The 72,089-nt window shown below is 34.3% G+C and overlaps 3 protein-coding genes across 4 annotated transcripts in view; 1 reads left to right on the forward strand and 2 right to left on the reverse strand.

Moving 5' to 3' along the window:
- The first annotated feature begins 3,100 nt into the window (after positions 1 to 3,100).
- LOC136038717 (glycoprotein 3-alpha-L-fucosyltransferase A-like) lies at positions 3,101 to 12,176 on the forward strand. Of its 2 annotated transcripts, none has more exons than XM_065722043.1 (4): positions 3,101 to 3,472; positions 6,168 to 6,368; positions 9,942 to 10,186; positions 11,727 to 12,176. In XM_065722043.1, the coding sequence occupies exons 1-4, from the start codon at positions 3,203 to 3,205 to the stop codon at positions 12,103 to 12,105; spliced, it is 1,095 nt and encodes a 364-aa protein (XP_065578115.1). In that variant the 5' UTR covers positions 3,101 to 3,202; the 3' UTR covers positions 12,106 to 12,176. The 2 variants fall into 2 exon arrangements, with proteins under 2 accessions (XP_065578115.1, XP_065578116.1); XM_065722044.1 differs by having other exon boundaries at positions 3,105 to 3,472; positions 6,168 to 6,356.
- Positions 12,177 to 15,518: 3,342 nt separating this feature from the next.
- Positions 15,519 to 41,566, reverse strand: LOC136038724 (guanine nucleotide-binding protein subunit beta-2-like). Its single transcript, XM_065722062.1, has 8 exons — positions 41,442 to 41,566; positions 38,692 to 38,761; positions 30,487 to 30,632; positions 29,356 to 29,489; positions 26,992 to 27,157; positions 26,106 to 26,310; positions 20,818 to 21,034; positions 15,519 to 15,731 (listed from the first exon to the last, which is right to left on the reverse strand). The coding sequence occupies exons 2-8, from the start codon at positions 38,758 to 38,760 to the stop codon at positions 15,625 to 15,627; spliced, it is 1,044 nt and encodes a 347-aa protein (XP_065578134.1). The 5' UTR covers position 38,761; positions 41,442 to 41,566; the 3' UTR covers positions 15,519 to 15,624.
- A 5,321-nt stretch (positions 41,567 to 46,887) lies between these two features.
- Positions 46,888 to 72,089, reverse strand: part of LOC136038718 (mitogen-activated protein kinase kinase kinase 12-like) — a 68,765-nt gene continuing 43,563 nt past the window's right edge. Inside the window, exons 6-12 of the mRNA XM_065722046.1 lie at positions 69,229 to 69,387; positions 66,011 to 66,278; positions 61,381 to 61,607; positions 59,670 to 59,856; positions 54,926 to 55,478; positions 51,166 to 51,286; positions 46,888 to 49,186 (exon numbers count right to left, since the gene is read on the reverse strand). Of these exons, the coding sequence (XP_065578118.1) occupies positions 49,045 to 49,186; positions 51,166 to 51,286; positions 54,926 to 55,478; positions 59,670 to 59,856; positions 61,381 to 61,607; positions 66,011 to 66,278; positions 69,229 to 69,387 (1,657 nt within the window). The 3' untranslated portion in view covers positions 46,888 to 49,044. The remainder of the gene's footprint in view (positions 49,187 to 51,165; positions 51,287 to 54,925; positions 55,479 to 59,669; positions 59,857 to 61,380; positions 61,608 to 66,010; positions 66,279 to 69,228; positions 69,388 to 72,089) is intronic.

Raw genomic sequence — 72,089 nt, forward strand, 5'->3', positions numbered from 1 at the left:
TTTAAGGTCTCTTTTTATACATTAGGCCTGGATAACAACGAAAAAAAGGGCACAAGCTCAGCGTTTTAGCGACAGAAAATTTTTTATATTCTTAATCACATATTCCAACTCGACAAAATTTGACATTGCATAAAAATTTTTCCAAAAAAAGAGAAGGAAAGACGGGTATGGGGAATCTCGAATTTATATTTTCAAAAGATTTTCTGGATTCAAAAGTCAGTTCCTATTAGTCTGAGTCCGAGCACGCCATAATTAACATAAGAATTGGAAAATTTGGTCCCTTAGTACCCCATTTCCACCCCAAGCGGAGTAAGATGGTGGAGTAATGTTGTAAAAAAATCAAATCCTAATTCGTATGGTTTTGGATAAATTAAAAGGTCCTTCCCTATTATTTCAAGTCTGGGGAGACTGAAAGTGACGTCAGAATCGTAAAATAATACCATGTAGTACCTTTTTTTCCACCCTATGTGAGGTTGGATGGAGATGAAAAATTGGAATCTTAATTTCGGCAATATTCGCACACAGATGAACGCTTAAATATTCAGAGAGATTTGCTAAATACTATAAACTGAATCTCTCAAAATCTGGGGCTGAAAACTAGTTTCTTTGAAAGTCTTAATACTGGGGCAGGAATCTTTCATCAAACGGTTATATACCCAAAATGACCGCTTCACTACCTGTTCCAAAAAGCCTACTTAGACTGATTCACAGTAGCTTTAAAGGTGACTGTTATAGCATTCGATGCACTTCCAAGAAGACTTACCTTTTCTTTACTATTGTTTTTAGCCAGGGCCATGGAGCAAATTACCTCGACGTTTCTTTGGACCATTATGATCCTAATAACCAATATGGTTAAGCCAAGTTTTTTTCAATAAATTTGTAAGCAAAGCTGAGATTTTTTCAGAGGCATGCTAATCGAGAATAAAATTGTAATTGAATTTTTTTGTGATTGAAGTGCTTTTTTTACAATAACAACCAAATTTTTGAAATCCCAAAGCGAAGTTAAATATAGATATTTTCTGATAATTCTTATCGCAGAGACTCTTAGTGCTAAAGAGTCAGGATGAGGGGTTAAAAAAAGAGCGAGAAAGTCAAGACAGACTTTAGGGAGAACTTGAAGCAAATCTTCCGTTTAGATTTGACCTCTTTAGTCCTGAAACAAAATAGAAACATCCAGCAAAAATTATTGACATAAGTAAGGTTACCTCTTTGTCCCAGGCCCCAGAAATTAAAACTAATAGAGAAGCCTCGTATTACTTCGGATTTGAATTCATGGGCACGAAATTGTAGTAGAGCACCGTTAAAGCCAAAAGTAAGCCAATAGTAAACAAAGGTGCTTTCAACCTATATGACCTGGTTAAGGGTTCAAACTGGTTTACTAAATGATGTATTTTTCACTTCTAATGTCACTTTAAGTCTCAACTAACTTGATTAATAGGAAACCACCCTTCAATTACATATTTATTTCAATTATGTATTAATCTAGAGAGATAGCAATTTGCTATCTCTCTTTAGATAGCAAATTGCTTAGTAATATGATACATCTTAGACTGAGAGATGCTGCAGACAAAGTTTCAGGAGAAAAACAGAACGATTTTAGAAAAGGTAGAAGATTTGTCGACCAAATTTTCACTCATAGGTCGATAATTGAAAAGGGCCAAGCAGCTTGGGTCCTCAGTTTTATAGATTATGAGCAAGCGTTCGACTCCTTTGCTAGAAAAGCTTTAGCAAAGGTTTTATCCTTATATGGTATAACAAACAAATACATTTAAGTGACTGGAGCAATATACGAGAATAACACTGCTGCGGTTGAGGTAGGAAATGAGGTTAGAAGCTGGTTTTGTATTAGATCAGGACTAAGCAGGGTTGTTTTCTATCCCCTTTTACATGGATGATTTTGATGGACTTTCTATTAAGGGACACAGGAAAGGTAATGAGAGACCGTGGAATCACATGGGGAGGAAAAACTCTCCTGGACTTAGATCATGCTGATAGATTAGGCATCCTAGTTGAAATTTTGAGCAAAATGAATGAACTCTTGGAGATTTTGGAAGTTCAGGGTACTAGAATAGGTTTGAAAATTATTGTTAAAAAGACTAAGTCACTACGGCTAGGAATAAGTGAAGATGAAAAGGTGACGTTTGGTGACGAAAAGATTGATCAGGTGGGCCGGCTCACTTATTTATAAGGACGGTAGGAGCAGTAAAGATGTTAAAAGTAGAATAGCCAAGGCTCGGGGTGTTTTTTCACAGTTAACGATTTTTGGAAAAATAGAAAAGACAATTCTACAAACCAAGATTAGAATATTGTAAAGTACAGTGATGACAATGGTCAAATATGGCTCTGAAGCATGGGCACTCCGAAAAGCGGATGAAGATTTACTGGATGTTTTCCAGAGAAATTACCTACGGATTGTTCTGGGTACCCGACTGATTGGCCATATTTCCAACTGTAGGCTGTACAAAAATGTGGTTAAATTTCGCTTTCTGGGGCTATGATGAAAGAAAGGTTTAGATGGCTAGTGCAGTTTCTGCGGATGAAGGATGACAGATTAACAAATATTGTCCTTTTCGACCAACTGTCAAGGGCTAAACAGAAAGCAGGTCGTCCTCGTTTGGGGTGACAGGATGTCATAAAGAAAGATTTAAAGTAAATGGGTACTTCCTTGGAGGGTGTAAAGAGGGAGGTTTTGAATAGATTGGGATGACGGAGCAGTGTGCGTATCTGTGTTGGCCTCAGGCGGCTTGGTGCTGTCGTGAGTTATTAGTAGTAGTAGTAGTTAGCTTTCTAATGTCGACAAGAAAGAATAATATAGTAAGTTTTCTCCTTGCTAAAGAAGTAGATATCCATTGTACGTGATCTCTTCAGAATGTGAATGTAGGTATCTGATTACCCCATATAGCTAGCTTACTGGCATACCTTCTTAATTTCTCTTTAAGTTTCCTGATGTACACCAGAGATGTTTTTTTTTTACTTTTGTGTTTGTTAAATACAGGACTAGTGCCGCCACCATGTTGCATCGATTCAATCGCAAAACAGGCCTAAAGCATTTATTTAAATACCCGTCGGAACCGTAATTTTTTAGCGGCAGGTTAAGCGTTGTGTTCAATGACAACTTTCACTCTCTGATCAGTACAAAGAGTATGGGTAACTGATATCTGTTACCTAAGCTCTATGGATCAGTATATAAATCCAAGACATTATGTTGAAACTCATTATCATTGTTAGTGCTTTATTTTTTGCTGTAGTTTCCTTTATTAGTGTTAAATATACAAGAAATAGTAAATCCAATTTTTACATTTTAATTTATTCACGAAAATACGATAATTTAAAATTTGAAAATGAGAAAAACGAAGATCTACAGATGGGAGATTGTCATTTTACTGAAGGAGGAGCTGAGAAAGTACGCTATGCAGATGTAGTTGTTATTGAAGATCTATTTTACATTCCAAAAAGACATTCGCTTGATCAGGTAAGATTTTTCGTATTGATAGGAGGGGGATAGTCGAATTCAGAGAAGGTAGTTCTTAGACATAACCTTTCACTATTAGGTAGACTTTTAAAACGGATATTAGAAGGGGGAGGTAGTTCCCCTGAAACTCTGTTTGCAGGTAAGCTTGCTTTTTATGTGCTGTTAGTTTTTCCGACAAGCAGCATTGATGATCATCACCCTGTGTCACCGTGCAATGTTCTCCTTAGAAAACCTTCAAATTATGCAGAAAATGTTATAACAACTGTGGTATCTTTATATATTTAACTGTGGCACATATATTTCTAGCTATTAGTATGCGTGTACTTTAATCTAAGAAGGTATACTCAAAAAATGAACCGACAATAAATGCTAAAAACAATGATTTGAGAACACTTCTTCAGTAAAATTTTATGAATCCACGCTTAATATCCCAAGATTTTATAATGTGTTTGTATGTCCATGGGTCGTTCTTTTGGTTGATTAAATTTTAAAAAAAGTCTTTTTTAAACTGTTAGTAAGGAGCAGCATGAAAATTAAAATGAACAAAAATTATTCCTCATTTGAGGGGGTACATTCAGTCTTCAACCCTCGCTCTTTACGCTAAAGTCATACAGTTCTTTAAAATGCTTATCATTCAAATTCATCGGCCCTTTTTTGAGCAGTCTTTCTTAAAGAAATGTGACGGAAAGTCAACTCTAGCGTAAAGAGTGAGGGTTGGGGAAGGGATAGCACTGCGCATATACAGAATGATTACTGTTTGTTTTAAGTTATAATATGGCCTCTTACCTTAGGAAAAAACTTTTTTGTATAATTTCTGACCGTTTTTAAAATCATGCCAGGGTATCCCCTCCCCCTCTCCCGTTTAAGATTTATCCTGGAAAATATCCACCGTATACTTTTCTTCCCACTGAAAATTTTACCTTTGGAAAATTTCCCCTCACCCCTCCCCCCCGCCCCCAAAAAAATCGTACATTTTCTAATAACAATTGCGCAGCTTACGGTTATTTCTCCGGGTGCTATGTGGGGTCTTGTCATCCTCAAAAGCATAGCTATTGGAACTATCAACTATATTGAATTAAATGGCTGTCTCACAGTTTATACTGGATATCTTTGGGGAAGAAATGAACATGAGAGGCGGCTAGTGACCCTCTGATTTTTTTTTTCACTTCAAATGGGCATTATAACTTTTTATTTTCGTCCGGATGAGCCCTATCCTGACCTTATGGAACCATTGGCTCGAAGATAATTTCTTAAACTACATTGGCCTACCATAACATAAAGAAAGAAAACGATTTTCGTTTGGCCTTTAAAACCCCCATTTTCGATCGTTTTCTTTCTTTATGCTACCATTGGTTCGATATGATTAACCCTGGGGAAAAAATCGGACAAATAAACACACATCCCTGATCTTTCTTCGGATAAAAAAAAAATACAAAATTCCAAATTTTCGTGGTTACAGTCGTAGCTACAGCCTAGTAAAGAGCGAACAAAAGAATTCAAAAGAACAAAATAGTTTCATCCCGATCCCTCCACTCTAAGTGTTTTCCAAGATTTTAGGTTTTCCCCCCTCCAACTCCCCCCAATGTCATCAGCTGCGATCGGGATTTAAAATAAGAGCTCTGAGACACAATATCATTCCAAACATCAAATTTCATTAAGATCCAGTCACCCGCTCATAAGTTAAAAATACTTCATTTTTTTCTAATTTTTCCGAATTAACCGGCCCCCCACTCTCCCCCCCAGATGGTCAAGTCGGGAAAACGACTATTTCTAATTTAATTTGGTCCGGTCCCTGATACGCTTGCCAAATTTCATCGTCCTAGCTTACCTGGAAGTGCCTAAAGTAGCAAAATCGGGACTTTAGGTTTCCCCCCTCCAACTCCCCCCAGTGTCATCAGATCCGGTCGGGATTTAAATTAAGAGCTCTGAGACACAATATCATTCCAGACATCAAATTTCATTAAGATCCAATCACCCGCTCATAAGTTAAAAATACTTCATTTTTTCTATATTTGCGAATTAACCGGCCCCCCACTCCCCCTCCCCAGATGGTCAAATCGGGAAAACGACTATTTTTAATTTAATCTGGTCCGGTCCCTGATACGCTTGCCAAATTTCATCGTCCTAGCTTACCTGGAAGTGCCTAAAGTAGCAAAACCAGGACCGACAGACAAACCGACAGACAGATAGACCGACAGAATTGGCGATTGCTATATGTCACTTGGTTAATACCAAGTGCCATAAAAACGGAAAAATTTCTAGGCATCCATGCAAGTGTCCTAACTCAGCTTTGTCATTATAAGGGCTACTGCGCTTTAATAAAGAAAACGAAAAGCAATGAATTGTGAGAATTCAAATAATGGATGCTTTTAAGACACCTCATGAAGAGTAAAAAATATGATGGATCTCTTCCAAATTTCTCTTCAACTTATTGTATTGAAATCAAATTGAAATATGGTAACGTAACATTTGCTTAAGACAGTGAAAATTCAAAAAGATGTATATACAATAAAGTCTTTTATTGTGGACTTTTATTAGTGTATATGTACTTCTCTTCAATATTCATTGAAAGATTAAAAGATTTATTTTCACCTCATTTCAATTATAAATGGAAAGGTGTCGTGGTCTAGGAAATTATTTATTGTTTCCCTGTCGTTTTGGTTTGTCATATTTCGAAACATTAATTTTCGAACAGATCTTCGTTTTCAGATCTCTTGAGTCTCCATTACATACCAACTTCGCTAGATTATCCAACAAGGAGGCAATCAACTGGACATCTACATATCGCCTGGATAGTGATATACCTACCCCTTATGGATTTTTCGACTCATCGCGGTTAGAACCTTCTACTTCATTGCCCGATATCAAAGGGAAGGAATTCAAGGTAGGCGTAGTAGTAAGTGTTTGTCTTTTTTTTATCTTTTTTTTTGTTGATTAAGGATGGCTATTCGCGTTTGTGATCTTTATGTGTCTCAACATTCTTGCTCAGTAACTCTTGAATTGAAACTTGATCCTCTTCCTTTTAAGCCAATGGTCAGTATTGTTGCATCAAATAAGTTTTTAGTTTAGCTCATGCTGCAGGGCTTGCACAAAATGTAAAAAAGTACAGTCTGTTTTTTTTTAGTTTTTATCATGTTACCATAGTTAAACATCAATAATTCAATTAACTAGAAAATATCAGAACCATAGTATCCGAAATTTCAAAAACGGATTTAAATGAAACTGCTAGATGACAAGCATTCTTCCAGTGACGCTTATTTGTAAATAAGAATTTTTATTCAGGATTAGCGATTTTTAGTTATGAGATATTACTTTTGATAATTTTGACATTTGAGAAGGGTGCTGGAAATCCCTCCAAAATAACATAAAATCCAACTGAAAAGTATGTCATTGAAATTCTTATTGCTGAAAACCCTTAACTAGAAGTTTACACCTCCTCCAGCTTGAAAAATAAGAAGAATCACATTTGTTTAAGGGCACCACTAATATGCCTTCTGTTTCTTCTTCTCCTTTTTCTTCTTTATCTTGGTGTTTTTGCCAGTCCTAGCAGGCTGCTATAATAATATAGAGTAATGGTTAAAAGCTCGTTTGAAAGGTAATGCTTACATCTGCACACTTTTAAGTTCTAAAAGTTGTCTTGATAGCAAGGTGATATCCAGAGTAGGAATACTAGGTTTGAACCCCCCCCCCCCCCAAATCTCTGCCTCACCTTTAAAAAATTAACGAAATGCATATAGACAAATGATGACGCGTTTTGTTAAGATATTTGTAACCCCCACCACCCCCCCAACCCAAAAAAAACTAGATACGCCCTTGCTTGATAGCACTTGAGTAAAGTGCCATATGCCACCGAAACTAGCTCTTTTTAATGTCAGAAAAAGTTAGAAAATATGAGTCAGAAAATGTCTTTTTAATGTCAGAAAATATGTCTGGAAAACGATAGTTTAAATGCAGACTTTAACGTACGAGAATCGAAATATTATGGTATGTTTTAAGGTATGCCTATTTTTTTCTTTTTAAAAATTTTCCCATCTGCCTTGTTCTGCAAGGGGGAATGGGAGAGTTTTGTCAAATACTAGGTTCTGTCTGCTTGAATTATCTAGTTCTGCAGCGCGAGGTGACGTAAACATCAATGAAGGAGACATATCATTTCTAAATCTTGTTTTTAATGAAAGGATAACAATGAAAATTTTCAAGCATAACATGTGAATGGGTAGGCCGTATTGAATTGAGGTTACTACTAGTAACCTCACTAGTAGTAGTAGTAGTAGTACTATTGCTACTACTACTACCACTGCTACTACTACTACTACTACTGCTACTACTACCGCTGATACTACTGCTATTACTACTACTACTACTACTACTACTACTACTACTACTACTACTACTACTACTACTACTACTACTACTACTACTACTACTACGTCTACTACTACTACTACTACTAATACTACTACTACTACTACTACTACTGCTACTTCTGCTACTACTACTGCTACTTCTGCTACTACTACTACTACTCCTACTACTACTACTGCTGCTACTACTACTACTACTACTACTACTACTACTACTACTACTACTACTACTACTACTACTACTACTATATTACTACTATTACTACTACTACCACTACTACTACTACTACTACTACTACTACTACTACTACTACTACTACTACTACTACTACTACTACTACTACTGCTACTACTACTACTACTGCTACTACTACTACTACTACTACTACTACTACTACTACTGCTACTACTACTACTACTACTACTACTACTACTACTACTACTACTACTACTACTACTACTACTACTACTGCTACTTCTGCTACTACTACTACTATTACTACTACTATTACTAATACTGCTACTACTACTATTACTACTAGTACTACTACTATTACTACTACTCCTACTACTACTACTACTACTACTACTACTACTACTACTACTACTACTACTACTACTACTACTACTCTACTACCACTACTACAGCTACTACTAATGCAAAAGTGTGGTTTCAAAGAAGCGATCATTCATGTAGTTTCTTTCACCTCGAGTTGCTCTTTTCTTTAAGATGTCAAAGAAAATATGTCTGGAAAGCGATTGTTTGAATGCAGACCTTACACGTACGAGAATTGAAACATTATGGTATGTATTAAGGTATGCCTATTCTTTTTTCCTAAAAATTCTCCCATCTGCCTTGTTCTGCAATGGGGAACGGGAGAGTTTTGTCAAATACTAGGTTATGTTTGCTTGAATTATATACTTCTGCAGCGCGAGGCGACGTAAACATAAATGAGGAGACAGATCATTACTAAATCTTGTTTTTGATGAAAGGATAACAATTATAATTTTCGAGCATAACTTGCGACTAGGTAGGCCTTATTGAACTGAGGTCAGTTGGAAAAGTAGCACCTAACACGTTAACACCGGTTCTAAGTGATGATGGATCCAAAATAAAACGGAAAATCTAAATTTGTATTTCTGGACCCAGAAGTCTACATTTTTTTCAGCAAAGCTTTTCTAATTAGTGACAGTGCCAAATCATCGGGTCTAAAATCATCGCATTCTCATTGTCTTACAGGAGAGTAAAAGTACTTACAGGAGAGTTGTTTTCGCGATACTAGTTTCCTCTTCAATGGTTTCAAAAGGAAAAACAGTGTGTAGTTGGAAATGTGGCTTTAAACTGACACGTAGAGCATAGAAGCAGTTTTCTTAGAGTTTTCTTGTACATGTCTTATTTCGTGAACAATTTCTGCTGATCGATATTTATATTCGAGATTGACTTACATAACCAGATGTGTTTGAAGATATAAGTGTAATGATACATTCTAAGGAGTTATGGTCGAAAAATTCAGAAAAGCGACGAATTCGACTGTCTGCTTTTCAAAGGAAGAGAAACGGGATTTAAAAGTGTGTCTGAGATATGAACTGATTATAAATTAGCCAGAATTTTTTAATAAATAAGGTGGGAACAATATTTAAGGACATTGAATCTGTAAAAGGAAGCATGATATATCACAAAATTACTTTCTAATGAAAATAACCCTTTAGGTCGGTAAGTTATCCTGATACCTTAATATTTTCAAAAGTACATATTCATAAATATTCTGCTATTAACAATTAGTTTAACACTCAGGAACCTGACGACATACCATAAGTCTTGGTGATCGGATAATTAATAGCTGTATTGGGAAAGGGCAGGTGGTAGCCTGTACATCAGATAGAAATTTTCCAGAGTCAAGACTGTTTAAATAAACAAGGGAGTATTAATGAGCATTTATTATAGGTAGTGGCAGCTCCTAATCATTTCGACACCCGTCACGGTCAAGCTCAGGTGACTGATCAGAGGTTGCCAACCCTTGTCTAGTTGACCATGCTCAAACACAGCATCATCTTTATAAATAGTGCCTATTTTTTCTCATTTGTATTCGTTTAATCCATTTTCTCAGGCTGCGTGGTTCGTTTCGAATTGCGATGCAAGCAACCAACGATTGGAATTTGTCCGACAGCTGCAAAACTTCATGGCCGTCGATATACTGGGGAAATGTGGAAATAGCAGCATTTGTCCTAAGAATACCTCTGACAGCAAGGATTGTATCAGAAGACTGAGCCATCCATATAGCTTCTATTTGGCATTCGAAAACTCACATTGTAAAGAATATATAACCGAAAAATTCTTCGATGTCGGACTTGGGTAAGATAATGTTTTGGTGTTGAATTTGTTTCTAATATAGAGTAACATAGAATATAGGATGGAGCTTACCATTTTGATACATGAAAGATCAGGCGTATACCGAAAACAGTAGCTTAGCACCATAGCCTAGTATCTGGAGAGTTAGTTAAGTAGCAAGTTGAAACTTTTAAGTCTTTTCACAGAGAATCACATAAGTATATTTCATATTGAAAAATCAAAGCAAACATTGAATATAAAGAATCTTTTGCCACGTGTTCGTTTTTACTTCCTCTGCCACGATGCCAAAATTTTTATAAGTACCATAAAAAAGCCTTGAATCACAAAAAAGCCTACATCCATCGATTAGACTTTTCCATGGATGTTTCAGTCACTGGACCATAGAAAATAAGCAAAAATTGCGACCCATCTCTTGGAAAATAACTGGAAAAACGAATCAAGAAAATACTAATTAGAAAAAAATAAAAAATCAATGTCAAAAACTGATTTTATCGTTAGGAAGGAGATGTTATCTATCTTGGCAATGTCATTATGTTGAAGGCCTAATATTTCCTTTCATTTTCTTTAACGTAATTTCGCCCGCAGTTGGAGTCTATTAATATACGATCTTTTATATTGCTTTACACTGATAAGTCCACAAGTAGAAAACTGATGAATGCCCCCATATATCGAGTTACATTATGGCATTCCAATTCTAATTCGGACTTAAATTATCTTTAAAATAATCTGTGCGATCACCACAGCTCTGATAGGTAATACGGTTATGAAGACTCGATTTATTTTTGGGACACAGTGCGCGGTAGCGATCCTAGCGGCTGGAGACAGGAAATTGGCAGTCCGAATCTAAAAGTCGGAGCAATTGGACTGACATCGTGAATAGAATCGTAAAGCTGTGATTCATTGTTATGTGAAAATTATGCCGGTTGGAAACAAAACAAAATTGCGTTCCCGCCTATGGCGTTGTAATATGATCTACGCGTCAGTGCGCGGGCTTGGAGGAGGCGCCAAGTTCAGAGCTCTGTACCAAAAGCGTCTCATAGGCAAGATAAGGGTCTTCATAACTGTATCGTATATCTAAGCTGTGGCGATCACTAAAGCCTTTCACCAAAGAATAACGTTTGTGTTGTCGTATATCTGTCGTTCCCAAACAAGTTGTGTATCTGATTGATTTGTGGTCAGTTTGAACGTTCTGAAATCTTGTAATCCGTATTTGCTTTCCTTCAAGAAGTCCAGATATAATACAGGTTTGTAGCTACACTATATCTGTGTTCTGAAATCACTTGCTTATATGATCTGATTTTGTCAAAGAATCATTTGTCTTTTTCTTTTTAAATTCTTTGGCAATTTTAAGCAAATTTTTAAACTAAACTAGATGTGTTTTAATTACACTTGTGAATTCCGCTTTGCACCTTTCGCTAATAAGCACTGCAAAGTTAATAATATATCGCTAGTTTTAGCTTTGTGGATGACGGCCTAACGCTATCTTTATTTGAATTGAACTTATTTTCAGTGTTCTTAGCTTCCACTATATTCTCTTTTCTAGGTTTGATTGGATTCCAGTGGTGTTAGGGCCATCTATAGAAGATTATCAAAGATTATCACCCCCTGAGTCTTTTATATTTGTCAATGCATCAACAAGCCCCAAACGTTTAGCAGAAGATCTTCTCAGTGTTTTTAAAAATAGATCCCGGTTCTTAGAGCATTTTCAGTGGCGAAGACAAGGACGCTTGAAAAAATATTCATTCTTTAACCTTCTGTGTGAGAAACTAATGAATGGTAGTGATGGAAAGAACTATTATAAAAACATTAATGAATGGTGGCATGGAACCACAGAATGTCATGCTAAACCAGGGGGAAATGTATGCAAAGCAACTGGCATTTGTGATGTCAAAGAGGAAAAATATCAGTATGTACCTTCCTAGAAGGTTTATGGTGTTTGTATTTGGACTATTTATCTGTCAAATAATAAGTAGATTTACATTGCTAGGGCAACGCATGATCTGTACTTCTTTTTTACTAGTCACTTTCTATTGTAGGAATGGAATCTAATTGTTCTAAGCGTCAATTATGAATCTGCTACAACAAAAGAGGTTGTCTCACACTTTTATTTGAACTTCTTCTTTTCAGTATTACCGCTGAACCTTCTAAAACTCGAAAGTATTGAATCAGGATCGGATTTAAAGCTCTGACGCTCCCAGGCGCAAGCGTTTTCGCTGCTCCGTTTTTGCGATGTTTTTAGGGAAATACCCCCAAAATTAAGGAATAGTGAAAGCATTGAACACATGGCAACTCATTAGCCAAAAGTAGCGAAAGAGAAAGGTGATACCAAACTCTCAGCTGCCATTCCTGGGAGACATCTGAAAGTTTTTAAGTATATAGGACATTTGATATATGATGTATATATGACAATTTAAATCACTTTTCTATGAATAAGATGCGTGGTGGCGGAGTGAGCCTGGCACTTTGACGATATTAAATAAAAAAAACAAGTTTTTTTTAACTGAAAGTAAGGAGCGACATTAAAACTTAAAACGAACAGAAATTACTTCGTATATGACAGGGGCTGCTTCCTCATCAACGCCCCGCTCTTTACACTAAAGTTTGACTCTTTCTCTCAACTCTTCTTTTTAAAACAGTAAGAAACTTTAGCGTAAAGAGCGGGGCTTTGATGAGGAAGCAGCCCATTTCATATACGAAGTAATTTCTGTTCGTTTTAAGTTTTAATGTCGCTCCTTACTTTCAGTTAAAAAAACTTGTTCTTTTCATTTAATTTCTGAACGTTTTTGAATCAATGCATGTTTTGATTTTTGCTCTCCGCAGAAGAATAATTAAAACGAAATTTGCATATTTTTTTTTTTTTGGCTAAATGGCTTTCTCATAATTTTGATCGAATGATTTTGAGAAAAAAAGAGCAGGGGAGGAAGCCTAGTTGCTCTCCTATTTTCGGTTAATTAAAAAGGCAACTAGAAATTTTAATTTTTACGAATCTTTTTATTAGTAAAAGATATACGTAACTTATAAATTAGCTTACGTAAAGAACTTTTGTATTCTCATGTTTTTATTACATATATAAGGGGGTTCGCCCCTTCGTCAGTACCTCGCTCTTTACACTAAAGCTTAAATTTTGTCCCAATTAATTAAGAATGACCCCTGAATCACAAAAGCCGTAGAATAAATAGTTGAAATTACTAAAAATACTTTAGCGTAAAGAGCGAGGTATTAGAAGGAGGTGATCCCCACATATGGGTAACAATTTCTGTTCGTTTTAAGTTTCAATGCTGCTCCTTACTTCCACAATCTAAAATCTATGCCCCCCTTCTTTGCTCGCCTGCTTGAACATAGTTTTCTATTCGAAAGTAGAAACATGGTTTGAAGAAGCGAAAGCTTGGTAGAACAACTTTGTAGACTCCTCTCTGATACAGGTTATAAGGCTCTACTTCAGCTAGTACTTCGTAGGATATGGCTACAGAACTCTGTAGCGAGTGAAAACTGTTCTTTTTGGCCCAAGGCAGTGATTTTATGAAGCTTTCCAAAATGTAATGTAGCATTCGTTATTTTGTCAAGAAACACACAGATTAGGCAATTATATTACGACTGTCTCGCAACAAAACGAAATTAGCAACATATAAAAGAAAGCAGCAACAAAAATAATGGGTTGATCCACGACACAATAATCAAGGTGGTAAACCAAGCGTAAAAGACACGGAAAGATACATGGCTTGTTTTACTGACATGCCAATCATCAGGTCAAAAGTTCTAATTTTGCTTTTGTTTGCTCATGTGCTTAAGGGCGAAAATTGACTGCTTTTCAGTCAGCGATTGAGTTAGATAAATTTGCACTTAAAAAAGTGTTTGTAAGAGCAATTTTTTTGTCACTCCTTTTTTTTAGTGAATCGCTTTATGTATCTATAAGGTGTCATAAAGGGTATGCTAACTAATTTAGTATATTTATTAAGAAATTAATACAGATAACATCAATTGTCTATTTTTTTAACAAAATCCCTCTAGATTTTACATAAAATGAAATTGATCAGAATAATCCAAATGAAAAGGGGGAAGGACGCAATCTCTGACCTACAGATACTTACTATTTTCATACTGTGTGCTAGTTACTTCGGTATACCTCTTTGGGAATGCAAACTGAAATTCTGAAAATCCATTGTCTATATTTTGTATAAAAATTATTTCGTAATCAATAAAGCTAACCAGTACTGATATGCGAGAATCAAAAATTTGTGTCATCATTCCAGAAATGAATAAAGATTTGTGTACCCAATGATAATAAAGAGGAGAGGTATTGTGAGGCACCAGATTTGTACACAGAGAAACGTGTGGATTCGTCACCAAAGACTACATTACATACGGTTTTCTCAATTTAAAAAATCATGCAACCCGAAGGGAGTCTGCGGCTGCCAAAAAAACACCAAAACCATTGCCTGGATTTTCTCTAAACTCTCGAACAGGGACAGAACTTTTGCATAATATAACTTTTTTTAATAGCTATGGTCGCCGTTCGGAGCGAATGGGTTGGTGTTTATGAGGAGAAAGAAAAGTTATATTTTGTAGTAGTAGAAAAATTTCAGCGTGAACAGTTTCTTCAGGATCCTTAAAATTGAAGTTGTATTTTTTTTTTTTTTTTTTTTTTTTTTTTTTTTTTTTTTTTTTTTTTTTTTTTTTTTTTACAAACTCGATGTATGAACATTTGGATAGCAAATGTTAAAGAAACATTAAGCAATATGGCCAAAAGTGAAATTCTAGTCCTACAGTTTTAATTCGGCTGAAATAGTTTCATCAAGTATTCTAAAATTCTATGCATTCTAAAACGTTCTATGTAATCTAAAAAACGCTATTCACAAAGCTTCTACTTATCTAAAATGATACCTAGGTCAAGTATAAAATACAAGCTCTTACGTATTACTACTGTAATTGATGAAAAAATAAATCAAGGTTTACTGACCTTCGCATAAACAGGAAATGCCGTCAAAGTTACAAAATTGAGACGTTTTTGCATCTTACGTTTCCAAGACAGTTTTATTCTTTGTCCAAAAAAATAATTGTGGTTTAAAAATTTATTTCGACGCTTGAACAAGGTAAAATTCTAAAACGTTCTATGTAATCTAAAAAACGCTATTCACAAAGCTTCTACTTATCTAGAATGATACCTAGGTCAAGTATAAAATACAAGCTCTTACGTATTACTACTGTAATTGATGAAAAAATAAATCAAGGTTTACTGACCTTCGCATAAACAGGAAATACCGTCAAAGTTGCAAAATTGAGACGTTTTTGCATCTTACGTTTCCAAGACAGTTTTATTCTTTGTCCAAAAAAATAATTGTGGTTTAAAAATTTATTTCGACGCTTGAACAAGGTAAAATTCAAATACTTAGTATCTCTCATGGCAAGAAATCTTAACGAATACAAAGTGGGGATAGCTTTAATTAAAGCCAGATTTTTACGTAATTGTCCCAAGATCCTGTTGCAACTGCCATTCCATTTTCTGAGACAGAAAGAGATGTAATTCGGTTTTCGTGTCCTTGCATATTCCCTGAAAACGAAACAAAATAGTTGACACAAGTTTATTGTGACTCTTTAGGCTGCTGAACTTGTTTTATTTTACCTGGTTCTTAAACCATCCTAGGCTAACGTTATCATAAAGGATAATAACATTAGCAGTCTCTTTAGGCAGCGCTCAGGTCCTGGATAAAGTCTCAGACAATTCTTTGAATCTAATTGATGAAAAGTACAAAATGCTGGCCCAGTGTCTGCACTCCACACTTCCTCACTCGATCGTTGTTCCATGAAAATTTGTCATTGAAAAATTGATGTTGATGCATATCTATTAGCCTAGAGTCATTTTTTTTTCTTTTATTTTAGCTTTAGTTGCCTATTTGCACCAAATGCGATTATTTACAATTACAGGGGTTTTGCTATGACTCCTGCAATTGTTGGTGATCATACCTTGCTAATTACAAGGGATCAAACTTGTAAACAATTTTGTTGGTTAATATTAATGAAAGCAAGTTCTTCAGCACCCCAGATTGATGAACAAAATCATCTAGCCACGATTTGTCTATTGGTTATTTTCACAAACAATTGTCTGCATGCTTTAAAAACAAATTATTTGTAAAAAAAAAAAAAAGAATGACCAACATGAACCTAGAAAAGTATATTTAATACCAAAAATCGCAGCCTTCCTTGATAAAAAAAAAATGCTAAAAATAGTCATCTCCACGGGCATAAATGCATCTTGTTTTTGGGACACACCATAGTCCAAGGTTCAAAGTAATTGAATCGATTATTCCAAAGCTCAATTTTACTTACAAAATTCTCCTTGAAATTTTGAACTTTTTTAGGAATTCAGCTTTACCCCTAGTTCTCCTACACCGCGTTTTTCATAAGCCACTGTGGTTTGTGGATTTTGGAAGGATTTTTCCTACATATTTATGGGTAAAAACTGAACTGCATGCGTTGAAACATTCAAATGGAGGAGAATTTATGTCTTTAGACCCCCCCCCCCTGTTTTTTAATTGGTATCTTAATCGACAAATATGTGACACTAAGCATAAAGTGTTTTGGAGACCAACAGAACTAGATTCCTTGGTGCTAGAAGTGACATTATGAAGTGCCGTAATTTTCCACCCATTTGGCTCACTATATCGTATATATTTGCTATATCAATGGAACCAGTTTTCCCTCTTGGAAGATCATATGTATTGTCTCAAATATGCTGACATCATTATTTTTATCAGATGCAATAATTGGAATAAGTTCTATAAGGGTTATAATAATAAGTCTGAAAGTTATTTTGTTGTGTTCAGTGAAAGACAAATAATTTTTCACAAGAGTACCCACAGAGCTCCCCTCCCCTCCTCTCCCCCTGGAAGGTCAAAAGCTAGAAATATGACGATTTTCTGTCATAAACAGCTTTTTTGCCATCAAACATTCTCAAAAGAAATTTCTATCATTCTAACCAAGCACCAATGGGAGGTAATGTTTCAGAGGGAGGGGGTAGAGGAGGGTTAATATAAAAAGTAAAAAAAAGGAATGATGTAAAAACGTGAGAAATTATAGGAACTTGCAAAAACCTCAAGATTTCAGGGGAAGAAGGGATACAGAATGGAAGACTCTTCTTCTTCCTTTGAAGCTGTTTGAAGATAATACAAATATCATTTTGACAAAAGTCGACAATTTTACCAAAAGTAGTAATATTATTTTAATAATGAGAGGCCGTGGTGTTGATTCACTAGCGAACAGACTCGACTTTTACGTCCTATAGTTTTTAGCATTTGGTTGTGGTTCAGCTGAACCACGCCATGAGAAACCCTCCTAAAATTGACTTGGAGTAGTACCCCATCAAGGAATTTATCTTTCTTCCACAGCGCTGTTTTAACTCCAGAATTAGGTCATATTTCTGCTACATGTTCTAGCCAGCAAATTTGCTCTCGATGTAGAGAAGAAAGTCACGGCTCTAGCCCCGATCAGTCCTGTGGAAACCCTATAACATGCACCCTCTGCAAATCAAACGCCAGACTTGACATTCCTTCAAGTGCCCCACAATAACGAAACTTGTCATGAGCTGAAGCGGCCCAATGTCTAATAGCCCAGTTTGTGTCAATATTACGTCATAGATCATGAACGGAGGAATCCCCAACAAACTTACCATAATTCAAAAATACTATGCAGACAGTGATATTATGTTTATACAAAAACACATGCTCTCTCCTCACAATATTTCTCTCCTAAAGTTCTCGCACGAATTTTCTTTTTACTTCGAGCCAGCAAAACTTCGGTCTTTCGGAAGCCCCTCCGTTTGCTTGGCAATTATTTGCCGCCTGTATACTGAAAGTAAGGTGTTATTTACGCATGATCCCTTTTTGGCTATATCTTCCGGTAGTATCGCATTCTTCAACGTATATCTTCCTAAAAACTACCATGAAGACAAATCGGAGCGAAAGCTTATGAACGCAGTTCGTGAACTAACGAAGTGCTGGAAGTCTGTGAACCAGAAAGATTTGCAATGCGTAGTCATGGAGGACTTCAACTGCAACCTGCTTGACAGCACGTGTGCCCATAGTCAGCTTCTAAACAGAGTCTTTGATAAGAAACTTATCATCCTCCAAAAAGACAGTGATTAATTCTTCGTTTACAACTCGGGGTCCGTTTCAAACATTGACCACACGGCCTGCTCTAAGAATATTAACGGAAGTGTAACTGTTCTAAAAGGCCATGTCTTCGCTGATCACTTACCCCTACTAGCATCTCTAAGCATAAAACCAGCTCTGCGTCCACCCAAGAACGACAAGTGGAAAGTAGTAAGTGAATGGGATAAAATTAATACTACTTTGTATCATCAAGTGCTGAACTCACTTCTTGTAAAGAAACGAATTCCCTTCCATTTACTCCAAGTGAATTCGAATTTTTATCCCGCAGATGCGAGAGTACTCATCAATATATTCTGTGCCGAGATTACTCACTCACTCCTCTTAGCTGAAAAAAGGTAGTTCCTGCTAGAAAGGTTAGAATGAAAATAGAAATTCACAAATTCTCGCAAAATCTGGCTCTAGTTAAGTGTTGCAACAATGCTAAGTTTTGGTCTAGAATCTGGCGAGATTGTGATAGGCCCAAATTCGGTCCTGTTAACTCCGTCCACTTATGAATGAAACGAAAATTTGACAAGCAACTGAAAGCTCATCGTACCAAATTAAAAGAAGAGTACTCCTCCAGAATCGTGAGTGACCCAAAACTAATCTGGAAAGGCCGATTGAGTGAACTAGCCGCCGGAAAACTTCATGGTTTGATTAGCAAAAAAGATTGGAAATCGAACTTTTCCAACGAATTCAGTGCCCCTGACCCAAATACGTCTAATCCCTTCCCAAACCGGCTAGAATCGGTATTATTCAACCAGTGTGTTCCTGATTTCGTCGTTACTTACGGAAGCGTTCATGAAGATATCTTAAAGCTGAAGAAGAAACATTCCCGTGGTGTAGACGAACTAAGTGTGCTAAATCTGCTACGGTACAACTATGCTTATTGAATATCTGACACTGCTGTTCCGGATTATTTTCACCACTGGTATAGTACCTGACTCTCTTTGTGTCGGTTTGCTTTCGCCCATCCTTAAAAAAGGGAAACAAACAGATCAATGCTCTTCGCACAGGCCAATCACTGTTGCTCCAGTGCTCTGTAAAGTTCTACAGCTCTTAGTCACAAAAGAAATTCAATATTCGTGCCGAATGCCTGACCACCACCTCGGTTTCTGACCGGGTCTAGGTTGTGTTTATGCTCTCTTCAGTCTTGCCGCTATTCTAGCAGATTCTCACGAATCTGGTGCCCTTATAGTGATCGGTACTTTTAATGTGAGTAGAGCGTTTGATTCGTCAATTCACGCTCAGGCCCTTTTAGTCACTTACCAGAAAGGTGTAAACCTCCGTGTCACTAGCGTACTGTACGATATGTATTGCCGTTTAAAAGCGCGTATAAACATAGGAAACCGCATCACATCAGTGGTTGTTCCAGTAAAGAAGGGTGTCCGCCAGGGTTCATTATTATCCCCAAGTTTATACAATAACAGCGTTTTAAATGCCCAGGCATGTGTCAATGTTTCATGTATCTCCAAGAATATAAATGTGTCACTACTTACATACGCGGACGATCTATTAAATCTAAGTCGGTCTATTAGGGGTCTGCAATCAAATTTCTTGATCCTACGTGATGAATACCGAAAAATCGGCCTCGCTTTCAATGCTTGTAAATCTGCAGTTCTTTTTTTCAGCAATAGTTCTTTTCAGGCTGAACAACTCCTGCTGGGTAGCGAGTCAATTACCGTTTCATCTCAAGTCGCGGATCTGGGTCTACCCATAGGCCGTAACCTTAATGAAACTCGTCTACTGCTCATCAAACACGTCAAGAAAAAACTCCGCACCGCGTATAGGTCTATCGTCGCCAGCAGATTCCTCTTGTGCCAAAAGTATCTCGCGAATAAATATAATGCTGTCGTACTTCCGCATATTCTATATATCGCACCATTTTGGAATTTATTAACTGACACCTAAAAGCGCAAGCTCCGATCCCTTTATTTTAGGCTCGCGAAGTTCCTGCTGCGATGCCCCTTGTGGACAAGGAATACTTATATGATAAACAGACCCTAGTGTCACGGAAAACCGGTTGATTTCTAATTTACAGGCAAAATGGAACCAACCCTGGCTTAGACATTTCTACAGTTCCTGATTGTGTATTTTTCCATGTTATGTTTTAAATTTCTCTCTGTTTTTCTTTTCCTTTTTCTTGTACTCCGTTTTGTTCCATGTTAAAACTACAGGTAATAAATATTTTACTCACTTACTTACTTACTTGAGTGGGATATTATTGCTTATTAATTCTACTACTTTCGGTAGGCTTTATAGAGCCTATTTATTAGTGGCATCGTGGCTTGTAATTTTGCTAACCATTCACCAAAGATCAAAAGTGATGTCATAAAGCCCCAATACCACCACTTTCTTACGTGTCTAAGTTCAGGCATAAATTTGACTGTGATGACGCTCATGACAGCAACATGTTGAAACTAGAAAATGATGGTCAACTAAACATGGATAAGGATAGGAATTTAAGCAGAAAACTATTTTATGACTCACCAACATGCTGAGCCTTTGCAATATCCCAAACATGAACTGTTGAATCGTCAGAACCAGCAAATAAGTATCTGCCAGACCTAGAAAGGCCAGACGAGGTAAATCCAGAATTCGATGTAGGTGGGCGGTACAAACCAATTTGCTGGTCAGCACGAATGTCAAAAAGTCGTGCTGTTTTGTCTTCTGACGCTGAACAGAAGGCAAATCCACTAGGATGCATCTGTAATCAAGAAATGAAATAATGATAACAAAGCTTTATTTTTTTAATTATCAGCTTTCGTATAAATGTCTAAATAGTATACATATTATAAAAATTTATTTTGTTACAAAAGATTTAAGTGAATATGTAAATGTTATTATCTGAATTCAGATCAAAAATATTCAGACTGCATATATTACATAATATATGTTACATATAGTACATTATGTATTACATATATTCACAATTTCAATATTTAAATGTAATAATTCTACTGCTCTTTAAGGGCCTCCCTCAGGCCACTCAGCGTGTCTCCAGGTGGCAATAGAGTAATGCCCTACCAACATGTAGGGTACCTCCATAGGAGAAACGGACCAAGGGAGGACCTTGTCCCTGAGGGGTCCATAATAGAAATTGAAGTCCCCTCGCCCAGTGCCATAGATACAGGCGAAGAGGGAAGAAAATTTCTCAAATATAAACTCAACATGGCACAACACATGTGTCCACACATAAAATGAGCTAAAAATTTTACCACAATAATGAGTTAAATTGCATGGTGACGAAGAATACCATCGTGGGAGAATCCTCTATAGGAGGACAACTGTGGCAGGGCGTAAGATCCAGATCTTTGGACAATGGTCTCAGCAAAAGGCTATCCCAGCCTTTTTGGGGTACCTACAAGACTGAGGATCTTGCGGTCAACTCCATTCCCACTAGAGAAGTGGCATTCCTCTAGGAATTAATAGCCTAGTAAACGACACAGCATTCGCACAGGATTCTAATTAATGGATAATACTTCTGGGCTTGGTCTGTTTTGACGGGTGTTTTCGGGCTGAAAAATCTGTTCCTAGCTAATTTATCTACTATGGGCTGCACCCCCCCCCCGTAGTAGCATAATGCTTGTAGGCATGAAAATATAACAAGTCGGAGGTAATAGGCTTGGGACTCTCTCTGCAGGATTTCGATTCTTATTGATAGAAGAGTATCGCCTAGTGCTGAAAACCCTTTTATGACCAAGATGGGACCAGGATTGCTCAAAGCCTCCATTCATACTGGCGGTCTCAGGAACTTATTACTGTCCGGTTCTAAGTTAGCTTAAGTGCTTCGGTGTAAACTTGAGAAGATATATTTATCCCAGTCCTGCACTGGTATCCGAGATCATTGCTTTTCCTGAGGCAAAAATGATTTCAAGGATTTATAGAATATGACAATTGGAACTTGGAATGTTACGACGTTAAAAATGACTATCGTACCGATATTTTTACTGACGAATTCAGACAATTCGAACTGGACTTATTAGGAGTTTCGAAAACTCATATCTTAGAGTTGGAAGCATGAAATTAGGTGAAATTAAGTACTTAGACAGCAATTAGTGCTCATGATGAATAAGGAAGCTGCTAAGTCTTGTTTAGGCTGAGAAGGTAATAATAATAGAATACTAATTGCTCATTTAAAAGGTTGTTGACTAAAAAATTCAGGGTATCAGTTATAGTAGTATTGCCCCTGTTAAAGCGACTGATAGAGATACTAGTGACTCAGATCAATTTTGCTTACAGTTACAGGAGCAAATAGACAGGGTACTAGCTAGAAATATGGTGATTTTACTACGAGATTTTAACGCCAAGTCGGTAGAAATAGGGATAGATGGTATCCTAGCCTAGGTTAGTTTGTTGTAGGAAAAGAAAACAATAATGGCTACTGACTTTTGCAATTTTGTAGGTATAACAATCTAGTTATAACCAATACGGTATTTGGTCATAAAATGGCTCATAAGTTGACATAGCATTCACGTGATGGCAAGACAGAAAACCTTGTTGACTATTTTATAGTAAACTGAACAGTGGCAGGATCAATACAATATTCTAGGTTATAAAGGAGTGCTGTTATTTATGTTGAAAGTAGAGATCACCATTTAGTACTGTTTAGGGTTAATTTAAAGCTGAAATTTGGGAAGGGTAACGACGTCCCGAAAATATATGATGTTGGTAGACTCCACAATGAGAATTTGAAAGAAACATTCCGGGAACAGTTGAATACTAAACTTGATAGTTTAAAATTTGACAAATGTGGAAAAGGGTTGGAATAATTTTAGAAAAACAATTTGTGAAGTTGCTGATGGTGTCTTGGGAAAGAAAGTTAATACTGTAGCTAGGAACATTAGTAGAAAAAGTTTTATGTTTAATAGAGAGAAGAAACGGTTTGTAAAAGAATTATTTGAATGATAGATCATATGAAACAAGGGGAATGTAAAGAAAGTAGAAAAAGCATTAAAACAGGAACTAAGGAGGTGTGAAGTGACGGACGTGGATAAAAATTGCCGAGGATATGAAAGGTGCAGTGAGACGGCATAATAGTAAAATATTATACTGACATGTTAATAAATTGAGAGAGAGTAGTCAATCCAGACTTGTCTCAATTATAGGTAGGAGCGGGGCCACAAAAGAGGTGAAACATTCTGAGAATGAGCTAAACCGAGGTACAGTTGCAGAAAAAGACATGGAGGAAAATGAAAAAGTTTTACCTTGGATGTGAAGGAAGATTTGCTTTGTGAGGAAGAATTAGCGATAGTATAAAAAAAATGATAAGACTCCATGTGCTCTGAGGTTAGAAATAAGTTACTGAAGAGTATGAATATTATTTTGAAAAAGGGGAATTACCTAACAATTTTAGCAAAGCCTTAATTAAACCACTTTCACAAAAAAAGGTGATAAGAGTGAGTGTCGTATTTATCGAGGCATTAGTCTAATCTCTGTATGTAGCAAACTTCTTATTAATATGATACTTTCTAGACTGAGAGATACTGTAGACAAAGTTTTAAGGGAAGAACAGTGTGGTCTTAGAAAAGGTAAAGGATGTGTCGACTAAATTTTCACTCTTAGGTTAAATATTGAGAACTGCCTTAGCTGTCAAACACCGCTGGTCCTCACTTTTATAGATTATGAGCAAGCGTTTGATTTTGTCGATAGAAGAACTTAAGCAAAGGTCTTATCCTTGGGTAGTATACCAGACAAATACATTAAAGTGATTAGTGCTTTGTACGAGAATAAAACTGGTACAGTTAAGGTAGAAAATGAGGTTAGCAGCTGGTTTTGTATTAATTCAGGTGCTCAGAAAGGTTGTGTTCTATCTCCCTTTATATGGATCATTTTGATTCATAATGTTTCGCTTGAAAATAGCATCATATTGCATTCTTGTGACTTTTTTGGTTTGAAATATTACCATGTAGGGAATAGTCTTGTCTTCAAGTGTTCTGATGATGAGATTTGCCACTGTGAAAGTTAATTCAATATTAAATCCAATCTTTCCAGTCCTCTTTATTTAGTAACAAGAATAATTACTTTTTAACTATTCTACTTTCAAATTTCTAAAACTAATTGTATACTTACTTTTTTCATTTTATGTTGTATTTTTAGGAGTTGCTTTCTGTTCCCCGAAGCAGCTTTCGGCAAATACTTCAGAAACTCTTTGCACGTTTGAATTCTTTCTTCTATAAATAGTTTTATTCATTTTGATCATATCAAACAGTTCGTGGTAACGAACTGTAGTAAGGAGCGACCCGGCTCAATAGTAACAAAAACTCTAAAAAATGGAATTTTGATACCAATAGCTATATCAAAAGAATCGCATTTTAATGCTGGTTTTAAATATATAAGTTTCATCAAGTTTAGTCTTACCCATCAAAAGTTACGAGCCTGAGAAAATTTGCGTTATTTTAGAAAATAGGGGGAAACACCCCCTAAAAGTCATAGAATCTTAACGAAAATCACACCATCAGATTCAGCGTATCAGAGAAATCTATTGTAGAAGTTTCGAGCTCCTATCTACAAAAATGTGGAATTTTGCATTTTTTGCCAGAAGGCAGATCACGGATGCGTGTTTATTTGTTTGTTTGTTTTTTTTTTTTTTTTTTTTTTTTTTTTTTTTTTCCAGGGGTGATCGTATCGACCCAGTTGTCCTAGAATGTTGCAAGAGGGCTCATTCTAACGGAAATGAAAAGTTCTAGTGCCCTTTTTAAGTGACCAAAAAAATTGGAGGGCACCTAGGCCCCCTCCCACGCTAATTATTTTCCCAAAGTCAACGGATCAAAATTCTGAGATAGCCATTTTATTCAGCGTAGTCGAAAAACCTTATAACTATGTCTTTGGGGACGATTAGAAGGTGCAGTGATGACAGTGATCAAGTATGGATCTCAAGCATGTGAGCTCCGAAAAGCGGATGAAGATTTACTAGATGTTCTCCAGAGAAATATTTCTGGAGATGTTCTCCAGAGAATATTTTTACGCAACAGTTGCTATTTAAAGTAATGGTCAAATTATATTAAAAATCTAAGCAAACACGCTTATATAGAGTATTTCTAGTAATAAGTACTTATTCGTTCACTTTGAACAGTAAATTCTATGAGAAAAGGGTATCAGGTCCATATAATCAGCCACGCTTAATACTGAATTTACCCCCCCCCCTCTCCTTGCCTTCCTCGCATTTTTTTTAGTGGTAAGAGCAAATAAAATACAGATAAAAGAAGGATTATTTACTAATAACGCACAATTATATCCTGAGATTAAACACTGTTCAGCTTGACATTGATTAAAGTTTTTTCTAAAAGAAATAAACTAACTGAGGAATATCCAAGCTGGAAAAAGGATGCATAGAAGCCAAGCAAAGAATTCCGCAGAACGTACGTTATTTATAGAAACGAATATTTGTGTTTTGTTAAGAAAAACCAAAGAAAGAAGAAGAATGAATCATGAGTGACCCTCAATGAGGGTCAAAAAGAGTCATAGCCATTAGAGGGAGACTCGTCTAAGACAAGACTCATAACTGAATTATGAAAAATTATCTTCATATATGAGTCAATGCGAAATCAATTTAAGTCGAGAACTTTTCAGACTATGACTTCGTATTTTGTTGTGGATGTCAAACATTTTTTTAGGGGGGTGAGAAGGGATCTGGAATTCACATGGGTGTAATACATGCTGACTTGCCGGTAATATGCCTCGAGTCACATGCTCAAGAAACTTACAATAATGGATAGAATCCTATGTCTTAGGGTTCGGTATTAGTGCGGTACTGTTGTAGAAAAAAAACTACTTACGCAGACGGAGTTAACATCAGACTCGTGACCAAAGAAGGTCTGCTGGCAAGTCATATCTCTCATGTCCCATACTTTCATAGTTCTGTCAACTGATCCTGTTACGAGTGTATTTTGATCTGAAGACATGGACATTGAACAAACATCTCCTGCATGAGCGCAGTTAATCTCTTGCAACTTTTTGCCACTTTCTAAATCCCAAACAGTCCTAAAATTATAGTTGCATTTATTCCCACAAAATATGTCTAAGTGAGAGACTAAAAGCAAGAAAATACATGTATCTGAAATTTGAGGGGTTTTAGCAGTTTTAATTCAGCTTTATTAACCTTAAACATTTAATGCACGTTGATAAAACTCACTTCTTATTTAGGTTTACTTCTCAGATTACTTCTCAAATTTATTTTTCAAAATTTTGATTTCTCATCGAGGTATAAAAATAAGCCAAGGTAAAATGATTAAGAAATTAAATACTAGCATGGACAAAACTCCGTTACATACGATAAGCGCATTAATAAAATAAATTTAATAAAATAAAATAAAAGGGCAACAATAACAATGTGTGTATTAGACAGTGTGGAGTTCTATAAAATAATTGTAAAAAAAAGTACTAAGAAAAAGAATATACTTTTGAACATGTGTGTGATCTCAAGTACAGCAAAATTTAAACTGAATTGATTGAAGTAGCAGCCCTTCTCATGTATAAGATGTACAGGTTTGTTCCTGCTTGTAACAGGAATCCGTTTGCTTTTTAGGTTGCTACATAGATTCACACAAAAATGTTGGTTGAAAGTATTGGACTGCACAAAGGTTTACTATGGAGTATTGAGATTTTCATAGCAAAATTTTCACTAAAAAAAAATGCTGAAATACAGCCAAGGAGTACGCTTACAGTCTGGTGTCTCCTGATCCAGTGATGATTTTCTTATCGTCGAAAAAACGGGAACAAGATAAGAATCCTTCGTAGCCGGCCAGCTCACGAACAATCTTCGCGCTTCCAGAGCTATCTCTGTTATTTAAGTCATAAACCGTACACATATTATCCATTCCACCGCAAGCTAAAACATAAAAAATTTATGATCTATAACTACGAACAGTCATGAAAAAACAGGTTTTAATAATTTCACTGCTCTTGCAGTGAAAATAATGCACCAAAAGAAAACATGATTCACACATTTCTTTACACTTACTTTGCAAAGTTTTTCATACCTCAGTTTCAAGATACCTCATAGCCGGCTATTCAGCCACAATTTTCTTGTGAAAGTTTGTTTAATTCATTTTTACAGATTTATTTTTAAAATTACTGGTGTTTCCAATGTGGAAAAGAAAACTGCAGCTACTGAGCAATAAATTGGATCAAATTGCGTTCTAAAAATGAAGGCCTTTTTAAAGAATGAGACAAATTTTGCACAAAGCCAAACTTCAAACATGAGTTTTTGAAACTCACCAAGAATTTTTTAAAAAGTATATTTAAAGAAATTGAAACATTTCTTTTTGGATGCTATGTACAAAAATGTTTCACAGCACCAACTGAATTGTCTATTTTAGTACTTGCAAGGCACATTAATCGTACTCTTGCACTGCAGATGTGAATGAATATACCTATACTGAACACATTTCGCAGTATATCTGTGCTCGTCCCCAACATGCTATTATGCTTTTAAGCTGGTTTTTGCTTCCGTGTTTCGACATATAGTAGTGTCTGATTCATGGGCATCGATTTGGGAATTGGTGGTGTTTACTCCCTTTACTTTTTGCAAAAAAAACTGCAATTGCTTTATAAAAAATTGCAAAAAGCAAAATCTTCCCCCCCCTCACATTTTTATAAGTCGGTGCTACTGGTCTAGTCTTACCTAGTGGATGGTAAAAATCTTCTGGATGAAGAATGGCTTGAATGCAGGGTTGTCTTCTGAACAGTTTTCCTGTTAAAATAATGTTAGCTAAAGTTTAATTTCAAATATAGTTTAATTTTGCTTATATCTAAATGTTGTTTGAATAAGGATTTACTGAGTATCTTAGATTACTGACGCTAATCATAGGTTCTGAAAAAAAGATTAAATAACAGAAACACATGTCAAGATTTTTTTTTTTTGCCAAGGCGTAGAATCTATACAATTCTAAAAGCACCAATTTTTGACAATTACATGAATGAATGTTGTGAACTTAATTAAGATGACAATGCATAAAAATGGCCAAAGATACTAATAGAAAAACGCTCGAACTAAAATTGGTTCATCACCACCGGGTCAGTACTCTTTGGATCCTAAAATTAAGAAAGTAGCTTGTTGTTTCTTGTACCTAAGAAATTCAAAGAAACGTAAACTCAGGAATAAGAATTTCTACTTCAGGTTCCCTAATAAATTTAACAGATGTTTTAGATGGTAAGATATAAACTTCTCATATATATATATATATATATATATATATATATATATATATATATATATATATATATATATATATATATATATATATATATATATATATATATATATATATATATATATATATATATATATATATATATATATATATATATATATATATATATATAGTTACCAATACTATCATTGCTTTCTAAAACCGATACGCTATAGGCACTGAAGTCACAAGCATAAATGGATGATAACTAGAGACGAATATTCCCAGATATATTACTCAATATTCCTCCCCTCCCCCACAACAACCAGAAATATAAATTGATCATAATCCACCCCCTGTTGTTTTTAGTAGTAAGTATCCCGGATATTCCTGTAATAAGACAAGTAAAAACATAGTTTCTTGGAATGAGTGTGGGGAAATTACGGTCTGGGGAACTTACAATTTACCAAATAATACTTAGATTTCAGAGGCCAGGATAGGCCGGAAAATTCCAGGTCCTGCTGCAAGGTCAAGAAAACAGTTTCTTAGAGAAGCCCTCATTTTCTATCTAGCAGGTTATCATCTAAAGACATGAGTATGCTACCATTTAATCTATTTTACTTCCTTCCTTTTTTCTAGGATAACAGACATGGCTAGCTACATCCTAAATATTCGATGCCTAAAGTATCAAAGTATCAGAACATCTGAATCCCTAATCTTAAATCTCTGATTACATCCCTAAGAGCTCCGGTCCCGTAGCAAACAAAAATTCCAGAGACACCCCACGCGCCAGTCAACCCAATTGCTATGTAAAATAAAACATCGCCTATATTTCAGAGCTTAAAGTCCAAATTGAAATTTGCTAAATGAATAATTTTCAGAAAATGAATCTTACCGACAAAATTTCCACTCTTTGCGAAAACAGAGGACATCACCCATGCTGATCTCAACGGAATTACTTGGACTTTATTACCTGTCCAAGCATCCCATATGATGAGCTTTCCATCAAGTGAGCCACTAACAACATGCCTGAAACAAAAAATAAATAGAACCTGCCTGAGACTCTAGGCAGGCGTGCCTTTCTAAAAGCTAACAAACAAGCATTGGTCCAATAAAAGAGTCATACTTAATCCCGGCGTTTACCCTGGCCTATTAACCAAACACTTGGAGAACTATAGGTTCTCCAGCAGTATGACAGTCATAGGACTATCTTAGTTCTATGACTGTCTACCTTAGTTCTGCCCTAGGAATGACGCATGGGCGGATGATAGATATACTTATCTATTAACAAATGAACTGAAATAATTTTTAAACAATACTAATAAGGGCTTATGCCAGATTTGCCTCTCACTCAATTGACCTATCCGTCTTTACTTTTTCTATATTTAGCCATGGCTTGATGCCCACAACTACTTCATTTTAATCCAAACTCTTGATTATTCAAAGTCTGAGACAAAACTAGTTTTCTTACAGAATTTTCATTAGAAATATTAACCATTTCCCTTAATGAGCTCCATGGCTATCGCTAGGAAAAAAGATAGAAGAACCGAGCGGTTTGAATAATTGCGTAAATGAACGATTTTTTATTTCTTAAGTAAAAATAAAGTCACTATCTGAAATCCTAATAAATCATAAATACTTTTTTTAAAGTATAAATTTTTTTTAAATCAATTTTAAAATGTTAAAAATTGTGTCTGCGTTTTTTTTTTCTGTTTAGCTGCTGCACATTGATTAAAGCAGCGTTGCAAAGCTTTTAAACTACCTGTGCTTAAAGTACTACTAAAGCACAGAATACGAGCACTTAATTATAATAAACTGGTACCTGAGCCTTTCAATGTCAAATAAATTTCCGAGAGGTTCCAAGCATAGTTTTCTATTTTTTGGGCTTTTCATTCTTCAAACAAGAATGTTAACTCAAAAACAAAAGTTTGGAAATCAAAAACAGTGGTGGCAAGATATGGAGTAGCAAATCGTATGAAATTGTAGTTACTCAGTAATTTAAAAGTAGTCATGTGAATTACTTTACCTACTATCACCGGCAAAATCGCAGCAGGTTACTTTATTAATATGACCCTTTAGAACTTTCTTCGTCGTCATGCGTATCTTGGGGACATCGCTCATACTACCACATACAGTTTCCAAGGTTGTATCTGCCGCTGTTTTCTGCGCGTCCTGGAAAAAAGTGAAGCAATAAACTGACAAGATGAGAGGTTGATCACATGCAGTTTCAAAAATCCTTGTTTGTTACTACTTTCTCTTTCAAATTAAAATATAAACATGAAAAAGACGAGAAGGATGAAGTGAAGATAAAAAGTAAAATACATAAAATAGAGATTCAGTCTATTTTACATGTGGTACTCTGGTAGAAAATACAAAAATAATTATTAAAAATATAGTGATAGTACTTTCATTTCAAAGACAATCTTGCCAGAATATGGAGGTGGGGCAGGTTTTCTAGTTGATAAAAATATCCCTGACCGAATTTTCGAATATATGTTTTAAATCGTACGTATTTTCGAAACTACTCTGCTTTTCAATGACGATAAGTAACAGTTCAAACAGTGAAAAAAACAATGAAAAAACACTGGATATTTTGATCATATATACATTCATTGTCATCAGCAGGTATACTAAGATATGTCTGCTAATCTAGATGACTAATTTAAGCATATTAGTATATCTGCTGATGGCAGTCAGTGCACATTTTAGCAAAATATTTAGTATATTTTCTTTGTTTTTTCACTGTCTAATAACTGGAATTGTCCCTATTTGAACTGTTATTTAATGTCTTATATACTGGAAGAATGAAGGGATCAAAATAGATGGCACTGCACTATACACTTAGATATAGGACAGAAGACTAATTTTGCCAAGACGGAGGAGTGGTCTTCCAGGGTTATATTCTTAGAATCGCTAAGAATAGAAACTTAGTAAAGTTATGTTTTCTTACTTTTTTATTTTGTAGAAATTACAAGCTTTTCGATAGGTTTACGCAGGAAAATGTTAATGTTTTTGTTTTTTGTGGAGTATCCTGCTTTCAATTTCATGTTATTTTTCATCTTTGATGCTAATAAATTTAAATGTTTTAGAATTATTTCTAAAAAACATTTAAACGTAGTAAATCAGTATGGTAATCAGCAAATCAGATAATATTTCAGTAAGGAGAAGCTCAGTACCAGGGAGAAAAATAAACTCATTAAAATCAGGGATAGATCACTTGAAACATATTGTAATAACATACGTTATTGTTTCCGTTCCGTAATGAGCTTTATAAATTAGTAAGATTGTTGATTTTTGTAATTGGCATACGTTGAAAATATATTCCTAGGGATTTGAAAATTAAAAGCTGTAGGCTTAGGTTCTTTTTTACCTGTTTATCTTAGAGGTAATATTTATTTATATTGTTCAATGAAAATTTGAAGAAATAAGAATGCTCACTACTACACTAGTTTATTTTTTTTTGTGTAGCGACAGGACATATATTTTAATTGAATCTTTCACTGAAATTTTCATTTGAGGAAAAGATGGCCTAGTCTAAACTAAGCATAATTCTAAGCAGCGCGGAAAAAACCGATACCAACTAGAAGTGCAGGAAAAACCAAAGATATTACTCAGTAGGGTTGAGTAAAAAATTACGACTTCAATTTGCAAAACTAAGGATTGAAACATTTTTTTATTGGATTTTCCTTATAAAAAAAACCCTTGAGTCTGATTTAATTCAAAAATCATCCGTAAAAATTAGCGACGTAATACAACCTTTTTTCGATGTCATGCAGGGGAACCTTTCTCTGCGAACTAATTTCTAAGCTTAAATCTAGTCAGAGTGTTGAAGTTGGTGCATTTCTAGTAAAGCTTTACCAACGTTCCTTAATGAGCCAAGGGCGAAAATTGAAAGCTAAAGGAAGATTCAACCCCATATATTTATTCCCAAATTTAAAACATGCAGCTTTAATCGAAATTACCACAACAATATAATTTGCTCTGTTCCTGCTTTGATTTTCAAAAATATAGTTTACCAAGAATGGTCGTGTTCTTGATCGATTGAATTCTCGAGAAAGGAAATATAGGTGCTTAATTTAGGAGAAACTGGTATTATTCAGGCAAAAATAAGCTTATCTTTCTGAGAATCGAAGATACGGCAACTGTTTATGAGAGTAGAGTTCCATACTGAGTACCAAGTAGAGCAATTAAAATTGTTGCTATTGATTTCACATATCTTCTTTTAATCAGAAACCATTTTGTCATCGCCCTTGCAAAGGACCATGTACCTCCTATGTACAATTTTTTCTATCCCTCGCTTTGTATGGTGGAAATTGTTGTATGAATTTGTGTTGATTTGAAATTTAGTTTTTAATGATCTTTTAAGGGTCAAAAGTAATTGAACAGTAACAACCCATTCTCCTTTAGCCTTTTTTTTTGTTGCCAAGCCATCAGGAGAACTGCGATGTCAGATTAAAATCTTGAAAGGCTATTTCGTTCAGAATAGTCACATTCTTAATAGATTTTGTTCTGTGGATTGTATAACCCCCACAAGCCATTGGAAGAGGAACATAAATTCTAGGAAATGCCAATTGCCTAGAGGGGGCTTTTACAGTGGGAAAAAGGGAGGCATGTTTGATCTTGTATAGAACTTAAGGGATCATTTGTTCTTGACTGGACTCTCTCGAATGCGAGTAGCATACATTCTTTTCGGAAAGGGGGGGGGGGGGTGCAAGGGGCCTGTAAATGGGCCGAAAAGTCTTTCTCCCTTGTTAATTTGGAACTTAGAGCCATTAGTGCTTGGGCGAAAACGACAATAAAAGTGTTTAAAAGATGTCTCAAAAAGGGGTCCCTAGAAAAAGGTGAAGAGCTTCTTATATTCTTAATGGCCAGATACTTAAAACCTTAAGTCCCTGGCCAAATGGACCAAGATGAACAGGAATATTTTAGTTTGGGAGCACAGGCTATCCTCAAACTGTGGTCCAAGAAAGGGGTAATTTTTTATGATTGGCTTGAAATTGTTAAGTATCGTTACCTGGACATAAAGGTAACCACATATTTATTGTTGGAAGGAGGAAGGTGTTGAGGACCCCGAAATGGGCCCAAAAATTAGATTGAAACTTGTCGCTAATTAGATTGAAACTTCCTGCCATTCATTGGTCCGAGAGGATTCTAAGCTAAAAAACAAGTTTGGGGGCCTGATCCCCCACAACTCAGCTCAAAAAAGAACCAACACTTTTTTTGATAAGCTTAGAACTGAAATTTTCGATTCGTTGGACCAGAAGCATCCCCTTCCATAAGCAAATATATAGTAAAATAAGTACTTACTTCCCAAAAAAAAGGGCCAAAAATTTTGTTTACCGATCGGATTGACATTTCTGCCCCTTCCGGGTCACGGAGACTTCAATATACAAAAATTAAATTAGCGATAATTGCCCTATAAAATGATATAAAAATCGCTTTTTATCCACTTGGACCAAGAAGATCACAATTACAATTAAAAAAAAAAAACAACAACATTGGTTTGACTATAAACTGGGCGCTCAAATTATTGAAGAAAATAAGGTTGAATTAATTCGCAAGGTCAGAAAATTGGTAAAATACCTCTCATTGCCTGTTGACTCTCTAACATAGCAAATCGCGTTTATAGTCAAATGCGACTTGTTCTTGAAATATACTTCATATTAGATTTGCGGTAAAAGTAAAAAAATTCTTCATCAAACAAAATTAATATAAGCTTAAACTGCAGTAACTTTAATTTACTGATAATGCAAAACATTTTTTTTTCTTTATCACTAGTCCTAGGTCACAATTAAATAAAATAAAAAAAAGTTTTTTTAACGGAAAGTAAGGAGTGACATTAAAACTTAAAACGAACAGAAATTACTCCGTATATGAAAGGGGCTTTTCCTCCTCAACGCCTCGCTCTTTACGCTAAAGTTTGACCCTTTCTCTTAACTCTTCTTTTTAAAACAGTAAGAAACTTTAGCGTAAAGAGCGGGGCGTTGAGGAGGAAAAGCGCCTTTCATATACGGAGTAATTTCTGTTCATTTTAAGTTTTAATGTCCCTTTTTACTTTCTGTTAAAAAACTTGTTTTTTTTTATTTAATTTCTGGACGTTTTTCAACTAATGCATGTTTTGATCTTGGCTCTCCGCACATAAATAATTAAAACGAAATTTGCATATTAAATAATTGTAATTAATCGGAAGATTTTGAGAAAAAAGAAGTGAGGGAGGAGGCCTAGTTGCCCTCCAAGTTTTTGATTACTTAAAAAAGCAACTAGAACTTTTAATTTCTTACAAAAGTTTTCATTGGTAAAAAATATACGTAACTTACGAATTAACTTACGTAACGAATTTCTACATTCGTATGTTTTTATTGCGTATATGAGGGGGTTCAACCCTCGTCGATACCTTGCTCTTTACACTAAAGCTTAGATTTTGTCCCAATTCCTTAGGAATGACCTCTGAATCACAAAGGCCGTAAAATAAATAGTTGAAATTACTAAAAATACTTTAGCGTAAAGAGTGAGTTATAACGAGGAGGTAACCCCTCATGTGCGTAATAATTTTTGTTTGTTTTAAGTTTTTCATGTCGCTCCTTACTTTCAGTAGAAACATTTTTTCGTATTTATTTTTTCATTGTTTTTTCAAATAAAGCTAGAAAATCCTGCACCCCCTTCATTGAAATTCTCTTCCCCTATGAGAAGTCTCTCCATTGAAATATCCTCCCACGTAACCCCCTCCCCTCAATCCTCCCTCCTAAACCAAAAAAATCCCCCTGAAAACGTCTGAACACTTCCCAGTAACCATTACTATATGTAAACACAGGTCAAAGTTTGTAACTTGCAGCCTCTCCCATGGGGACTGCGGGGGAGTAAGTCGTCCCAAAAGACATAGTTATTAGGATTTTCGACTATGGTGAATAAAATGGCTATCTCAGAATTTTGATCTGGTGACTTTGGGGAAAACATGAGCGTGGGAGGGGGCCTTGGTGCCCTCCAATTTTTTTGTCACTTAAAAAGGACACTAGAACTTTTAATTTCTGTTAGAGTTAGCCCTCTCGCAAGATTCTAGGACCACTCAGCCGATACGATCACCCCTGGGAAAAAAACAAACAAATAAACACGCATCCGTGATCTGTCTTCTGGCAAAAAATGTGAAATTCCACATTTTTGTAGATAGGAGTTTGAAACTTCTGCAACAAGGTTTTCTGATACGCTGAATCTGATGGTGTGATTTTCGTTAATATTGTATGACTTTTAGGGGGTGTTTCCTCCTATTTTCTAAAATGAGGCAAATTTTTGATAGTAACTTTTGATAGGTATAACTGATCTTGATGAAACTTCTATATTTAAAATCAGCATTAAAATGCGATTCTTTTGATGTAACTATTGGTATCAAAATTCCATATTTTAGAGTTTCGGTTACTATTGAGCCGGGTCGCTCCTTACTACAGTTCGTTACCACGAACTGTTTGACTACTGAAAAAAGCGATACAGTAAGTAATGAAGACAGATTTAACTATTTGAAGAAAGTAAACATATTTAATAAAGACAATGATTTTGAACTAATTTTGGCTGAATGAAGTCGTGGCACCAAAACTAAGTGTCAAATTTGTTTTTTTGATATACTTGGAATTTCGGGGTATGTTTACGGGGCTGGATGGACATTAATCAAGAAAAACCCTTTTGATGTTTGGTTGCATCAATTTGTGACGGCTGAATGTGGGCCAACAAATTTGTTTATTTGCGATTAGCTTAAACTTTCAGAGCATGAAACCATGGACAAGAAAAGCTCAAATAGACGCAACTATTTAAAAAAATAAATTGTTGTATGGATCCCTGGGTGCCCAAAATAGGCACGCATTTTTTATCTCCTATTGTCTTACAGGTTACTGGGCACATACACTTAGCAAGACGAGCGTGAAAGGAATAAATATGAAAAAAATAGATTGGGTAGATTTGTGACAACCTAAGAAGGACCAAACTTTATGTTTATGATCACCACGAAACTTTTAGGTCTAAAGAACTTTACTAAAGGACCTTTAATAAAGAAATCAAATTATGGAAGAGAACTCTAGTTGTATCAATTTGTTACCCCTAAAACTCGGTTTTCCCACCCTGATCCACTTAAAATTTCTGGCTACTTGAGCAAGACCAAAAGAAGATCGACCAAAGCTTTTCTTCACAAATATTTTTTAATAAAGAGTGTTTTTGGAATTAATTCTAGAAATTCGATCCCATGTAGGTTATATGATAATACCCAATATGCGTATTCTGAGTATATTGGATTCATTTAGCGTTACCCATCAAAATCTACGAGCCTGGGAATATTTGTCTGATTTTCAAAAAAAGGGATAAGGCAAACCCTTAAAGTCAATAGATCTTAATGAAAATCACATCATCAGTTTCAGCGCATATACCTTATTGTAGAAGTTCCATTCTCCCATCTGCAAAAATGCGGAATTTTATATCTTTGGCCAGAAAAAAGATCGCGAAATGTGTTTATTTGTTGTTATTTTTTTGTTTTCCCCAGAGGTGATTGCATTGAACCAACCTTCCTAGAATATCGAAAAATTCCTCTTTGGAACAAAAATTATAAGTTATTGTGTCCCCTCTAAGTGGTCAAAAAGATTTGAGCGCAACTAGCCCCCTCCCACCCCTTTTTTTCTCAAATTTGTCCGATCAAAATTTGAGATAGACCTTTTTTTCAACATAATTCAGAGGACCAATAGGCCCAATTTGGAGATAATATGACCCCCCAGACTCATGGGGAAAGGTCTTTAAGTTATAAAGTTTGCCCAGTGTTTACGTGCGGTATTTGTTATAGAGAACTATGCATTTTTCTGGTGGAGGAGAGTGAATTTTCTTCTGGAAGGATTTTCCACGTGGAGAATTTTCCATGGAAAGGGAAGTTTCAGGGGAATGAACTTTCCAGGGGAAATTATATAATGTGGGGAAATTTTACCGAATTCCTATTCAAATTTGTTTTATTAGTCTTACTTGCTCTTTGCCGACTCAATTTTACAAGTGGAGATGTTAAGGAAAGTTGCCCGGGGAGATATTTTTACCGTGTCGGAATTGTCTAAAGTATCTTTCTGTGGGGGGGGGGGATTTTTCACGGAAGAAATTTTTCAGAGGGAATTTTCTGCAGGAGCAAATTTCTACTAGGGGGCACGGTATCTGCGGAAAAAAAAATTTAAAGGAGGAGGGGATTTCGCGCATGATTTTAAATATAACATTTACAAATTTAAGCGCGCTACGAGTAATTTTTCACGCGGAACCGTCCGCAAGAAATGTTTTGGAGGGAATTTTCAGCTAGAATGGAATTGTCTGGGAGGAATTTTTCTGGTAGGGGATGGGGGAATTTTAATTGGGAATAACTTTGATGGAGGGATTCTCAGTGGTAAGGAAGAATCTCTCACGGAGGGAGAGCCTGGTATGCCGGCATTATTTAAATACACTTAGATATTAAACTAAAAAGAGATTAACTGAAAGTAAGGAGCAGCATCAAAACTTAAAACGATCAGAAACTATTACGTATATGAGGCGGGTGTTTAATTAGAACAATAAGCTTTTTTAAATGTTCTAAAGAAACTTCATCGTAAAGAGCGAGATATTGAAGAGAGGGTAGCCCCCTTTCATATACGTAATAAGTTCTATTCGTTTTAAGTTTTGATGTTGCTCCTTACTTTCAGTTAAAGAAAATTTTGTTTTTTATTTCACAGTTTTTAAAAACGAAGCATCCGTGTCAGTAATTTTATCCAATGTCTTCTGTTATTCCACCCAGTGGTCCGACTACCACCCAACACCAAAAGGTCTGCCCAACATCTAATTTTTTGCCTTACCCCATATATTTATATCCCTTCGTTCTCCATCACTTAGATAAAGCTCCTGGTTTCCTCCTACTCTGCCTACAGACCACACGTATTTTAAGTTTATGTATTCATTAAACAAAATGCTTACCACATACACAATACAAAGTCTTTTCGGCTGCCCAGAGACTCAAGGCTATCCAAAGGCACAGTCCAGTAAACATGGAAAACTAAATATACCCTAATCAAAAATTTATTCCAATCCAAACTTCACTTACCAACCTATCAACCAATAATGGAGTTGCCAAAATTACTACAATATAAGCAACCGAATACCAATTCTTCACCCTCCTCCAGTCCTCCCCCCTCAACACCCAAAAATATGTTTAATATAGTTGATACAAAAATTTTTTATGCTAAAATAAGTAACATACCTGGAACTTTTGAATAAGTGACTGAAGCTCATTTTTTAGCTTCGTGATTTCTGGATCGTCTTTTGGCATTCTGAAAAAAAAAATATTTTCCATGAAAGTTGAATAAGTTTGCTCAACTTCAAGGACTATACTATACAACTATACTATACAAGGACTTAAGGACCAGCCTACGGCAACAACAATCAAATTTTTAAGAGCTGTATCCCAAAACCCTATGTTGTAATATTTTTGAAGATCATTTAGATATTTGTCACAAGTTTCGGTTGTGAAAAATTCAATGAAATTTAGTTACAGAAATAATTTATCTGTTATTGAAATCTAGATTCACAGAAAATAAAGAAATGGTATAAATTAACAGCTAAAACGACATTTACAAAATTATTATTGGTTAAAAAGATTTTGATATTTTGTCCCGTTAAATTTTGGCAGGAAAACAAAAATATGAAGTGGGCTTACAACCTTTTCATAGAAACAAGGAAGTTATCTGGTTTCAAGCTGAATTTTATTCATTTTGCCTCGAATCTTACTCGTAAATCTTATGTCATGATAATTCATAAGTCTTTCTAATGTGAAGCTTTTAGACTTTAAAAAGAAGATCTTCATAGAAATGTAAGAAATAAAGCAAACATGTCGTGACAACAAGCTGTAAGTAAGGAGCAACTCATGTTAATAGTAACGGAAACTCTCAGAAAATGGGTTTTTAATAATAATACATACCGTCAGTCTGGTATCAAAAGGCCGTATTTCCATAATTATAAGTTTTTTAGAAGAGCAAGCAAAAACCCTCACAGCTTTTTTTATTTCCCCTGTGATAAGTGTAGAACAAAAACAGATGGATATGCATTGAAATTTTACAAATCAATTTCTTTTTTTGTTTTTTGACATTTTTTGATTAGTTATTTGGGTGTTTTTTTTATTATTTGTTCTTCAGAATATTTATAATTATGTGAGATTTGATACCCATCTGACGATACATAGAAACACTGACTTGATCTTTATGGCAACTAGACTTCCGGTCCAAAGCCCTGTGGAGTGTTCCAGCAACTCTGACCCACGGGCTTAGTTGTTTAGGGGTTTAGTTGTCAAAATCTGAAGATTAAGAGACTTGGAACTCTGAAATTACAAGGAAAGTAGAAATTGTTGAAATTTGAAGGGAATAGTTATCTAAATTTGAAGATTAACAGTCTTTGAATTCTGAGACTATGAAAATACTTAAATTTTTAAAATATGAGAGATATTAGTTGGATCTGGAAACTGAAAGACTTAGAACTATAAAAATGTGAAAAAAATACTTGAATTTATTCAAATCTAAAGGATTTTGTCGTCAAAATCTAAAAACTTGATAGTTTTAGAAGTAAAATTATGAAGATAAAATTGTTCCCGAAAGAAAACATAGAATAAATAGGAGCACATAAGATTGTATCAGGGCTGAACCCAGATCTATCGCGTTTGTTGGTAGCTTTAGTGTCCATTACTATTTAAACAAAAGCCAGTGCTAAAAGAAAGACAAATTAGCTCCCAAACAAAACATAAAATTCCATATTCAGCAAATAGAACGATATGGATGAGAGGGGAGTGTGGCAATTTGAAGGGGAAATCATTGTTGAAATCTTCAACATGTTGAAAACGTCAGATTTATGTTGGTGTTCTTGGGAAACCGATGTAATATTATTAGCTAAAGAAAGAAATATCACAGTTTTAGATCAACCTGTGAAAAAACGCATATAGCTTTCTTAGGGATCTTAGGAAGAGTGGATATCCTTTATTTTGAAAAATAAGTCAATATATATATATATATATATATATATATATATATATATATATATATATATATATATATATATATATATATATATATATATATATATATATATATATATATATATATATATATATATATATATATATATATATATATATATATATATATATATATATATATGTATGTATGTATATATATATTATATATATATAATATTATATATGTATATATATATATATATATATATATATATATATATATATGTATATATATATATATATATATATATATATATATATATATATATATATATATATATATATATATATATATATATATATATATATATATATATATATATATATATATATATATATATATATATATATATATATATATATATATATATATATATATATATGGGAACTAAGTGTAAAATTTTAAGTTGGATAAATTTTGTTTAACTTTCCGGCCAGCATATCAATTCGATTTAATATATAGTCTTTGATCTTAAGATCATTTTCTAAGACCATAGTATCGATGCTGATAGTCAATTTGGCAAATTAAATAACTCTAATTATTATCCTCCTTTCTAATTATTAAAGAATTGCCTGAAAGTGAATGCCTAAGATTAAAATGATTAAAATTATAAAAAATGATTTAAATAAGATTAAAATTTCATAAAAATGAAAAGAATTGCCTAAGATGAAAAGTGGACAGATATTAAATTAAAGGAAATATTTAGTATCTAGTATTTAGCGGAGGGGAAAAAATACGGTATTACGCAGAGTTTATGCTAGATTAAATACTTTTCTTATTAATTGAAAAAAAATAGCTCTTTTTAGGAGGAATAAAGACATGGGGCCTTGATGATGGAATACGAACGTTTTGGAACTCTGCCTGAAGTATAAAGAAAATTTAACTGGGAGGGTTACTGTTCTACAGGGATTTTACCCAAAATAACCTTAAGAATTCTATTTATACATACACAAAAAAAATGAAATATCCAGTCCAACCACAATGATGAAACTTGACAATAAAGTCCCGAACTATACTCGAGCAATGGAAATTATAATCCAATTTAGGTATCTGCGCTGAAATTTTCGTAATTGGATTTAGGGAATTCCAAAGTTCCAATATTGATTTACGAATTATCAGGCTTCTTTGAGGAAACCTAAAATATGACTATGCTATCAAGGCTACCGCTTCCTTTTAGATTCTTTATCATTCCAAGTTATGAGCTTTTAGAGGCATAGTCAAAAACCGAAGCCAAAGCTAACAATTCAGCAAAGCGGAACAATATGTGGGTCCTTTAACAATAACCTGACAGAATACCATATCTAAAGAATTAAGATACTTTCATAAGATTTCAGACGGAAGTTGATCCATAAGTTTAATTTCTTCTGCAAGAGGTTCCTTGAAATGTATATTCAACCAATATAAAGAGTTGAGCATATTCCACATCACCTCAATTCTCATGATGTTTACGGTATCCAAACATTTTCAAAATTCACCGTCTTCCACCTTTGTTTCAATTCACTCCTACCGCCTCCTTCCTCCATCAAACAACGCTACGAATATTTCTATAATAAGTAATAGTCACATTCTTACGAATGTGCCTATTTGTAGCGCACAGGGATGTATGAAAAGATTTTTAAATGTTAACTGTAAACAATAAAGGCCATTTAGATTGAAATACAGCGTAAAAACGAAGCTTGAAGAAACTTCTGGGCTTCTTAGCCTTGAAGAACATTCAAGGTTTCTTTAGCCTTCAAGAATTTATCCCCCTTCTCTTGAAAAACAACAATAAATTTGAATTTCTGAATCCATTGCTCATACCCTTAGGCATTTGAATACTAATCTGGTTTTATCAGAACCAGGCATCTACTAAAATTTGGGTTTCTTGATTTTTCTCTTTGTAGGCTGACGGATCCCTGTAATTCTTAAAAATATATGTAAATAAAATTTATGTAAACGAATGCATGCTTGTCTGTCCCTTATGCATTACTAGACAATTCATTCCATCCCCATAATACTTTGGGAAGGTTCTAAGCACACTACCGCAAAAGTCCCTGGAAAAGTTAGGAGGGCAAGGGGAGAGGGTTAAAGATTAACATATTTGTCTCCAATTGAACTGACATTTTCGCCATTACATGAGAGACGCTAGATCACCGAAAAAAAAAATAATGTTAAAAAATCATAAGGGGAAGGGGGCCAAAATAAGGTACATAATCGGGAGACGTTTAGGTCCCCGAATTTTATATATTAACATAAGATATTTTATTAGACTTGGATTTTAAGGTGCTTTTGCCTGTAGTTGTACAACGACTTACATTTATAAATGATGACTCTGCCTAATTTTAGACATGATTACTTGGCTAATGTTTGGTTATACTGTTTTGTCCTAGGTGATTGGAAGAATGAGTAAGGTGAAGACCTCGTTCAAGTGCTGGTATATTTCAATTGCTAAAATAGAAAATATTTTTTTCTTTTTTTATCCGAATAATTACCTGTAACATATTATAAAAAAGACTGTATTTGGCCGATCATTTTGACTTTTAGAATATATATCCTGCAGACTACGCTGAGCAGCACGGCCGCATTATTTTTTTTTACCATTTACGACCAAAATAACTTACAAGGAAAGATATCTCGGCATATAAACTTGATTCTATCGGGTTTCTGATTTTTTGGCCATAGAAATCTTAAATTTGCCCCCCCCCCTCAAAGCATAGATTTGAGGTTTTGTACTTTTTGTCTCTGACCCAGATAGGATTTCCATAGAAGCAGTTTTCTTAGCTCTCCATTGTTACTGTTTTTTTTTAAATTTGAGTGACAACAAAAATGACCCCTTTAAAATTTCAAGGTTTTTATTATTTATCTTGAAATCCATTACATTTTTATGTAGTTCAACTATATTTTCACTTATTTTTGAATCTCGTCTTCAAGAAATAAAAACAATTTAAAGCTTAAACGGAATTTCCTGAGAATAAATTTGGGTTTTTAGCTCAAAATGATAAGCGAGTAGCATCAACTATTCCACCAGTATTGGCACAAATTTTTTTATCTGTTATTGATATATGGGGTTTTTCTAGAGCTTTAAAAAAAATCAAATTTTATAGCATGTAGTTTTATAGCTGGTAGTTGAACTGATCCTTTAAATTATAGAGGTATCTCTTTGCTTTCGGTTTTTGGTAAAAAATTTTTAAAAATTGCAAACAGAAAAGTACAAAGATATTTATTAGATAACAATATTCTACATTGTTCTGAACATGAATTCTTAAAAAGCAAATCAAATATACTGGCAATAAAAGAACTTTTATTAAATTTAAATAATTCATTAGATGATGGTCATATGGGTTGATGATTTTCCTTGATGTTGCCAAGGCCTTTGACACTGCTTCTTTTTAAACCTACTTCCTATGGGGTTTCACCAGAGCTCTTATTTTTTTACATCTGTCTTTCTAGAAGACGACTTGAGTGTGTTTATAACCGTGACGCCTTCATTTTGACATTTTCACCATTAATTATGGAGTACCTAAGGGTCTGTTCTTTGGCCTATTTTATTTATTCTTTTTATAATTGACGTGCCTGAAGCTATGCCTCCTTGTAAAATTATGATGTTTTCGGATGATGAAGTTATTACTGCTTCTTCCTGAGACTTGTCAGTTCTTTCTGAAGTGCTTGAAAGTACACTACTAACAGTATCTGATTGGTACTCGAACAATTTCTTAGCTCTTAATGAAAAAAGATAATAAATCGTCTTTTCGTGAACTGTGTCTGTCATTACACTCTTTTTTTGAATAGTCTTAATTTACAACGGGTTATTCAGTGATATCTTCACCTTAGTTTTATTCTGGATGAAAATTTTCGCTTCAGAAACATTTGAGAACATTATCTTTGAAAGTTTCCTGAAACTTTCATGCCTTTACCATTTGCCATTATTTCGCAAATGACATTCAAAACACAATTTATTATTCCCTTATTCACCCATATTTTCTTTATTGCATTTCTGTATGGGCTTCTTTTCATCGGTTTTAAATCTCTTCAAATGGTTCAAAATAAATCAATGAGGGTTCTTTTTATATTTGCTATAATTCATCAGTCGACAATCTTTATGGGACTTTTTTTTCTGAACCCATTGCATTTTGTTTCCATTTTTAATATTCGTCATGACTATTTGGGCGGTATAATTCCTTTGAATTTTTCTGGAATAACCCAAACTACTCCCCGTTACCATATTACCCGATTATTAAGAGATTCAATTTCTCATGTGAAATTCGTAGAACATTCGGAGTATTTATTAGCGTTCGTTATGCTGGGCCAAAAATCTGGAGAACAATTCCAGCTAAAATTTGGGAGCATTCTGATAACGATTGTTTTAGAAGTCGTTGAAAAACTATCTGCAAGTTAAATCTGTAGTATTTACTTTGGACCACTTAATTATGCCATTAGGCATGTGCGCTGTTCTTTAAGATTGGTATGTATTTGTCTTGAAATAAAAATTTTTAATCTAAAACCTAAAAAGTTGAGAGTGTTTTAAATTTGGGAAAAATGAAGCTCCTAAATACCTCGAAAGCCAAATAAGGTAGGACGGAACTGATCAAACCAACTGATGGAGTTGGTAATGTATTGGATAATAGGCTTTAAATCCAAGTTTAACACAAACATAAGACAACAGCTTTTGAGTCATCACAGCCAACACATATAGATAACAACTAAGGCAACTCAACGCATGGGAATTACGATACCTTTCATTCAATAGGAATCAGCCTAAAAAAGATGTCTTTTTGTTCCAGTTTATTCAATTGTCTTGGGCTTGAGTATTAACTAGTCAGATAAAACTAAATCCATCCAAAAACGACCATGCGTATAATTCTCAAAGGAGGTTCCATACTTTTCATACCTCCTACTGAACCATAAGTTCTATACTCTCTTCTTCTAAAAAAAAAATCTAGGTTTAAAGCGCTCGAGAGCATGAGAGGTATATATATATATATATATATATATATATATATATATATATATATATATATATATATATATATATATATATATATATATATATATATATATATATATATATATATATATATATATATATATATGAGAGCTATATATATATATATATATATATATATATATATATATATATATATAGGATACGGCATTAGATTTTACAGTCCGTACCGGCGGTGCTGATCTCCGTTTCTTGGCCCTTCAGCCAGGAAGTGCAATAGGGGGTTGGGGGCCAGCCATCCTGTGCTTTCGCACACCCCTCCTGTTTACCTTCCCCAGATTTCTCCGGGTACCCATTTAGAGCTGATCAAAAAATATTTATTTTTAACTCATTATTTTTCAGATAATACCGAATCATCAAGTTTCTAAGTATAAAATTTTTTCTAAAAATAAATGCTTTTTATTTTGGGTAGTATATCATCATGGTAGGTGAACAGCTAGACTTTAATAAGAGATTATAAACACTAAAACCCACCCCTAATTAGATTATTTTGACGAGCCCTACTTAAAAACTTGGGGATATTTATTCGTTTTCCTTCTTTTTATTTATATATTTAATGCTTTTTTTCACATAACATTAAGAAATAAAGTGTAAAAAGAATTAAAACCTCAAAGAAAGAGTTTTGTTTTCACGTTCAAATGAGGATTCTATTCAGAATCTCCACTATGGTTTAATTCAATTAAGATACCCTGGTCGTTGCTACATCATTCTTTTTTCCACCGTTTCTGGTTTCTTATGGTGTGTGTTTTTTTGGTTTTTTTTTTTTGTTTTTTTTTTTAATTTGCGAATTCACCTCCTTAATATCAACCTCAGTAAAGTTTCAATATATAGGAATATTTTGAGGTGCAAAGCCTTAGGAACAGGAATCTCAAGTCTAATATAATTATAGGCTAGAAAAATTTGAGCTTTGATTCATAATAAATTCATGTCCATTTTGGGGAAAAAAAGTTCTCAGAACAGTAGTACGAATGTAACATAAGCAAAATTCTTTTTCATTTAGAAAATGGACAGACTTTTGGGCAAAAGAATTGCATCTCATTTTATAAGTTACAAAGAGTAATTTGTCCAAATCCTCTGGCAGCCTTTGACTAGTCTTAAATATAACTAAACTAAAAGAACTGAAATCGAAAAAAGCACTTTTTCTGGCATTTGGTAGCATAGAAAGTCAAACAGACACCCAACTGACCAAGATCAAGCCGAAAGAGTATCAGATACTAGTTAGTAGAATTAATTTTAGGAAGTAAAATAGATAAACGTAACGTTTATAAAGTTGGTGAATGTTCTTGCTTCAGAAGTACTAGATTCAAAATACTTAAAAAATCTAAAGCAAAAGTAGAAAAAGACTTGAGACTTAAATTGGGTAAAACTGAATCGGGAAACTCAATCATCTGCCATCTAAAACGAGACAAGCTAGTCAAATCTCAAATATTTAATTTCATTAAATAGTTAAACATTGGACGGAAATGAAAAATTCGGATACAAAATTATAGTAATTATTTGCACGGAGCACTAAACAGAATGTATTATTTGGCCATTATTGAGCATAAATTAGAAAACGTAAAGCAACTCAGAAAAGTAACTGAGATAAACTAAACATTTGTAAGACAAATAGACTAAAGGTGTAATAACTATAACTATATAATTCAATTACAAAATTATTAATGCTTGATTTCTAACAACTCTTGACGGAAAGAAAAAAGAAATGGCCAGGCAAGACAAATCTACGTCAATTCAAAACGTTTACTCATCTTAAAGAAAAAGAATTGCCCCATAATAAAACCTCATAATACAACAAATAACTCTAAAAATATAAAATTTCACAACAACATATCACTAACAAATAACAATGGACCTACTCTACAGTAAATCAATGCAACTAGCTATGAGATAATTTTTCTCGATATTTGTGGACTTTGCAGGTTTTCAAGATTTTATGCCATAAAATTAGTATTTGAAACCTTCTTATTTTAGAGACGAGGCTGACATGCCTTCCCTGTACATGTCTTCTGGAGGGATATCATTCCAGATGGATAAACGTGTCGTCGGTACAAGTATAGGATCGTATATCTAAGTTAGTAATTAACAAGCCATCTGTTAATTACGAAGATCCTTCTCTAAATTTCCATAAATATGGATAGCTTACTAAAAGAAAAAAAGGCGGAGTTAAAATTTTAGAGTAAAAAGTGAACCTGCCATTAGTATTAGGGGTACAAAATAATTTTTTTGGAAGGAAGACCTTAAAGAAAATTTTGACAGGAAATCAATAGAAAATCGATCGAGTAAGTTCATTTATACTGGTTTTTATTTATTTAATTCCTAATGTGATGTTTTAGTAATCAAAGAAATTTTTTTTTTGTCTTTTCACATGATTTAAGTTAATCCGGCAATCAAAAACTTAAAAATTCCAGAACTAAGATCTTTAGCAACTTAAGGTCCCAGAAACCTTAACAGTTAGTTACAAGGGCAAAAAAAAAAGACAAATTAAGTGGCTCAACAAACAAAGTAGCTAAAAACCGTGTAACTATGGTTAAACAGGACAGAAATTAGGAATGAGAGACAATTCGAGCGGCCGAATCGAAAAGATGGGCTATTACTTGCTTATCTTGTGTTTGCTGCTGTTCCAAGTCGTATAGATTTAAAATGATGGATCCATCAGATTTTGACGCGATGAGAAATACAAAGAGCTCATCTTGTTTAAGCTAAATTGAAATTATGTGTAGGATTATGCTTGTAATATTTTTCAAGAAATTCTTTTTACTGACAAAGTCGACAATAATACAGTTGAAGATCTATATGAATTCAAAATTGCTAAGCACAAATTGCTATGGCATAAAACCCAAGGGAAATTAATTGCCTTCTTTCAGGTTCAGGTTAATTGATTTTTTCAATCCTATATACATAGCTTACTAAGCATAAGAATATGTAGTATACTTAATATCTTCATTCGTGAATTGTTGCATTAGTTTCATTCAACTGAAAAAGTAGTAGTTCAGTCTATCCAAGTAGGAATAGGAAAGGTTTTAATATTATCTCAATACATGTAATCCTTAATATAAGGCAAATTTCCCCAAAGCTACACTTTTCAGAACATATAAACTCAATAACTCTGAAATTCAGTTGGGCAAGAGCTATTCAATATAACATGTAACACTAGCTATCATTAATCTAAACCGTACTAAATTATAGAAGCGCTTATAATGTCAAATAATTTATCAAATAATTTATATTTTAATTTACATATTTCCTTAGGAAATTCAAAAAGTATTATTGCAAGTAGTTGATGTAATTACATGTCAAATGTTAAGATAAACTATGAACTGAAAAAATACTGGAAAAAACCTAAAATAACCTTAAAATAACAATTGATCTACTATATCAGAAAAAACTGTATTAATAAAGAAAACAAAGGATAAAATAATACTGAAACAATGCTGAAATGAGTTTTTTTTTAAAAGAAACATTTGACAAAATTTCTTGGATGTTATCAAATCCTGACTTCAAAATTAACACTCATTATAAACTAAATACTAAGTACTCTAGTTCGTTATATCACAATAAAATATTTGCATCGTTACAAAATACACTCAGTAATAGTTACATCTTGGAGCTGCACAGTTACGTCCGTGATGGGCTCAGGTATTCCAATTGGTAGTGATTGGCTAGAAATCGTTGAAGAAGGTCGCTTGAGCCGTTGAACTGGGTGACGAGACACGCTAAGAATAAATAATGTAGAATTAATATATCGATTGTGTCGATCAGACGTCCATAGTTGCGTAGATTTGTGAAGTTTAAGGATAATTATTTTTTATCTGACGAGTACAAAGAGGGAGAGGGCTCTAGATACCCTGAAATGCCGCAATTATTTAAATTCTAGCAAATTTTCCTGTGATTTTCATATAATTTAATGTCGTTTTTCCTGGCTGTTTCAGTAATTTGACACATCTCACTATAAATTAAATTAAGTCATTGTATATATTTTTGTTACTTAGGGTAATAGTTAGAGTAAATGATCGCGCAATTATATTTAATCTTCAAGTTTAATGCGTCCCAAAATGAGAAAGCTGGATCTCAATTTTGGACAGCGATGGCCGAATACCGGAGTCCCAGTTTTAATGAACACTTGATTTTGATTCATTTTCTCTAAGACCGCTATACCCAAGTCCCACGAGGTCTGATGTGTTCGATACCGGCAATTTTTCAAAGATTCCCAGTAAATTATGCTCAATAAAATTACTTCAATCAAAAATTCAGTGAGTGATAGAATAGACTAATATAATTTAACTAAGACCCATTCTATAGCCTATTATAGCTGGCAAATATGCAACTACGTGTGTCATTGAAAAATGATCATTGGATCAAAGCATGAACAATCCTAATTTAATCTTCCAGATTAAAATATTGGTAAATTTGGATCCCCAGCAAAGAATAGGGGAAGCTGATGAGAAGAAACAACTTGTTTTCAAAAAAAAAAAAATAAATAAAGACCATGCAACTTCACCGGAAGAATTCGAGACCTGTCTACAGCAGAAACGTGAATTTTTTTGTAATTCTATTCGGCTGCTTTTTTTTTACATCAATTGGGGAAGATTTAAATTGTGATTGCAACTAATAGATTCTTGTCTTTCAAAATATGTCATAGACAACAATCTATAATTTGCGATTGTATTTGTTTGACATATTTTTCCTTTTCCGATATCAAATATTTTTTGTGCAAACTTATGATCAGCATCCAATCCATCACTTATAAAAAAAATAGACAAAACTTTAAATTAAATAAATAAATTATACAGAACCTTAATTTAAAAAAAGATTAAGTGGCATGATTTTTTAACTATAATGAGAAATTTTATCAGCCAAAAAATGTTTTTGGTACCTTTTGGTGTACTAAAAAAAAATGTCTCTACTGAATATCTTCCTGTTGCGTGTGTAATTCATAATTTCCAAGTTCAGCATAGTCTTCAAAGCTCAATTAAAAACGGACTTCAAAACCAAATTTGGACTTTGTACTACCCATACTTTTAAGTGAAAAAATCGCAATCAACTGAAATGATGCGGGGTCCCCTTCCAATGTTGAAATATTCATAGAATACATACAAAACAGAAAGAAAGTTTTTCGAAGATTATGTAAAACTTGTTTTTTTCCTGTAGTCTTGGCCACAGTTAACAAAAGAGAGAGCACCTTCGAATGCCATGGGTTAGAAGAATAATTACGTAGTATATTTAGGTAAAAAGCTGATTGACAGAATTTTCTTTCACAAAATCCTCAAAAAAAGTAATAGAAAATGGGAGTACATTCTTTAAGGCAAGGTAAATCTTTATCAAAACAACTAGCTACAACAGATTCAATTTTTATTTGCTAGCAATCACAAATAATTAGACAAAATAAGCGATAATTTCGCACTGAAGAAAAAACCTATAAGGATTTACGGCCGAGCAAAAATTCCCGTAACTACTGACCTATCAAATTTATTATATAATTAAATTAAATCAAATTATAATACAAATATGTATAATAAAAAAATTTAAAACATATGAAATAAGTCAAAGATGAAGTGAAATAGATATATTATGCGGAACCAAGGAGTTCAAATTTGCGTTTGCGCAAAGTAATAATTTACGATAATTCATCTTAATAGATTCTCAGGTGTTGCTAACCCTGTATCCTTAAAAAGTGGAAAATGTGAATAAATACCTTTCTCGTCTTAGCGTAACAGGTACAATAGGAGTGGGTGCTGTTAAATCTTCTTCGGAACACGTTTCCCAGTTACTTGATGAAAAGCCTTCCTGACTACTTCCGTTTCGTGGTACATCTTCTAAAATAGGAAAAAAAAGATAAAAAAAAGAATAAACTTAAAAAAGATAAAAAGATATAAAAAGATAAACTTAGGGTCATTAGGTTTTTCCTAGGATTAGCAGAGCATTCTTCGTAGTGTGCTGGGTGGGTGACAAAATTAACTGCATTTTCATGCCACCATTTTCCATGAAACTCCCTCGGAATAGTCTCAAGAGTTGGAGAGAATTCCCCCCTCCTATGCGCACATATCTATATAGTTCAACAAACATCATTGCAAAATGTCAAAAGAAGCGTGCAAAATAATATTGCTAGCAGAAAATTAACTACCTCGCCTAGTTTTGAATTCAGCCAAACATTGGTATTCAGTATGAGAATAAATAATAAATGCAAAATTAAACAAATATGTGATTACAACCCATGTTTCACAAGTTTATAAAACACTTGCATAAAATAAATCCTTGGTTCAATATCCCAAATAAATAATTGCTGAGGTTTTATTTCAAAAATACTAGGAAATTAATTTGAAATAGAAAATAGGTGAATAGAAACTAGGTGATGCATAAACAGAAAATGTAACATTATCTGAAAAGGGGCTTTCCATGACTGCAGACAAACTAAAAGAATGAACAACTTTATATCTCAATGACAAAAGGACTAACAAAATAGAAGAAATAAAAAAAAAGTCAAAAGAGCTTTGCTGTTGAGAAAATATATAAAGTTCTTTAACTTTCATCGTTTCTTGTATCTTCTAACAATAATTCACTACAAACGAGCCATTAAATAAATGGGCAAGTAGCTCATTTTAAAATAATTTCATTTTCACCAATATCTCGGAGAGATCCTTTTATTTTCCATATGGAAAGTCAATTTTTGTTGACCTGAACAACAATATTGGAATGAATATTCAGCGTGAAAATTAACAACTACCAACTTAAAATAATTTGGAGCAAAAATTATGCTAGGTGAAAGATAAATAGGGAAAGCGATCTTTTCTGGACTAGAGCTTTCTCAAACATTTGACGAAACTAAAAGTATTCAACAACAGAAAACTCAAACGCATATTCAATTAGCGGCGTAGCTAGGGGGAAGTGGCAGGCATACATTTGTCTCCAAGCGTAGCATCTGTCAGGGTATCCATTAGATTATATATATATATATATATATATATATATATATATATATATATATATATATATATATATATATATATATATATATATATATATATATATATATATATATATACCACGTTTTTATTCATTACCGGTCATTGTCGTCTTAATAGTTTCCTGCATAGAATAGGTGAAGTTCCTTCTAGCTTGTGCCATTGTTGACAAATTCCTGAAACTTGCAGCCATCTTTTATTTGAATGTTCTTAAACCCATATTAAACCCATAAACCTATATTATACCCAGAGAATGTTTTTGTCTTTGTGTTTATCTGAACTAGGTCTTAGCTTTCCTTTTAGTTTGAATTTAGCAGTGAGTAATAAATATGTTAGAAATCTTGTTATTGTTTTTTAAAAAGAACTAGGAGATTAGAAATTTCGTAGTTGGTGATCATTGGTTGTGTAATAATTATCTTCATTTTCTATTTTTTCTTCATTTGAGACTTTAGATTAGGTTAGTGTTTTCATTTTGATGTAATGTAGTTTTGATTTAGTACATAGAGTGAAATACCTTGTTTGGTTTACTCACAAAATAAATACTTACTTGCATACCACACTTTTAATTAAAGATATGGCCAGATATGGCCAATGAAGTTGTTAAGGGGGACCCAAACACTTATTTTGCCCCAGGGCACAGAAAAACCTGTAGAATTTTTGAATTCATTGACAATAATCAACTGCAGGAGAAAAATAGAAGAAATAAAGGAACAGTAAAATTTAAAAAGCCTTATGATTGACAAAAAATATACCAAGATTTTCAACCTTCGCCACTTCTTATTTCTTCTACTTATCTTATTTTTATGAAGAAACATTAACAAATATGATCGGGGTGCTCTGTTTTCAGATGTTTCAGTTTTTCCGATGTCATGGAATGTCCCATTCTAGAAGACTTCTTGTCTTATCTATGTTATGAAAAGGCAGCATAGTTTTTGAAGAAATCTTCTTTGGCTGAGATATGCATTGAAATCTAAAAATTCATGAAGAAGACTGCAAAATCTTTATTTATAACAATTGCTTTTCCCGAGAACTTAATAATATACCATAAATCTTTAATTACTCCATGACCCATGTTATAAAGCAATCAGTATATATAGAATCAATAGCATTTTTGAGCATTACTTCTGCTATTCAAGTACAATTTTTACTACGATGCACAATAATGCTTATTGAAACTTTTATATGATGTTTTTTCGATGAGTGTGAGGCCCTGAAGAAAATTTAGGCAAAGTTTTGCGCTTTGGATTTTGCAAGTTTTGCATTCCTAGAACTTAACAGTATACAATCAAATCCTAAAAAGAATGTAGACAAAGGTCCCCTGTTAAATATTGCAAAGGAAATTTCAGATGATTTATTGCCAGTTCCCTTTCATATCTCACTTGCCCCTTCCCCTCTCCTCCTCCCCCCAGAAAATCAAAAATGATAAATGTGCAGGACCGCTTATGATCAACTCTGAGCAAAGCTACTAATAATGGCATAACATCGTGAAAACTCAGTTACTTTTCAGTGACTACGAAAGAAAAAAAAATTAAACCTTGGAGAATAACAGAGTAACTGACGTAATTTACTAAAAAATATATACAGAAAATACGTTGCGACTAGATCCTTGAAACGGGTAAACTTCAAAGCTAATAAACCCGAAATTTATTATTCGAGTCCTTCAAGAAGAAGAGGAAACTGTTTGTGGGGCATGAGAAAATCGTCTGTCTCTCTATTCAAGTAAATGTAAGACAGTAAGACACAGTTTCTACTTTTGTCTCGATAGTGGTAAAAAAAAAGCTAATATTATTGTTTTTTTGGTTCTCAGGGAGTCGGAGAACCAGTTTTTGTTTAAAAATAGATTGAAAAATTATCTTTTTGAAAATTAGGTAAAGTTGGAATATCTCTCCCAGTATTTTAATAAATTTTTATAGGTTATTATTATTAGTTGATAGGGGTGGGGTAGGGTGGTGGGGGTAGGATATGTGTACTATTCTATCGATGAATTATTGAAAGAAATTATTTATATTATATTTTGTTTGAACAGCTTATTCTTATAAAGTTAATAATTGTGTTAGGGACTAATAGCAAAAAAAATGAAGTAGTACTAAAGTTAGCAATGATAGGACTGGCAATAACAATAATACAAGTAACAATATTATAAACAACAGCGAAAAGATAAATTCTTAGACAAGATAAAATCGATAAGGACAAAAGAAATTCCACAAATAATGTTCAGTAGAAAACAGTCTTAATGATAGAAATAAAGTTGTCGTTACAGATTAGCAGGCAAGTAAGGAGATTAGAATTTTTTGAAGAGGGAAATTCATTTTAAGAGATTGGAGGCAAATAGAAACGAAAGAGAAAACAGGCAAGTTATTCAAAATGTAAGGAGAATCTCGGATAAAGTCTTCATAAATTCCTTCCTATGGTAATAGCTATGGAAGTCCTTATAAAGGCAATAACAAGAATTACAATTATGCTAACAAAATGATAGAATAAGAATAGAGCTACCTTTTGCTCCACCAGGTACTTGTACATCATTTGTAAGAGATCTGCTCATTGTGTCTTCTTGTGAAAGACAATCAATGTTTGAAGTCCTTGAATATTGGGCCAAGTCGATAGTACAATAGCGCCCAGAATACCGAGTTGCTGTTATATAATTTTCTCTGTACCGTCCACTTCCATTTTTTGAACTTCCACTTGCCCTTCCTCTCACTCTCTCCCACTTCCCCAATTCTTGCACTGTTTTATTTAGGTCGTCTAAACTATCCCGTGAATTTCCATTTTTATCCATGCCGACCATATCAATATCGTTTGCATTTTCATCGTCGATGTCCGTACTGGATCGATCTGTGTCGGTGTCACTAAAACTCAATCGTGCTTCTGTGACGTCCATTCGTGATCTCGTTGTGGAATGTTGAGTAAGTTCAGAGATCGTTGGAATGTTGCTGTTACTCTGGAATGGTCTCTTAATTAGGTTGAAAAGAGACTTTGAAGGATCTTCTACTTCTAAATAAACTGGAACTCGTTTGTTATTTCGCTGTCCACCAATAGTAATATGTGGCTGTAATAGATACAAATCAAAAATTAGACCTAAAAACAGACATTTTAATGGGGAAGGGATCAAAATCCTATAAAAATATACTACAGATTTTTGGTTTCATTCATTCTCATTGACACTTAAATTCAACTGATTTTCTTGAAAATTGAGCGAGTGATTGAAAACAATTTAAATGAGCATTTATATCTTGTCGATCAAGATTTAAGAATAAATCTAATATTGTGCATTGCCAAAAAGTAAATCTTGCCCTCAAAGATAAAAATACAACACATATTTCAGCTCTTAGGGTGAAATTTGCCATGTCGGAAAACAATTACAGGTGTGCTAAGATTTTTTGTAGGAGTGAGGGCAAACACCCATTAATTTTCTATGGGTGCAAATTTTCCATAAACCTTTTATTCCTCAATTTCAAAGATTTTTTGTTTCTCAAATATTTTACATACTTTATACGTCTTGGAGCTTCATCGGAAGACGGTATCCATCAACCAGCATCCCCTTGGAGAAACCCATTAAAGTGTATTAACTTTGGGAGTAAAGGATAACTTGATTAAGGGTGTGAGCGTAATCTTTACTGGAGGACTTACATGCTTTTTTTCGTTATACATATTTTATATATATTTTTATTTGTACATATTTATATTTTATTTTATATATTTTATATTATTTATATATAGTACATTGTTGATGGTGATTGCTAATCGACCATTCCCTGTCCCGGTGTCCCGGTCGTCATTTACATCCCCCTGTTTCCCCCGGTGTCCCCGTTGTAGTTGTGTCCCTGTGTCCCGGTCGTCATTTATATTCCCTGTGTCCCGGGTCCCGGTCATCATTTGTATCCCGGTGTCCCGGTCTGTATATACATTCGTTTTTTAGTTTTGTTTTTCTCCTTTATTTTTTTCCTTTTTTTTTTCTTTTTTAGCTTATTTAGATTTTTAGATTTTTTAGTTTTTTTTATTAGTTTTTAGTTTTTATTTCTTTTTAGTTTTTTTGTCCCGGTCGTCATTTATATCCCCCTGTTTCCCCCGGTGTCCCCGTTGTAGTTGTGTCCCTGTGTCCCGGTCGTTATTTATATTCCCTGTGTCCCGGTCGTCATTTGTATCCCGGTGTACATGTCCTGGTCGCTTTCTCTTTGAGTGTCGTCATTTATTAGTTTTTTCCTTTTTTTTTTAGTTTTTTATTGGTTTTTACCTTTATTTTAGCTTATTTTTCAGTTTTTTCCTTTTTTTTAGTTTTTTTTTATTTTTTATTTTTTTTATTTTTTATTTTTTTTAGTTTTTTACCTTTTTTTAGTTTTTTTAGTTTTTTAGCTTTTTTACTTTTTTTATTAGTTTTTAGTTTTTTTTTGTAGTTTTTGCCTTTTTTTAGTTTTTTCAGTTTTTTTTTTAGTTTTTTATTGGTTTTTACCTTTATAGTTTTTTTAGTTTTTTAGCTTTTTTATTTTTTTTATTAGTTTTTAGTTTTTTTTGTAGTTTTTGCCTTTTTTTAGTTTTTTCAGTTTTGACGTCACCTAATCCAGTTTTTTCAGGTGACGTCACCTGACACATCCATCCATCCATCCACAGACAACTTATTTTTATATATATAGAAGATATATATATATATATATATATATATATATATATTTAACTACGTAAAACTTACGAATATACAACATTCTTGGCTGTCCCATTGTCTGTGCATATAAATAGATTGTCAGGTTTACCGACTCTTGAAGATGCGACACATAATTGTCCATGGGAAAAACAATCTGTATTCAGATCTATACCTTATTATTCTAATGATCGCCCTTGAGCTTTGTTGATGGTGATTGCTAATCGAACATTCCCTGTGTCCCCGTCGTCATTTATATATCCCCTGTGCCCCCCGGCGTCCCCGTTGTAGTTGTGTCCCTGTGTCCCAGTCGTCATTTATAGTCGACAAACATGACGTCAGTCGACCCACAAACATGACGTCAGTCGACACACACGTCCCATTCGTCATTTGTGTCCCAGTGTCCCAGTCTGTAATTTCTCTTTGAGTGTCCCGGTCGTCATTTATATTCCCTGTGTCCCGGTATGTATATACATTCGTTTTTGAATTGGTATATGATGAAATAATTTTTTTGTTTTTTTCCTTTTTTTCTTTTTGTTTTTTTTTTGGTTTTTGCCCTTTTTTAGCTTTTTAGTTTTTTTTTCTTTTTTCTTTTTAGTTTTTTTGTAGTTTTTACCTTTTTTAGTTTTTTTATTTTTAGTTTTTTTTAGTTTTCTTTTTCTCCTTTATTTTTCAGTTTTTTTTCCTTTTTTTAGTTTTTTTTTTTTGTTCAGTTTTTAGTTTTTTTTTCTTGTTCAGTTTTTAGTTTTTTTATTAGTTTAATTTTTTTTTTCTTTTTAGTTTTTTTGCTGTTTTTACCCTTTTTTTTAGTTTTTTTTATTTTTTAGTTTAGTTTTTTACCTTTTTTTTTAGTTTTTTAGCTTTTTTAGTAGTTTTTACCTGTTAGTTTTTTTAGTTTTTTTTTCTTTTTTAGTTTTCTTTCTTCTTTTGTATTAATGCTAAAGCCAAGGTTCGAACCTGGAACCTCTCAGACCTAGAACCTGGAAGAAAACGCTTTACCAACTCAGCTACTTCGGCTTGACTACATTTACCTATTTTAGTTTTTTTTTATTTTTATTTTATTTTTTTTGTTTCTTTTACTCCTTTATTTGTCAGTTTTTATCCTTTTTTTAGTTTTTTTTTTCTTTTTCAGTTTTTAGTTTTTTTTAGTTTTTTTATTAGTTTTTAGTTTTTTTTTCTTTTTAGTTTTTTTTAGTTTTTACCTTTTTTATTTTTTTTTTTAGTTTTTTTTACTTTTGTAGTTTTTTACCCTTTTTTTAGTTTTTTAGCTTTTTTAGGTTTTTTAGTATTTTCTTTTTAGTTTTTTTGTAGTTTTTATCTTTTTTAGTTTTTTTCTTCTTTTGTATTAATGCTAAAGCCAAGGTTCGAACCTGGAACCTATCGGACCTAGAACCTGGAACATAACGCTTTACCAACTGAGCTACTGTATTTGCATTTGTATCGGATTCACGACGCTTCTTGACTACTAAGGTCCCTGCGTCGGCCCTGTAGTGCATTCCTGCAGCATGGTTCGATCTCTGGGTCCCGTATTACCGCGCTAAGGTCAAACCCACTGCGCCAACACAGGTAGTTATATAACTGAGCTACTTCGGCTTGAATGCATTCGTTTTTGAATTGGTATGTGATGAAATAATTCAAACGTCATATGCGGACAGTGACGTCACTCGACAGACACAGACACCTTATTTTTATATATATAGATAGATGTCTCGGTATCCCGGTCGTCATTTGTGTCCCGATGTCCCGGTCTGTAATTTCGTCAGTCGACAAATATGACGTCACTCGACACACAGACACACAGACAACTTATTTATATATATATATATATATATATATATATATATATATATATATATATATATATATATATATATATATATATATATACTAGCTGTTAGGGTGGCGCTTGGCGCCATTGTAGTTGTGTCCCTGTGTCCCAACTGTGAGAAAAAAAAATCCTCGACACGCTTCCTTTTCTTACTTTCTCTATCAGCCGCAAGTCTTTTGGCATAGACTCTTTGAGCAACTTCCTCGGCTGCTCATGTTGTATATATATATATATATATATATATATATATATATATATATATATATATATATATATATATATATATATATATATATATATATATATATATATATATATATATATATATATATATATGTATATATATATATATATATATATATATATATATATATATATATATATATATATATATGCTCTTGGGGATGCATATGCAAAAGGTGCGTTACTATCCTCAGTATCGAGGGTTATATCTCTTTCAGCTGTTTGAACCTTATATTCTGTTTGATCTGACGAATTCTTAAATTTCCCTTCGTTCTACGGGTGAGAGAATATTAGCTGCCGAAAATCAGGCTTTTTGGTAATGGTGCTGTGGCTAAAAGGAAAGTAGGGAGAGTCCTCAAACGGGGTAGAGAGAGGTCACAAGAAAAAAAATTAAGGAAATGGAAAATTCATAGAAGGGAGCTCTGGATTGATTAGGCTAAAGAAGGGGAACGTGCAGCTACGGTGGACATTGTAGAGTAATTAGTTGTTGGTAGTAGCAGTATTACATTGCTAACAGGTTTTCTTTTCCATACCTTTTCCAGCCTTGCGGGTAGAGTACTTGATCTGCTGACCAGATCAACTGGCGTGCCAACTGAAGAATCCTGAGCAGACCTTCTCTTTAAACCAAATCTCCAATTGTTCTTTTTTGACATTCGGCCCATTGCTCTAGCTGTTGGACTCCCACTGCTCGACAATGTCATTGAAAGTAAACGCTCACGCCTGTAAAATTTTGTATATTTTACCTAATCTCAATAAAGAGCTCTTGAAGACACCAAAATTTAAAAGGGAGATATACATAATTTATACAGTATGCATTAGGTCAGGGCAATAGAAGAGTATCACATTGAGCAAGAAACACAAAAAACAAGCAAACTTGGGAAATAAATCCCCAACATGATCCTATTACATATCGACTAAATAGAAAATTCCGACGTACTTCCAGGCTGAACTTAGTTGTCAACATTATAGGGATACCCATTCTTTTGTACTTCTTGCTCCCAAAACTGGCGACTTCTTGCGAGAGATAAGGCTTCGAACAGTGAGGCTTCCGCTCGTAGCTTACTGTTTTAAACAGGATTTACTAATCAAAACCATAAATAACAAGGATCTTCCAAAAATATTAGCTGAAAGAAGATGGGTTATACCAAAAAACTTCCCAAATTATAACAAATTTCCGACGAGGGGTAGAGCGAGAAAGTGATTCTATTACCGCAATTATATTTAGATATTTAGAAAAAAACAGTAAAATAGAGAAATAAGAAAACAAGGCAGAATAAAGTCGAATAATTTTTTGGATACATATCTCCCTTCCCCATATATCTTAGCGGTTTTATGCAGTTTTTTTATGACAAAATTATTGCAACAATTTGTTATTCCAGTCTGTAAAAACGATATTATTACAGTCTCGAATCAACTTAGTGAGTTTATCCAATATACTATGAAATTTACCTCTTTTTGCTACTCTCCGGGTTTGCACTTCTTCGGGAAAAAAGCCATCAAAGGTACTTGCCTACTGTGACAATATTAGATTAGCCTATGTAAGCATGCTTCAGTATTTTGTATTAGATTACATATGTTTTTTAAGATCACTAATGAATTACTGTCCCATGACGATTTTTAATCCATCTATGACTTAAGTCATTGTTCACTAGCAAGCACTTCATATATAGGAACAACTTCCCTTCACTTTTTCTTCTTTTTTTTTGTCTGCTGAATAAAATATAACATTATCAGTACATTCATTCCAACCTTTTAAACTGGTATTGCGGTGGACTCTGAAAAGTCACCGTGGTATCAATTCATTGGGAATTTATCCACGCCAAATGCCTTAATTAGCCCTTTCCCATGGAGACTCAAAGAAACTTTCTACTGACTGCCTGTAAATACCACAATGTACATTAACTAAATTAGTCTATTACAAGAGTCAAAGCTTAGGCTTTATCACTTTAAAAAACCGCCTTGAGTTGATTTATCTTAGTATGAAGAGCATATCCGTAGATGCACGTAAGTTCTGCCAATTGGGAGAGGGCGAGCAGTCATAGTTGTTTTCCTATTGGAAAAGTCCAGAAAATAAAATGTCATTTTGGGCCAACAACTTTCAAGGAAGGTAGTCCGTCAGACAAATCTTACGAGGAACTGAACCGTCCTCCCCTTATAAGCCCAATGTAAAAGTAGGGATACGTTCAAATTGAACTTCAATCTAGTTCATTCAATGTCAAGAAGTTGAATATTCTTTAAAAATACCTTGTTAGTTCTCTATCTTTTTCCTCTAATTGCAACTTTATCTTTGTTAGTTCAAGGACCAGTTGATTCACACACGCCATCTTTATATCGTAATGTGCTCGGACTTCCGCAACATGTTTCATTTCTTCTCTGCGTTTCTTCAATAATTCTTTAGAGGCATTCTTTTCTGATTTGCCGGGGAAGCCAAGGCATCGTAATTTTTCGGCTATTTCAATTCGCCAAGCTTTCTGAAATTGAGGACCACACAAAGTCATAGTTTTCTTTTTTACAGGGTTCATGGTACCACCAGTTCATTGAAAAAAAATCTTTCAATACAAATAGCAATTATAATACACTCTAACTACATTAGACAATTAATGTCTATTTACACGGGGAGTACCCAAAAAAAGTTCCCTCAGAAAGAATTTGGGTTAATTTTAAGGGTCCATTTTGCTTTATGACAAAAAAACTCAAGAATTGCCGACTTACTAAATTGTAATCTTTTTTTTTTTTTTTTTGGCAAATTTGTAAAAAAAAGAATTGAATAAGCTGGAACCTTTTCCTTAGGATGAAATTAGACCACATACCCTAGACCCGGTTTTTTAGCACAGCCTGAATGCTTGATTGGCTCATCCTCTAAAGTTAAATCTTGAAACTAATCCGCTAGAAACAACCCAACGACACTGCTAAAGAAGACGAGAGGAGAGTGGGTGACCACAGCAAAGACATCGGTATTCCTAATAAAACTAACACATTGCTGAAATTCTAGAAGTGAAGCTCTATAAATAGGATCGTTCACTCCTTGAGAAGGTTCATCTTCCTTATATAATTCCTGCTGAGTATCAACAAATATATTATAATGACCAATAACATTTTTGTGGCTAAATTAAGTGAAAGAAAATCACCCACAATTGAAAAATGTTTTGTCCTCCTTTTTAGTCAAATTTAGCAGAAAATTTCGAAACAAAAGAAACCGAGAGAGTCTAGATACTATGCCGCTTTTATACGATGATGCAAAAACGGGTAGACAAGTAGACTTGAAATTTTGCCAATTCCTTTCCAGCAGAAATTTATAAGAAATTTTATTTTTGTAGAATTTTATTTGTCCATCGGATCATATCATAGAAAAGTTATTTGACAACTTCTTACGGCTAAATGGGTTAACAAAGATATCAAACAGTTCGTGGTAACGAACTGTAGTAAGGAGCGACCCGGCTCAATAGTAACCAAAACTCTAAAAAACGGAACTTTTAAAACAATAGTAGCATCAAAAGAATTGCATTTTTATGCTGATTTTAAATATATAAGTTGCATTAAGTTTAGACTTACCCATCAAAAGTTACGAACCTGAGAAAATTTTCCTTATTTTAGAAAATAGGGGGAAACACCCAAACACCCCTTAAAAGTCATAGAATCTCAACGAAAATCACACCATCAGATTCAGCGTATCAGAGAACCCAACAGTAGAAGTTTCAAGCAAACATCTACAAAAATGTAGAATTTTACAATTTTTGCCACAAGACAGATCACGGACGCGCGTTTATTTGTTGTTTTTTTTTCCAGGGGTGATCGTATTGACCCAGTGGTCCTAGAATGTCGTTTGAGGGCTCATTCTAACGGAAATTAAAAGTTATAGTGTCCTTTTTAAGTGACCAAAAAACTGGAGGGCATCCAGGCCCCCTCCCACGCTCATTTTTCCCCAAAGTCACCGGATCAAAAATCTGAGATAGCTTTTTTTATTTAGAATAGTCGAAAAACCTATTAACTTTGTCTTTGGGGACGACTTACTCCCCCCCAGTACCTGTGGGAGGGGCTACAAGTTATAAACTTTGACCAGTGTTTACACATAGTAATGGTTATTGGGAAGTGTACAGACGCTTTCAGGGGGATTTTTTGGGCGGGGGATGGTTTGAGGGAAGGGGGTTATACGGGGGGAACTTTCCATGGAGGAATTTGTCATGGGGGAAGAGAATTTCCATGAAGGGGGCGCAGGATTTTCTATAGGATTTTTTTAAAGAGTAATGAAAAGATAAATATGAAAAGTTTCTTCAACTGAAAGTAAGGAGCAGCATTAAAATCTGAAACGAACAGAAATTTATACGCACATGATGGGGTTCACCTCCTCCTAATACTTCACTCTTTACGCTAAAATAATTTTATTGAATTCAACTATTTATTCTACGGCTTTTGTGATTCAGGGGTCATTCTTAACGAATTGGGACAAAATTTAAGCTTTAGTGTAAAGAGCGAGGTATTGACGAGGGGGCGAGCCCCCTCATATGCGTAATAAAAACACACGAGTTTAGAAGTTCGTTACGTAAGTTAGTTCGTAAGTTACGTGTATTTTTACTAATAAAAACGTTCGTAAAATTAAAAGTTCTAGTTGCCTTTTTAAGTAACCAAAAAATTGGAGGGTAACTAGACCTACTCCCCTTTTTTTTTCTCAAAATCGTCCGATCAAAACTATGAGAAAGCCATTTACCCAAAAAAATATATTAATCTACAAATTTCCTTTTAATTATTCATGTGCAGAGAGCCAAAGTCAAAACGTGCATTAATTCAAAAACGTTCAGAAATTAAATTTAAAAAAAACAAGTTTTTTTAACTGAAAGTAAGGAGCGACATTAAAACTTAAAGCGAACAGAAATTACTCCGTAAATGACAGGGGCTGTTACCTCCTCAACGCCCCGCTCTTTACGCTAAAGTTTTTCACTGTTTCAAAAAGTAGAGCTAAAAGAAAGAGTCGAACTCTGAAAGAGTTCGTAGAGCTGAAAGAGTGGCGAGGTCGGAAGAGTCAAGAGCCTTCCCATCAAGTTTCATCCCGATCTCTCCACTCTAAGCGTTTTCCAAGATTTCCCGTCTCCAAGATTTCCAGTTTCCCCCTCCAACTCCCCCCAATATCACCAGATCTGGTCGGGATTTAAAATAAGAGTTCTAAAGCACAAGATCCTTCTAAAGATCAAATTTCATTAAGATCTGATCACCCGTTCGTAAGTTATAAATACCTCATTTTTTCTATCTTTTCCGAATCACCCCCCCCCAACTCCACCAAAGAGGGTGGATCCGGTCCGGTTATGTCAGTCACGTACCTTGGACTTGTACTTATTCGTCCCACCAAGTTTAATTCTGATCTCTCCACTTTAAGTGTTTTCCAAGATTCCCCCCCAATGACCCTGGATCCGGTCGGAATTTAAAATAAGCGGTCTGAATTACGAGGCCCTTCTAATTATGAGATTTCATAAGGCCTCATCACTCCTTCGGAAGTTGAAAATACCTCATTTTTCTAATTTTCCAGAATTAACCCCCCCCCCTAACTCCCCCGAAGAGAGCGGATCCGTTCCGGTTATGTCAATCACGTATCTAGGACTTGTGATTATTTTTGCCATCAATTTTCATCCTGATCCCTCCACTCTAAGCATTTTCCAAGATTTTAGGTCCCCCCCCCCAACTCCCCGCAATGTCATCGGATCCAGTCGGGATCAAAACAAGAGCTCTGAGACACGACATCCTTCCAAACATGAGACTTCATAAAGGTCCGATCACTCCTTTGTAAGTTAAAAATACGTCATTTTTTCTAATTTTTCAGAATTAAAAGATCCCCCAAAGAGAGCGGATCTGTTCCGGTTATGTCAATCACGTATCTAGGACTTGTGCTTATTTTTCCCATCAAGTTTCATCCCGATCCCTCCACTCTAAGCGTTTTCCAAGATTTTAAGCCCCCCTCCCCAAACTCACCCCAATGTCACCGGAACCAGTCGGGATTTAAAAAACAGCTCTGAGGCACGATATCCTTCCAAACATCAAATTTCATTAAGATCCGATCACCCGTTCGTAAGTTAAAAATACCTCATTTTTTCTAAATTTCTGATTAAACCGTCCATCCCCCCCCCCCAGATGGTCGAATCGGGGAACGACAATTTCTAGTTAATATGGTCTGGTTCCTGATATGGCTGCCAAATTTCATCGTCCTAGCTTACCTGGAAGTGACTAAAGTAACAAAACTGGGACAGACAGACAGACAGACCGACAGAATTTGCGATCGCTATATGTCACTTGGTAGATACCAAGTGCTTAACTTGGTGGTATTTCTTGATTAGTGATGACGCTGTTTAGAGTTTTCTAGTCACACCCGACACTATGTTTTACAAATCTTGAATAGCATATGTTTTTGGCCAATGTTTGTATTTATTTTATACGCAAAAGAGCATCATATAACAATAGTGAAGGTGCAACTTCAAAGCTCTAAAAAGTGGTCTCCAAACTCGCAAAAGCATTTGCTTGATGGGTAAAAAATATTATTGTTGATCATTCTTTCAAAAAGAAAAAAAAATTGGCTAGCCACATTTCTTCTTTTACAATTATATAAGGTTTTTTTTTTAACGATTCCAAAAATGAAAAAGATATGGAGAGAACTGTTTTAAGGCATCCAAGGGCATTATCATGATTTCGGCTATGCAAAAAACAGTTACACATTCTGATAACAAACAATGCACTGTTGTAGTACTAACTCGCTATAAAATGTCCCCGTTTTTCACAGCCGTTTTAAATATAGGAACAGTATATTTTTATTTTTAAATTATAATTTTTTATATTTAAAATATGATTCAGGTTAGATATTCTGGAGTTAGGGCTAAAATGAAAATTTTCTTACTCGTTCTTCGTTAAATGTCTTTTCATCCCTATTTATTAATTCTGGGGCAGCTATACTAAGGTGAGCCATAATGGATGCAAATGAAGGTCTATTCCTTGGCTTAGTCTCCCAGCACATTTTCATAAGTAGTTGAAGACCAGGAGGTAAGGTTGATGGAAGTGGTAGGCTTAGACTACTGTTCCCAACACCAAATAAAATTCTTGCCGTTTCAAGGCCACGATATGGAGTTTCACCGGTTACAAGTTCCCATAGAACAACACCATATGACCTGCAAAGGAAAGCTACGAGTTTCTTTGGGAAATATCTCTCAATAATACAGACCTCAACAAAAGTGCACTACTTGCAAAATATTATAAATAGGGTCAACATATTGCTTTTAAGTTGGCTCGCTCAAAGATTGTCTTAGAGCCTTATAATTTTATTGCAATGAAGTTTTGGTAAATTGTTTAATGTTGATAAATGAAAGAATGAATGGAACTGTATTTGGTAAATAAGACTTTCAGGAATTTAGCCAAAAGTAGATCAAAGGTTTCACGTTTGAACCCCTTTCTCCTATCCTTGGCCCTTCTGGATATTGACTTCTAGTAAACTAGGAAAACTCCTGTCCAATGTGAGTGAAACAAGAAGCATTAAACAGTGGGAATAAATCATAAGAATTTTACCTACAAACTACGTAAAAAAAATAAAGCTAATTATAAAATTAAAACAGACTACAAATTTCCGTTTAGAAGAAAACCAAATTGGAGCTTTGAGTTTTAAAAGTACTGTTTAATTCAAACGACAATGTTCCAGATCATCGACTTATTATTCCACTAAAGGCTTTTCTGAAGTATAATGTTTAACTGATAGAAAGGAAAAACATTTTACAAGGAAGAGCTACTAAAATCGTAAAAAAAGAGGTGAATAACATGAGAATTGCAGGAGCTGATCAGATTACCAATAAAAATAATGAATGCTCGGGAGTGGCAACACCCTAGCCCCCTTTCCTATGTAATTGCGTGTGCTCAGTTGTGTGTGGCCACTTTTTGAAGATAGCAGCATTTGTGATGACAGCAACGAGGAATAAGAAAAAACCTAGGAAAACTCAAAAATATTTTGCTTTGCAGTCTTAGTACGCTTACATGCGAAATGTGACCTTTGTATGCCTATCTTTCTTGGATTCATTCCTGCAGTTTACGACAGAACAATGTATGCCATGTTTAAGTGTGTAAATCTTCTTAGGGGCAAATAGGTTATTCATGAATATATAAGTGTACCAAAAATTATGAACAAATCTTCTTTTTTATTCACTACTCTAGTAACTATGTTCAACAAGTAAGCACTATAGTAACTCAGTAACTATGTCTGTGACATCAACTACTTTTAAAAGACAAATGGTCTTTTTTCTTATTTCTTGAAAATTCAAATTTGTCATGTTTCATACTTTCCCATTGCATTTGTAAGCAACAATACATCATTTTTTAGAGTATGGAGCCATTTGCACCGGTATTGTGCGGGAGATTAACCCCTGCGCTCCCTCTGGAAGCACAAGAAGTGGGAAATAAATCCCTGTAGGGCAAATTTTCAACATTCAGAACAGATTAAAGCTTTAACTGGTTTGCAAACCTCTCCCACTGAAAAAAATTATTGAAGGGTAGATATTTCCCGGAAAAACTGAACCAGGGCTCTTGGTCCACCTTAGTTAAAACCTTTCTTTTTATGTAAGAAAATAATTATTTGGTAGATAAATAGGGTATATGTTAATCCAGAATAAAATGAAAATGCTTCCTGGGCCTCGTCATTCTCATCAGCGGAAATTTTTATAGGAAGAGAATTAATTTTTTGAGAGGGATAGAGGTCACCGAGGTTCTTCAAAACAGGCAAATTTAAGCAGAATTATAAGATATTCATAAATATTTATAGAAATATCCTGGAATATTTATCAACATATCGACTATATGGAGTTAGAGGCTGCACTATGTGCCCCTCCTCTAGGTGCATGCGCGTGTGCAGTCATGAAAGCCAGCTTACCGAAAACCGTTGCGTTTGTTTTGACACTGAAAAGTAAGAAGGAATAAAATGGTAAGACCAACATTACTTCATATACAAGATTAATGTATTATCATATTTTATGGTAAAACGTAATCTTTGCCTGTTACTTGCATTCATTCTTGCATTCAGTAGCTCATCCGGACTTGGTCAAGATTAATTGCTTAGATATTTCGTCGGATTAGTAATTTCGCCTGAATAGTCCTTTGTCATGACCTCTATCACAGAAAAAAAAATAGAGATTACAAGTTTCTTCGATCACAGATGCGTCAACATTGAACTATCGGAAAACAACTGGTTACCGAGATAATTCCAGGCTAAACAGTACGCTAATCCAAGCTGTAACATCTTTGCTTCCAATTCATCTCAGCCAACCATAGATATATAATTGCATATTGTAAACAATTCCCCATTTCACGTTAATTAAGCCTTGATTTTTAGGTTCATTACGTTTTGGGCAATCATCGTCATGTTAAAAAAACAGAATTTCAGATGTATTACTTTGCAAAGACATAGAGTTGACTGATATACTGCTAATATTGAGTACAATTAGCGATAGCGTATCCCGGGGCAGGATCCATTTTGCTCCATCAACTATTTCAAAAAATAACCACCAGATATGGAAACACTATTCTTAAATTGTGAAAAGGGGGGCTTTAAATCTTGGCGACATTATGATATGGTGAAATGTTAAATAGGGTGAAAAAGGATCAAATCAGGATCAAATATGGATGGATTAAGGCATACTGATGGTACGTGCATTTACTTTAGATATTTTAACACTGGGGAGTGTTATGAGGAGAAGCCGACAAAAAAAAAGCCAAAACTTGGATATTTTGAGAATACAACCATGTTTTGTTATCAACCACAAAGGAACTTTAAAATTAACTGAAAAAAAGTCGAAGGGTAAAAAGGCTCACTTAACGATTGTATTTACAATTATATTCTTGAAAAACATGTTTTGTTTATGCATTTTATATTATAGTTTTAGTTGTCACTGACGGCGAGTGTTGGGTACATGGTAAAAAAGTCCCAGATTGCTTTTATTGTTTTCTTCCATTTCAATAAAATATTCCTGTTTTTTATTTTGTATTCTCTTTTTTGGATTTTAGGCAAAGGCAATGGTGTCTTTGTCACTATTTTCAGCAGACGAAAAGAAAATTTTTCGCATTAGGGAGCCAAATACATACCAAACATCTACTTTATCTGAACAAGGTTCTTTTCTAATAATCTCAGGTGCCATCCAAGCGTATGTTCCAATGAAAGACATTTCAGCACTTGCTTCTGACCAAACTCGACTTGTCCCAAAATCACTTATTTTCAGCTTGTTATCATTGCTCAATAGTACACTGTAAAGTAAATATCAATTTAATTTATTATAATATTCCTTTGACTAAAATATTAAGACCCAACCATAGGCGATGGCCAAAACTAAGCTCGAAATGAGACATCACGCCAAGATGAGTCTGTATAAGCATTTACTGAGAAGTCTTCGACCTTTTTTTTATTCTTTATAGCATATGTGATAGTACCAGGCATTTCATTTGCAAAGATTCTTTCATGATTTAGTCTCACAGTTATAAAGACCACTGATGGTTTTGTTGGATTAACTAGTCGGGGTGATGAACGCAAATGGATGTGCGAAACCGAACAAAACCAGACTTAAAGTGTGTGAGTGTTTCCTCCTTTACGTAGTCAGAGTGAAGTGCATGCTAATGTATTTGTTTTGTCACCTTGACCAACAATGGCAGAAAGAGAAAAAGCTACTTAACAGGAGGTGAATGATTTACTTGATTTCCTGTAAAATATAGTTACTGATACCCAATATCTATATATATATATATATATATATATATATATATACATATATATATATATATATATATATATATATATATATATATATATATATATATATAAATAAGTTGTCTGTGTGTGTGTGTCTGTCAAGTGACGTCATGTTTGTGTGTCGACTGACGTCATGTTTGTCGACTGACGTCATTTTAAGGATTGAGCTGTATGCGTCATGAAGTTGTTTGTCGACTGACGTCATGTTTGTCAACTGATGAAATTATATACCGGGACACAAATGACGACCGGGACACAGGGGATATAAATGACGACCGGGAACCTCAAAGAGAAATTACAGACTGTGAAACCCGGACACAGGGAATATAAATGACGACCGGGACACAGGGACACAACTACAACGGGGACGCCGGGGGCACAGGCGGGATATGTAAATGACGACCGGGACACAGGGATTGTTCGAATAGAAATTACAGACCGGGACACCAGGACACAAATGACGACCGGGACACCGGGACACAGGGAATATAAATAACGACCGGGACACCCAAAGAGAAATTATAAACTGGGACATCGGGACACAAATGACGACCGGGACACAGGGAATATAAATGACGACCGGGACACAGGGAATATAAATGACGACCGGGACAAAGGGGCACATCATTAGAATAATGAGGTATAGATCTGAGTACGGATTGTTTTTCCCATGGACAATTATATGTTGCATGTTCAAGAGTCAGTAAACCTGACAATCTATTTATATGCATAGACAATGGAACAGCGAAGAATGTTGTATATTCGAATGTTTTACGTAGTTAAAAACATATATATATATATATATATATATATATATATATATATATATATATATATATATATATATATATATATATATATATATATATATATATATATATATATATATATATATATATATATATATATATATATATATATATATATATATATATATATATATATATATATATATATATATATATATATATATATATATATACATATATATATATATATATATATATATATATATATATATATATATATATATATATATATATATATATATATATATATATTCACAGGTGGGACACAGGGACACAACTACAATGGCGCGTAACTAATATGGCGCGTAACGACTTACGCGCGCGGGGGGGCTTGGGGGGGGGGGCGCGAAGCGCCCCGCCAACTAGGTGTTGGGGTGGCGCAAAACGCCACCCCAACAGCTAGTATCTATATATATATATATAAATAAGTTGTCTGTGGGTTGTCTGTCGAGTGACGTCATGTCATCATGTCGTCATGAAGTTAGTTGTCGTCATGTTTGCTATGACGATGACGTCATTAAAGGTATTTAAGAAAATCGTTCAAAGACCAATTTTTACTTGTAAGAAGATCGTGGACGGAAAAATGTTTAATTGTAAAATAACTGAAGAACCTACAATGGCAACAGCCGAGGAAGCTGCTCAAAGAGTCTATGCCAAAAAACTTGCGGCTGATAGAGAAAGTAAGAAAAGAAAGCGTGCCGAAGTAGCTGAGATGGTAAAGCGTTATGTTCCAGGTTCCAGGTTCAACAGCATTAATACAAAAGAAGAACAAAAAACAAAAAAGGTAAAAACTACAAAAAAAAACTAAAAAGAAAATACTAAAAAACTAAAAAAGCTAAAAAACTAAAGAAAATAAAAAACGGTAAAAAACTAAAAACTAAAAAAGAAAAAAAAACTAAAAAAAAAACTAAAAAAAAGGTAAAAACTACAAAAAAAACAGCGCCACCTCAACAGCTAGTTTGTAATATTTGTTGAAACAGCAAAAAACAGGCAAACAGTTCAAACATTAAAGAGAATTATATACATTTTGGTTTTGGGGAGAAGGTAGGGCCAAGCATTCTCCCCTCTGTTCTCCATAAGCCCCTCTAATAGTAGAAACTAAAAGCAAGATTGAATAACCTTCGACGCAGGTCATTTTTAGATCACCCATCTAGATTGGGCAGGAGCCTCTTGCGCAAAACAGCTGTACCCTCAAAAATCTTCTTTCACCCAGCACAATTACACACTTCACAATTTCTTTATCAGGAATAGTGTCGAATATGGAAACGCAGTGCACTGTTAGTACTCCAAAGCAACTGTTAGTTCCACGGAAAAAATTGCCATAATAGGGCGGGTTTTGTCGTCACCTATGACTCGCTATAGCCTAAAACCAAATTTCTAATCCAGCTTTGATA

The sequence above is a fragment of the Artemia franciscana genome, chromosome 18 (assembly GCF_032884065.1).
Source record: "Artemia franciscana chromosome 18, ASM3288406v1, whole genome shotgun sequence".
Taxonomy (NCBI): Eukaryota; Metazoa; Arthropoda; class Branchiopoda; order Anostraca; family Artemiidae; genus Artemia; species Artemia franciscana.

What these genes read in the sequence shown, in the direction of transcription:
- LOC136038724 (XM_065722062.1), bottom strand. Translation starts at nt 38,760, where the DNA reads ATGCCAAAAGACGATCCAGAAATCACGAAGCTAAAAAATGAGCTTCAG. An exon ending in GATTTTGCCGGTGATAGTAG is followed by an intron (nt 29,490 to 30,486) that starts GTAAAGTAATTC and finishes TTTTTGTTTCAG; the next exon opens with GCATGTTGTTAGTGGCTCAC. An exon ending in TGCAAAGGCTCAGCATGTTG is followed by an intron (nt 15,732 to 20,817) that starts GTGAGTCATAAA and finishes TTTCGTTTTCAG; the next exon opens with GGAATATGCAAGGACACGAA.
- LOC136038717 (XM_065722043.1), top strand. Translation starts at nt 3,203, where the DNA reads ATGTTGAAACTCATTATCATTGTTAGTGCTTTATTTTTTGCTGTAGTT. An exon ending in AAAGACATTCGCTTGATCAG is followed by an intron (nt 3,473 to 6,167) that starts GTAAGATTTTTC and finishes ATTTTCGAACAG; the next exon opens with ATCTTCGTTTTCAGATCTCT. An exon ending in TTCTTCGATGTCGGACTTGG is followed by an intron (nt 10,187 to 11,726) that starts GTAAGATAATGT and finishes TCTCTTTTCTAG; the next exon opens with GTTTGATTGGATTCCAGTGG.